The sequence below is a fragment of the Nicotiana tabacum genome, chromosome 3 (assembly GCF_000715075.1).
Source record: "Nicotiana tabacum cultivar K326 chromosome 3, ASM71507v2, whole genome shotgun sequence".
In the NCBI taxonomy this organism is placed as follows: Eukaryota; Viridiplantae; Streptophyta; class Magnoliopsida; order Solanales; family Solanaceae; genus Nicotiana; species Nicotiana tabacum.
The window spans coordinates 1,234,395-1,306,483 of record NC_134082.1 but is presented as its reverse complement, the minus strand read 5'-3'; the positions used below and the strand labels follow the sequence as shown (position 1 = coordinate 1,306,483).

The window sequence follows — 72,089 nt, the reverse complement described above, 5'->3', positions numbered from 1 at the left end:
TTTTGATATTGTTTTGAGCGTTCCAAAGATTGGAACAAGTTTGAATGATGTTATGGGATATGTTGACATGTTTGGTTGAGGTCCCGGGGGCCTCCGGTGAGTTTCAAGTGGTCAATCGGACCATTTCAGGTTGTTGAAAGTTGTAGAAATTGTTGTGTGTGTGTTGCAGACATTTAGCCTTCGTGTTTGTGAGTGGGCCCTCGCATTCGCGAAGGGTTAGGCTGGGAGGCTATGAAGGTGGCCTTCGCATTTGCAAAGGAGGTCCCGCGATCGCGAAGGGTTGAGGCTGGGAGGCTGTGAAGGTGGTCATCGCCTTCACGGGGTTATGCCACGTTCGCGTAGAGGAAACTTGAGCAGCTGGGTTCAGGTTGGTTTGTTCTTCACGTTCTCGGAAGGGGAGTCGTGTTCAGGGTGAGTAAGTGAGCTAAGTATTCCTGTTCGCGAGCTGGGAGTCGCAATCGCGATGAAGGAAATTATGGTCAACGTTAATTTGTGCTTCGCGAACACGAGGCTTTGATCGCATTTGCGAAGAAGGTTTTGAATGCCTGGGCAGAATGTTTAAATAGCCATTGTCCGCGATTTTGGAGCTAACTTCCACCATTTTCGAGCTATTCTGGAGCTTTTTGAAGAGGATTGAAGAGGGAATCAAGGGGGCTTTGTTCCCTTAGCATATTTTGATGGTTTTGCACTGATTTTGGTTAGATTGGGAGCATCCGGAGGCCGATTCGAGGGGCAAAGGCGTCGCGAGCCAGAGATTTGACCGGTTCGAGGTGAGTAATGATTGTAAATGATGTTCTGAGGGTATGAAACCCCTGACTTGCACATCGTAGTGCTATATTGAGGTGAGGCACACGCTTGATGACGAGCATGGGGTCGTGCACTATTGGGGATTGTGACAGTCTATCCTGGATGACTATTTTACCGGGCATTTGACTAAAATCTATTTGCTATCATCATGATTTGGGTTGAATACCATATTTGGGCCTTGTGCCAACTATTTGAACCCTTCGGGGATTTTTACTGGTATTTTCTCACTGTTTTGACTTTATACTTGAACTCAGTCATGTTATATTTCACTATTTTTGTACTCAGCCATGTTTACTCTGTTTTAAATACTTACATGATCTTTTAATGATATTTTTGGGCTGATAATCATGTTTTACTATTGCCCGAGTGGCTTGTGAGGATTTTTGACTGAGTAAGGCTGGGGGGCTATGTTGTGAGGAAATATTTGATACTGATTATGAGGCCGAGGGCCTGAGATATGTACGCCGCAAGATGGCTTGATTGATATGAGGCCTAGGGCCTAGTGATGATGCCACGAGGTGGCTTGATATTGCGCTTGGGCCATAAGGGGCCCCTCCAGGAGTCTGTACACCCCTAGTGAGTGTGGGTACCCATTGTGATGTGAGATTGAGCCCGATGGGCTGGTACTATTCTGAGATGTTGCCCCGAGGGGCGGATTTGTTGATATTGTGCCCGAGGGGGCGAACCTTTATGTGTTTACTTTTGATAATTGACTGGCAATTACCTGCTTAATTGTTGAAAAAGGCTTTTCATGAAGTAAAATTTGAGTTAAAGGATTTTTTTACCTATTTTTCACTGATTTTACTATTTTTAATGGTTTACTACTTCATTATAGCATGCTTTTGTGTCTTACGTGATTTCCTGCTTTCAGTCTTTATTTATGATTATTACTCACTGAGTTGGAGTACTCACTTTACTCCCTACACCCCGTGTGCAGCTTCAGGCGTTGCTGATCCTGCCAGTGCGAGTTGAGAGCTCCCGATAGACATTAGGAGTTCACGAGGTAGCTGCTTGGCGTCCGCAATTCCTTGTTTCTCCCTCTTTGTCATTTCTATTTCTTTTTAGACAATTTTAATAGTTATAGACTTATCGAACTTGCATTAGGATTTATAGATGGCCATGACTAGTGACACCCCGGTATCGGGCTGTGTTTGGCCTGTATTCCGCATATTATACTATTATTTGCTTAAATTTTGGTTTATTTATCCATGTTTATACTATTTCTAAATGCTTAACAGTTGATAATTGGAAATGGGAAGTGTCGGTTGGCCTTGTCTTCACGAGAGACACCATCATGACCGGGTTTGGGGTTTAGGGTGGTGACAAGTTGGTATCAGAGCCTAGGTTACATAGGTCTCACGAGTCATGAGCAGGTTTAGTAGAGTCTCGCGGATTGGTACGGAAATGTCTGTATTTATCCTCGAGAGGCTGAAGAACCTTTAGGAAAAACTTCATATTCTTGAAATTCTTGTCGTGCGAATTTGTTGATCCGAGTACTAACTTATGTTGCTCTATTCTCTCACAGATGGTGAGGACACGTGCTACTTGTCAGGATGGACGACCACCAGTACCCCCAGCTATGGCCACCAGAGGCCGAGGATGCGGTCGTGGTCGTGGTAGGGGAAGAGCAGCTAGGGCAGCACCTGTAGATCCACTAGTTGCCCCAGTTCAGGATTAGGTCCCAGTTATGGATGCTCCTGCAGCACCAGCTGTGCCCATTAATGGGGGCCTTCAGGAGGCCTTGGCTCAGATCTTGGGATGTGCGTGCAAAATTTCAGGTCATTCGGACGTGGTTTGGTTGAGTTTTTGATCAAAAGAAGAATTCGGAAGATTTTTGAAAGTTTAGCTTGAATCCGACGTGTCTTGGTTGATCTGATGTTGTTTGAGGTGTTTTGAAGATTGGAACAAGTTTGAATAAGGTATTAGAATATGTTTATACTTTTGGTTGAGGTCTCGGGGGCCTCGGGGTGATTTCGAATGGTTGACGGGGAGTTTGAGGAATGTTTACAGCTGCTGAACTTTTGCTGCTTCTGGTATTTCCGCACCTGCGGATTGGGGACCACAGGTGCGACGCCACACGTGCGGGAGATCGGCCGCAGAAGCAAAAAAGGGCTTGAAGAGCAAGAACTGCAGAATCAGCTAAGAGGACCACATCTGCAAAGTCACAGATGCGGATAATGGATCGCAGATGCGGAAATGGGAGTTTAAGTGAGGACCGCAGATGGGGTGGTTTGTTACCGCATATGCGGTACACAGAAGCGGAAATATAGCTGCATATGCGAAAATGTCTGGGCAGAAGGTATAAATTATGGCCTTCACGAAATTTGAACTATTTCACCATTTTTGACTTCGACCTTGGAGCTTTTTGGACGATTTGAAAGAGGGATTTCAAGGGAACTTTATTGAGGTAAGGAATTTGGACCTAAAACTCGTTCCTATGCTATTATTACACAGATTAGAGCTAGAAATCATGTAAATGAAGGGTGAAAGTTGGAGAAACTAGGGCTTGAAAACTTAGACCTTGCTTGAGGATTTGAAGGACCATTTGAGGTCGGATTTCAGAACTTTTGATATGTATGAACTCGTGGGGAGATAAAGAATCTATTGATGTAAAAATTATTGAATTCCGATACGTGGACCTGGGGGTTGGGTTTTGGTAATTTCAAGATTTATGTTGTAAATTGATTATTTTCGCTTGGGCTTCGTTCCCTTAGCATATTTTGACGTCCTCGTTCTGATTTTGGATAGATTCGACATGAGTGGAGGCTGATTCAAGGGGAAAAGGCATCGCGAGCTAGAGATTTGACTGGTTCGAGGTGAGTAATGATTGTAAATGATGTTCTGAGGGTATGAAACCCCGGACTTGCACATCGTAGTGCTATATTGAGGTGAGGCACATGCTTGATAACGAGCATGGGGTCGTGCACTGTTGGGGATTGTGACTTAGTCCGTCCCGGATGACTATTTTACTGCATATTTGACTAAAATCTATTTGCTATCATCATGATTTGGGTTGAATGTCATATTTGGGCCTTGTGCCAACTATTTGAACTCTTCGGGGATTTTTATTGGTATTTCCTCACTATTTTGACTTTATACTTGAACTCAGTCATGTTATATTTCATTGTTTTCATACTCAGCCATGTTTGCTCTATTTTAAACACTTGCAAGATCTTTTAAATGATATTTTTGGGCTGAGAATCATGTTTTACTATTGCCCGAGTGGCTTGTGAGGATTTTTGACTGAGTAAGGCCGAGGGCCTATGTTGTGAGGAAACATTTGATACTGATTATGAGGCCAAGGGCCTGATATATGTATGCCACAAGGTGGCTTGATTGATATGAGGCCAAAGGCCTAGTGATGATGCCACGAGGTGGCTTGATATTGCGCTTGGGCCGTAAGGGGCCCCTCTAGGAGTCTGTACACCCCTAGTGAGCGCGAGTACCCATTGTTCTATGTGATTGAGCCCAAGGGGATGGTACTGTTCTAAGATGTTGCCCGAGGGGGCGAACCTTTATGTGTTTACTTTTCATAATTGACTGCCAATTACCTGCTTAATTGTTGAAAAAGGCTTTTCATGAAGTAAAATTTGAGTTAAAGAATTTTTTTACCTATTTTTCACTGGTTTTACCTGTTTTAATGGTTTTACTGCTTCATTATAGCATGCTTTTGTGCCTTACATGATTTCCTACTTTTAATCTTTATTTATGACTATTACTCACTGAGTTGGAGTACTCACTTTACTTCCTGCACCCTGTGTGTAGATTCAGGCGTTGCTGATCCTGCCAGTGCGAGTTGAGAGCTCCCGATAGACATTCAGAGTTCACAAGGTAGCTGCTTGACGTCCGCAGTCCCTTGTTTCTCCCTCTTTGTCATTTCTATCTCTTTTCAGACAATTGTAATAGTTATAGACTTATCGGTCTTGTATTAAGATTTATAGATGCTCACGACTAGTGATACCCTGCTATCGGGCTGTGTTTGGGTTGTATTCCGCATATTATACTATCATTTGCTTATATTTTGGTTTATTTATCCATGTTTAAACTGTTTCTAAATGCTTAACTGTTGATAATTGGAAATGGGAAGTGTTGGCTGGCCTTGTCTTCACGAGAGGCACCATCACGACCGGGTTTGGGGTTTAGGGTAGTGACACGAAGCTGGAGAAGTGGATGTGAAGAATCCTCCCCTGCATCAATCCCTGAAGTTGGGTCGGATTAGGAAAAGAAAAACTTTGGCCTACAACTTTTGTACGCAATATATAGGCAAACAACGCCCCTTCTAGGTCATCGAACATAATTTTTGAAAGGAATTCGACTTAGGGAGAGCACAGAGTCGCCGTGGAGGCCGGGTTTCATCCTTTCTTCCACCAAACTTAGTAATTTTTATGTTTCTTTGTATGATTTGTTATTTGGCTACCCTGTCTATGTGGAGCTAAACTTCACGTTCTAGGCTTGTGGTTCTTTCATGACTATTGTTATTCAGATATTGATTTTGCCTTATTGATTTATCATATTGGTTATTTATTCAATCATGCGCTTTATTATTTGATTGTTTGATCACCAATTGAATACTATCTACGACTTTAGAATTGAAGTCGAAAGTGGGAATTCTAGATTGCATATAGGATTGAGTAGAGCAAGTTTTTGAACATGGGCATCAGGGAACGGATTCGCTGTTAGGATAGACATATACTTAATTGCCTTGCTTGATTGATTTACTAGAAATATAAATGTGTTCTTGTTGATTCTAACTCCATAGACATATAGGTGTTAGGTTGGCATGAATAGGCGAGTAAGAACTCGACAGATTCTTATAAGTACTATTAACCTTGTTAACCAATAAACTAGATAAATTAGTTAATCAATTCAATTGAAGAATGCAATAGGATTGTTAGATAGCCCATGACCCTTGATCGTTTTCATTACATTGATAATAAAAACATTTGCTCTTCCTCTGTTCAAAGTTTATTATTTATATTTCTTTATTTAATTAGTTTAGAATCAAATACTTCTAAGTTTAATTCTTGTTTAGATAATTAGGATAGTCTAATTTAGTTAATAGTTAATCACAAGTCCTCGTGGGATCGACATCCGACTTGTAGTCACTTTATTACTTGACGACCGCGTATGCTTGCGTGTGCGTTTGGCCGCAACAAATTTTTTGCGCCGTTGTCGGGGACTTAGAAATTAGCTACTTGACTGACTTAAGCTTTTAATTAGTCATTTTAAGCCAAGAACGTAACATGATTGTTAGCTAGCCTGTGACCTTGGAATATCCTCTCCCACTGATTATTATTTAAAATTGCTATTTATTTCGGTTGATTTCTAGTTAATTCATTGCTTGATAATTTTAGGTAGTAAATTAGTCACTTCTATATTTTGTGAGGAACCTCTTGAATCGATAAGTTAATTGAGTTTGGATCAGTCAATAGTTAATCACAAGTCTTCGTGGGAACGATACTCTACTCACTACTCTATTACTTGACGACCACATATACTTGCGTGTGTATGTTTGATTCTAACACGTTTTTATTTTTATAACTATTTCATTTTTCGCTTAGTGTTTTTCTATTTCTCTCAACATGACATTTGGGGATAAAATATCCGGAGGTAAGGTTATTGATGAAGGTGTTTGGTTGGTGGAAGATTGTTGTGGCCTGTCTTTTTGGGCTTCTCATGGCCTGACCTCTTAGAAGTCTGAATTTAAATATGGGAGTAAGGGTTGGTATGGGGACGTATATTCTCGATTAAGAGAATATGCGAATTGACGTAGTCTTCTAACAACGTTGGTGAATGATTGGTTTAAGGAGAGAGATGAGCTTGCACATAAAATTGATAATGTTGGCATGACTGTGCATAACTTGGATGTAGATATGAGTGCAAAGGTTGATACGTGTAATGCCCAACAATTTAATGATGAGTTGTGTGAAGCTGAAAAAGATAATCTAGACCAAATTGAGGAGCTAAAACGAGAATACCAATCATTAGACTATATTCCTCTTGATGATGCCGATATTGAGAAGAATGCTCTAGAGTCATGTGAGATAGTAGATAACATTACTTTGGGAGATTTGAATGTGTGTATATATATGGGTGTAAATAATAGTACAATTCATGAGTTAGAGCGCAATAGACCTCATTCCAATCATTTTTCTACATTGTGTTTAGATAGTAAGATAATAATAGAGCCATCTGAGCCTATGGGGGAGTCAAAGAGTGAGGATGAGAGTGTCTATATTCTTGAAATTGTCATGCCAGAAAGCAAAAATTATATTCCTCATCTAAAGGCCGAGAAGTGTAGATTGAAAAATTTATTACTTGGCCTGGTTATCTTTGCAGCCCCACCACTAGAGCATAGCTGCAGACTGGATGTCATGTTAGGGGTACAATTTATAAGTTCAAGGTGGAGGAAAAAATAGTTCACGTCGTGCCGCGACGTTAAATTAGACGCTTGTTGGGAGGCAACTCAACTTTCCTGCTTTCTTTTAATTTTGTTTATTTTTTAGTTTTGTTATTTTTCTATTATTTTGTAGTATTGTTTTTATTTTGTAGGATTATAAGCATAGGAAGCAAAACCATTGGATAATGAGGACTAAGTGTGGGGTGCCAACTCAAAGGACCATTCCTGAAGGAAGTCTAAGTACCCCATGAGCTGTTATTGCTTCGGCCTTTGGCCTTTCAGGAAGTTTCTTGTCCACCCTCGTTATTGTTTTGCTTTATTTGTGCATTGCGGACATTGCACCTTTTTAAGAGTGGTGTGGGAGAATTCCTTTAGATTATTAGTAGTATTATATTAGTATGTTATTTTTTTTAGTTTCATAGTTTTGTTTATTTATAGTTGTGTAGTATTTTACTAGCTCCTAAAAAAAAAAAAAATTGGACTTTTTCCAATGATGGATCTCCTAGAAATTTTTTTTTGAGGGAATAAAGTCTAAATAAAATAAAAAATAAAAAATAAAAAATAAAAAAAATATGTCTTTTTGTTTTCTTTAGGTAGCAATAATCCCCTATGGTTTTTCTTCGTGCCTCGGTTCTTTTCCATAAATGTAGTTTGAACCGAGCAGTAACTTTTTTTAATTTTTAGAGTAGATTAATATTTAGGGAATAACTGGAGGATGAAAGATGAACCTAGGCGCCTTTGACTTATTTGATAGTAGCATATATAGGCTCTGGCATGCATAGTATCTTCCCTATGTGCTAAAAGTGCTTATAATGCCTTGGTTATTTGGATAGCATGTCTTGTGATGCCTATGTCTCATTTTCTTGACTTATGTTCACTTTGTGCTTAATGCTTAACATCTTGTGGCTCCGTGAATACTTGCATTAGCTTGAGAGTCGGAATGAGACCATCCTTAGTGAGTTATGTGCCATGTGTGAAGTGACATTTGTGTGTAGTCTATGTATTGTACTGGTGTCCAGGACTTGCCCGGAATGTAAGTTGAAGCGAAATATTAGGTGATGCTTGGTTTGAAAAATAATTTTAGGCTTTCTTTGATCTTTTTTGAGCTTATTGCTTATCACAAATAATTTATCCCTAGTTAACCCCTTTGAGCTTATAGACTTTTATTTGGCACTCACATTACAAGCCTATACCCTTTTTGTTCTTAGTTGATATTTTTTTTTATCCTTTTATCTATTAAAGCACTTTAATTGTGAAATGAGTGCTAAAAGGAGTAAGAAAGGACTAAGTGTGGGGTGACTTTTGAGTGGAACCAATGAAAGAAAGAAAGGTGCACTTGTTTTGTAAAAGAATACGCCACTAGCGAAAGTTGCAAAAGAGAAAAAAAAATGTAAATGAATAAATTGATATCTTGTTCTTGCTAGTGGAGTGTAAATGATGATAGTGTTTAAAGAAAGAGGGAACATTGTTGGGGGTAATTTTGTTTGTAAAATTGAAATTGAGACCGAAGAATCCGCGCTTACAATTGATTATATGATGTGTTAAAGTGCTTAGAAGAGTTAGATACTATTCCTAAATATATCCTTCTCGTCCTTAGCCCACATTACAACCATAAAAACGTCCTAATTGATTTTAGATCGAGTGAGCCTACATGAGTAGAGACTTACATTAAGGGCAAGCCTATGGTTCCAATTGCATGCGTGTGACTTCTTTCGTGAGAGTGAGAAATTTTATTTGATATATATGAGTCCTTAAAATATATTTATGCATTTGATTTGAATATATGGATTCTACTGACTCTCTTATTTTTGTTGTGAGGTCACATGATTTCACGAGGGATATGTTACATTATTAGACTTCTCTATGATATGAGGTGTTCAAGCCATGAGTGCATTTGTAACACTGAGTCGGTTTTTGAGGCTATGCTTGTTATGAGTATGTTGTCTTTGTTTGAATATTTTTGAAGTTTGGCATAAAAAAAAGGGAAGTGTATGTGAATGCATATGCTAGAGCTTAATTGTTGCAAACAACCATAGTCATAGGTGTAGTATGCTTTGAAGGATAAGAGCTTAATTTTGTTTCGTCTACTATAGTGATGGTTTGTTCAAGGACGAACAAAGGTTTAAGTGTGGGGTGGTGATGTTGAGCATATTTTTATATGTTTTGATGTTACTTTACCCATGTTTTAACCGTTTTTTGTGCTATTTGGTGTTTAAAATTCCCAACATATGTTAATTATTAGTTTTATGACTAATTAAGTTATGTGTGATGATTAGGATGTTTGGAGTGCAAAAATATGAAGAAAAGATGCTCCAACTAAAGGAGAAGAGGGTGGATGCGTCGCATTCAAGCTTGTAAAGAAGGCTAGTTTGTGCACCCTTAGCAGTAAAGTCGGTCCATAACATCTGCCTTAGCATCCACACTTGGGCACAACAGAGATGGAGGAACAAAGGTTGGATGCGACATGCGAAGCTGAAGAAGTGGATGATGAGCATCCACCCCAGCATCAATCCCTGAAGCTGAGTCGGATTGGGAAAAGGAAAACTTTGGCCCACGATTTTTGTACGTAATATATAGGCCAGAAACGCCCCTTCTAGGTCATCGAACAAACTTTTTGAAGGGAATTCGATCTAGGGAGAGAACAAAGCCACCGTGGAGACCGGGTTTCATCTTTTCTTCCACCAAACTTAGTAATTTTTTTGTTTCTTTGTATGATTTGTTGTTTGCTACCCTGTCTATGTGGATCTAAACTTCACGTTCTAGGGTTGTGGTTCTTTCATGACTATTGTTATTCGAATATTGATTTTGCCTTATTGCTTTATCATATTGTTTTATTTATTCAATCATGCACTTTATTATTTGATTGCTTGATCACCAATTGAATACTATTTACGACTGTAGAATTAAACTCGAAAGTGGGAATTCTAGATTGCATATAGGATTGAGTAGAGCAAGTTCTTGAACTTGGGCATCGGGGAACGAATTCGCGGTTATGATAGACATATACCTAATTGCATTGCTTGGTTGATTTACAGGAAATATAAATGCGATATATTTGATTCTAACTCCATAGACATATAGGCGTTAGGTTAGCATGAATAGGCGAGTAAGAACTTGACAGATTCTTATGAGCAATATTAACCCTGTTAAACAATAAACTAGATAAGTTAGTTAGTCAATTCAATTGAAGAATACAATAGGATTGTTAGATAGCCCATGACCCTAGATCGTTTTCATTACATTGATAACATAAAAATCTGCTCTTCCTCTGTTCAAAGTTTATTATTTCTTTATTTAATTAGTTTAGAATCAAATATTTCTAGGTTAAATTCTTGTTTAGATAATTAGGATAGTCTAATTTAGTTAATAGTTAATCACAAGTCCTCGTGGGATCGACATCCGACTTTTAGTCACTTTATTACTAGACGATCGCGTATACTTGCGTGTGCATTTGGCCGCAACAAGAACTTGGTTCCCTATCATGTATTCTTTAAAGGGAATGATATAATGACTATGCACACTCCAAAACAGGCTTGCTGACTAGTTAGGAAAATATTTGACACTAGGGATTGGTTAACTCAAGGGACCCCTCTACCGATCTGAATAAATACTATATAAAAGGGAAGTTCAGCATTAAGAAGTTGTATGTTGCAACAATGCCTCAATATCCTAAGTGTTATTGGAAAAGGATTACAATTGACTCAAAAACATTACTAATTCATCAATTCGTCTTATGGTTGGTTATGCATAGGAAGCTGGCTATAGTGAATCGATTAAGGAAGTGAGGGCTATCAATAGCAAGTGATTGTGTGCAACGTGGGGAAGATACTGATGAGACAATGGAGCACCTCTTTTTTGAATGTGACTACTCCAGGAATACGTGGGCAACATTGTTAAAATGGTTGGGAGAAATACAATCTTTCAAATTAGTAGCTGGAACACTGAGATTGAATGGTTAGCGAAGAGAAGTTCATGCAGAGTTCGAGCTCACATACTAGGATTCCTGTTTGCAGCTATAATTTGTCATGTCTGGGCAAAGAGGAACCAACGAATATTTATGATATCAAGCCTTCAGAGGGTGAAGAATATTATATTAGAGCTACACATACGAGGGCAGAATGAATCCAAATGGCACAACGAGTTAGAAAGATTTAGCAACTATCCTACTTAGACATGTATAGTTATATATAGAGATAGTAAATAGAGAAGTTGTAGTTGAGAAAAATGGATTGTTAATTCTGTTTTTGTGTCTAACTCAAGAGTCCACATGAGCTAGTGAGTTGTATATATTATACTTGGTTAAATAAAAATTTGGGCAGTTTGACAAAAAAAAATTACTATGACACACTTTTTGTGTTTAAAAAGTTTAATTCGAGCATTGCTAATACATATTCTTACTCCACATCCTATTACACATAAAATAATTCATTAATACCCACACAACTTAATAAGTTATTATTCAATTCCGCCAATCAAATATCGCATTAGTTATGTGGTAATAATTTTTTTGTTATACAATCAATCAAACACTGATTATTTTATGCGAATTTTTATACTGGCACTAATCATTACAGTACCTTCGACCAAACGACCCATAATTGTATTGATATATTTTAGTTTGCTCATAAAATGTTAGATTGTGGTCTAATATTTGAATCTAATTATAAATTTTACATCGTGGTGTAACGTTTCCATAAAATTTTGGTCTAAAAGATCAATCAGTTATAAGAGAATTAAAAAGAGGGTCATTTATAAAAGGGTCAACCATCAAAAAATAAAAATAATAATACTGGATGAACTTTTTTAAAACACCATTATATATAATTTGACCCGAATAAGAAATATTTTGGAAAATAGCACGCACTAGAGTTTAAAGCACTCTAGGCAGGATTTTCGATCCCTAAAATTTTAAAGCACATTAGGTAGAAATTTAAAGCGCACATCAATTATGGTGATCATCAGAAAATTTTGACCATCACTAGAATTTCTGCCATAATACTAAAAAATTCCGGTAATCCGTCAATATTTTTTCACACAATCTTGACAATCACTATAACTGTTGTGTGCTTTAAAGTTTTGCCCATCGTACTTTAAAATTTTAGTTTATGGAAAATTCTGCCCAACGTGCTTTAGAATTATGACATGAGATTTTTTCTGTAAAACTTTTGTTACTGTGGTCAAAAAATTAATAGTGAACAAAAGTATCCTATTTGTGTCATTCACCCGACGAAATTTTTTGGGAGAAATTAAAAAAATAGCCAGATTTACAAGTGGTCATTCAAAATTAGTCATAATTTCAAAAGTAATCGAAATTTAGCCACTTTTCATGTAAAGATAAATCTGAAGGAAAACACTATTCAAAATCCGAAAAATGGAACTCCAACATATTATAATGGAGTTCCAGCATAACTGTACTTAAACTCCAGCATATTATAATGGAGTTCCAGCATAAGTATACTGGAACTCCAGCATAATATACTAGAGTTCCAGTAAAATATACTGGTCCAGTATAATATGTTGAAAGTTCATGCACAAGTGCTCCAATCTCCAGTATATTATGCTGAAACTTTCCGCGTGTTGGAGTTCCAACATAATATGCTAGAAGTTCATACACAGGTGCACTGATCTCAAGTATATTATGTTGGACCGGTCCATATTGCAGCAAAATAGTGATTATTTTTCAATGACTTTGCAAACGCTGTCATATTTTGAATGACCAGTTCGAAAACTGGCTAGCCCGTGCTATTTAAAAAAAAAATCAGAGTCCAGTGATGGTAAAGCATAAAGTGGGGGAAGTGCATGATTAACCACTAATAACACATGTATTTACTTTAAAGCCATTGTTTAAAGTGTCTTTAGTCTTTAGCCACTATTTTAATAAACTTTGCCTGCCCGGATGAAAATACTCTTCTGCTCATAAAGTTCAGGACCCAATGTCCTTAACTTTTGAACTTGTAACTCTAAGTTCAGGACTTCACGACTACATGTCCTTAACTTTTGAACTTGTAACTCTAAGTTCAGGACTACATGTCCTTAACTTTTGAACTTGGAACTCGAAGTTGAGGATCATCTGTCCTTAATTTTTGTGTTTGTAACTCTAAGTTAAGGACTATTTGTCCTTAACTTTTGAACTTGTAAATATAAGTTCAGGACCTATTGTCCTTAGCTTTTGAGCTTGTTAGTCTAAGTTCAGGACCAAGTTTCCTTAACTTTTGAACTTGTAACTGTAAGTTCAGGACTAAGTGTCCTTAACTTTTGAGCTTGTTAGTCTAAGTTCAGGACCTACTGTCCTTAACTTTTGAGCTTGTTAGTCTAAGTTCAGGACGTCAGGACCTATTGTCCTTAACTTTTGAACTTGTAACTGTAAGTTTAGGACCTGTTGTCCTTAACTTTTGAACTTGTTAGTCTAAGAAAACAAGCAATGAAAAAACAAGATGAAACTAGGCTAACCAGTCAACAATGTCATCAATCCTCTCAGGCCAGTGACATGTCAAAAGAGTAACCGTCCCACACAAAATATACATATCTGCTTGTTATGAGAAGCAACAAAGCTCACTATTTGCAAACTTGACTTAATTAAGTGCAACGAAGCAATTTAAGGCATATCAGTGGAGAACAATACAGATCTCGTACGCAGTTTAGTAATTCTAAGTGTAAAAGGAAGCATATAGAGAGATGTTCATCCAAGTTCAGACTCAATATCGTAATAAAACTGTTCTATGAATTTGTCTTCATTAGATTCTTTTTAGATGGAAAAATTCAAAGAAACAAACTAATAAGCTCATGACGAAAAGTCAACAGCAGGAGATCTATTTGAAACCTCAACAGACAGCGACATAGTTCTTCCTAACACATGAAAGAGATAGAAGAAAAGTAACACAATCTTTTTATATTAATTTTAATAGACTAGTGGCTACTATTGCTAAGCATTAAAAATGATGGATAAAAAGTAAATAACATTTTAAAAAGTGACTACCCCGCAATTTGTAGGATTTTTTGGCCTATATGTAAACTTGTAACCACCAATACGTTTCATTTTGAGGCCCAGGCCACTGAAGCCAAAATAAAAAAATTGAAAACACAAAATCCCTCCAAATATTTTGACGACTTCGACTCCTTCCCTGAGAAGCTTTGTACAATTCAATAAACTCTTCACTCTATCTCTCCTTCTACCAACCTCTGCTACATTTAGCTTTTTCAACACACTTCCAAATTTCTAGGGTTCTTATAAAATCATCATATTTGAACTCCTTCCATTTGAAAAATTCTAGAAGATTCAGCAGGAGAGAAACAGGTTTAATGACTGAAGGCAACCAAGACATGTTATACGAAGACCGCTCCAAAATTTTCATTGGTGTTCGATTTGTTCTTGTCGGATTCGATCCCCTTAGAAAATGGAAGGTACCCTATGTTTAATTTTGATTTTATAATTTTCCGCCAAATTTGCATTTTTCAAGTTAATTCTGACTATTTGAGTTTTACTAAACATAGTCGGTCTTGCTCCCGAAGGGGAGCCTTGGCGTGACCATGGGTTCACGGGTTCGAGCCGTGAAAATAGCTTCTTGCAGAAATGTAGGGTAAGACTGCGTACTAAACATAGTCGGTCTTGCTCCCGAAGGGGAGCCTTGGCGTAACTGGTAAAGTTGTTGCCATGTGACCATGGGTTCACGGGTTCGAGCCGTGAAAATAGCTTCTTGCAGAAATGTAGGGTAAGACTGCGTACAATAGACCCTTGCGGTCCGGTCCTTTTCCGGACCTCGTGTGTAGCAGGAGCTTAGTGCATCGGGCTGCCTTTTTAGTCGGTCTCGAGCCCGGTCAGTGTGAAAAGTAGTCTGATAATAATCAAAATTTGTTAAATATTTGATGGAAACTAAAACTGCTTACTTTTGACAAACTTAGAAGGCCATAACTGCCCAGGAATATATTTAAGGGACTACTTTGTGCTTACTTCCGAACATAAGGGATCATTTTTGTCATTTTCTAGGGAAATGGATATAGAGGATTCATATTGTGGGTCTTAACTGTTTTGGATGTGAGGCGTTGTTGATTGATTTAATTGCATTTGCCAAGTTAATTTTGCTTAGCAAAGTATAGTCACTCTCAAGCCTAGATAAAAGATGAGTAGGTAAAATATTAAAAATAGTTTGATAAGCTATGTTTAATTTTTAATTTTATAATTTTCCGCCAAATTTGCATTTTTCAAGTTAATTCTATCTATTTGAGTTTTACCGAATATAGTCGGTCTCGAGCCCCGATAATTTATGAGGATGCAATAGAATAATGGTCAGTGTAAAAATTGTGTGATAATAGACATAATTTATTAGATAAACCAAATGTCCTCACTTTTGGCAAACACAGAAGACCAGAACTGCTTATGAATATATTTAAGAGACTACTTTGAACTTACTTCCGAACATGAGGAATCAGTTTTGTCATTTTCTTGGGAAATGGATAAAGAGTATTCATATTATGGATCTTAACTAGTAGTTTGGAGTTGAGACATAGTTGATTGACTTATTTGCATTTTCCAAGTTAATTTTGCTCATGTGAGCTTAACAAAGTATAATAGTTCCACAGCTAGATAAAAGATGAGGATGGGGTAATGTGTTAAACATATTTTGATGATCTTTTGAACAGTGACAAGGATATGGAGGGTTTTGTGTTGTTGATCCAAACTAGCTCGGGAGTAATGGGTAGTTGATTGATTCATTTGCATTTTCCAAGTAAATTTTGCTGATGTGAGCTTAGCAAATTATAGTTGGTCTCAAGTCTAGATAAAAGGTGAAGACGAGGTACAATGTTAAAAATAGTTTGATAATCTTTTGAATAATGAGATGGATATAGAGGATTCATATTGTTGACCCATACTAGCTTGGCATTGAGTGGTAGATGATTGATTTATCATTTCCAAGTAAATTTTGCTTACGAGTTTAGCAAAGTATAGTCGGTCTCAAGCTTCGATAAAAGATAAGGATGCGTTACAATATTAAAAATAGTTTGACTATCTTTGGAACAGTGACATGGATATAGAGGATTCTTATTGTTGACCCAAACTAGCTCGTGGTTAAGGGGTAGTTGACTGACATATTTGCATTTTCCAAGTTCAAGTTGTAGTGATGTTATATTGGACCCCACTTGTGGGATTGCACTGGGTAGGTTGTTGTTGTAAGTTGTAGTTATGTTATAGTTGTAATTGTTATTCTTCTTCTCTTTGTTCTAAGTTCTACATTAAATTTTTGTCCTTTTTCCTTTTCTAGATTCGGTCGAAGCTTTTGGAGGGTGGTGCAGTTGATGTAAGCGGATATGGACCAGATTGCACCCATCTTATTGTCGATAGTATTGTCTATGTGAGTATGACCATGTAGTCATTTTTGAACAAAATTGTCCTCATTTGTTTTTTAGGGCACCTTTTTTGCAGTTTCTTGTTGCTTTGTTACTGGCCTTATTCTGTACCTAACTCAAACAGCATTCTTTACAAGTAGAACTAGGTGTATAACTTAATGTTTTCTGGAAGCAGGATGACCCCATATGTTTAGCTGCTCGACAGGATGGGAAAATAATTGTTACCAGCTTGTGGGTTGAGCAAAGTTATGACATGGGAATGGCTTTGGATCACCATTCTGTGAGTTCATTTGAAAATTCGGTCTTTATCTGTCGGAAAATACAGTCTGCTCATGCACATGCATGCTCAGTTGAATTCCTTTGTTTATCAGCTGTATGTTGCTTAAACGATAATGGCTAAAAGAATTTCTCCCGCAAAATGAATATTTTACTTTATGATAGAGTGGATATGAATTCCCTTTGTGAATTGCTTTCTTTTAAATTCTAATACCACTTTGGTGCATGAATGGATCTTTTGAAGTTGTGTTCCTGAGTTCTGTTGTATAAATGCTATTCAGTTTGCAGGCTTTTGCTTTGTAGTAGTGCTATTAGCTCGATCAATTATGCAGTGAGTTCAGGAGCAAGTATTTCTTTTACATCTCATATTGCGTAGGGAGTTCTATAAAGTTTTATGCTTTATGCCTGTGATTTTGGGTTTTTGGTGGCCATATGAATCAATATATTGGTTTCTATCTGTTCCCTTGCTCCCTTAAAATTCTATCTACTCAAACCTTCATAGTTATTGCATCATTGTCTTTGGTGTCAACTTTTCTTAGGCCCATTATATATAATTGAGTTTTCCCTTGAACGAGAACGTAAAAAATTCACAACTTCTCTTTCAGATCATGTACAGACCTCCAAGGGATTTGAATGGAATCCCGGGTGCTAAATCACTGGTGGTCTGCTTAACTGGATATACGGGGCCAGATCGAGATGATATTATGGTTCGTAGAATGCAGTACTGTTATTCATTAAGTTTTTTATTTTCAAGGGAAATATATTCTCTGGAAAGGAGAATCTAAACTGTTGCTTGTCATGTCATATTTGGTTCTCTCTTCTTCTAGAAAATGGTGGGCCTGATGGGTGCAAACTTTTCAAAGCCATTGGTGGCAAACAAAGTCACTCATCTCATATGCTACAAATTTGAGGGTAAGTATGTCTCTTTGCAGTTGCAACATGTTGCTGGTTGCAATTCATCTCATTATTTCTTGTCTTTGTTCGTTGCATAATCCTAAAGAGGGTGAATTGGGGTTTCAGATGGTTTTGCACAAACTTCCTCTATGTTCATGATTTGGTACGATGTATTGCTGCAGGCTTATTTTTCCTCTCCCATACTCTCTTTTGCCTCAATTTACAATTGAATATAAAATTAATGTTGCTTACAGTTGATGTTTAATGTGTCTATGTGGTTGGAACAACACTTCCTGTAGATTCCCCTGAAATTTTTTTGAACTTTGTTAGCTTACTGGTTCTGGTATAGTTTTTTATGTAATGCTGCTAGCTAAGTTTTTGCTTACGTACCTTTTATGAGTTTATGCATCTTCTTGATGCTAGTAATGAAATCTATTATTACGTTGTCAGAGTAATGTTACCTAGAAAGCTTGACCTTGGGAGAAATGTCGGTCATGATTATGTATTTGATGCGGGTACTCAAAGCAAACTGATGGTCGGGGTACCATAGCATATAATCAAGGAATATGATCTGCATTTGCAAAATGAAAGTTGCTGTTACCTTATTTAGCATTTAAAGAAAGAAAAAAAAGGTAGTCCTTAAAGTAGTACAAATATACAACTCTTAATCAATATACTGTGATCTAAGAATAATAGAGATTCATTATAAATGTGAAAAAGAATTTTAATTAAGCATAAAATTTGAAGGGGCAATTTTATCTTTAATTAAGCTTATGCATGTGTTAATAACCTTAGTATTGCAAATACCATGGTTTGCTATATATTAGGTATACATAGGATAATACCAAATAGGGTGTGTAACTAATGCTTGTATTAGTTATACATAGGTTGAAAAAGTGTACCAAACAAGATATTACTAATACACAAAGCTAATGCACTCTACCAAATGACCTTTAAGTCCATAACCAATAGCTTTTGTTGCGTTGTGAGGCTCTCACCCGGGATAACCAGGGGCATATCTATGTATTGGAGCATGGGTCACATGCTCCTATGCTCCTCTCTCTCTATATCATATATAGTTATTATATATATACTTTTTAAAATATGCTTAAATATATATGTTTGTACCCAAGCTCAAAGAGTTCTATGGTGTAATAATTTTTAATGCACCTTTACAAGTGAAGTTAGAGGTTCAATTGTTATGTCTAGTATCCCCTCTTGTGTTTTAATTAAGTATTTTCTTCTTTTTCTTTCTTTTTATTTGATTTATTCATTCGAAATCCCAAATCTAACACATTGAAATCTTTGATCTCCCTTTATCATCACCAAAATTTGTTTAATTAAAATTAATAGCAGTGTATGATGTAGCATGCTTCAATGATCCCAATATTTTTGATATGGAGTATGAATATACATGTTACAAATCACTAAAATTACAAGAAAAAAATTTAATTTTAATTGTATAATTTCTAAATGCTAATAAAGTCATGGTAAGAACTTAATTAAGGTTAAACCTGTCAAATATAAATTTTTGATTAACCTCTTTATAATAGTGCAACCATCTTCTTGGCATCCTGGATCCACCTCTGGGGATAACCTTATAATCGGTGCATAGACCTCTATCAATATATTATCTTCCTCCTTCGCTAATATACTTGATAAGTTAAATGACATTATATTTTCTATCAAATTAAACACCATCTCATATAATGAGATGGAAAGAGTAAAGGAAAAAAAGGGATGTGCTACAATAGTGTCTGAGCTAACTTTTCATTGTATCGTCTTTCTTTTCTTTTGTTAGTTTACTATGTGATATGTTCTCACACACTGCCAAGTACCTTGACTAGCGATAAATTCCTGTGATGCTAGTTATGTCTTAAATTCTCTGTATTTATTAAATGAGGATAAGGAAGAAAGCTACTAACAAATACCATTTGATTTTCACTTTTGCCATGCCTGCTATGGTGTGCGCTTACAACTGTGTATCTATCCTAATTGAGCTTATCACATTTAATAGGGGATAAATATGAGCTTGCCAAGAAAACGAAGACGATAAAGCTTGTTAATCACCACTGGTTGGAGGATTGGTATGCACAAACTTTATTTTTTCAGAAATTACTGATTTCCTACTTTTAAGCTGCTAAAATGCATATTTTTATTTCATGCTTTACTATGCAGTTTAAGGTCTTGGGAAATCCTTCCAGAGGATGATTATGATAAGAGGTGCGTCATTGCCATTTTCCCGCTTTTTTATGTGAATGTGAAGTAGCTTTTCCTTTCTACAGGAGGATATTTTCGTTTGTGCTGGTAGTGACTGGCTATATAACTCCTAATATATTGCCTTTATATTGCAGAATTTGAAACATTTGAAGTATTGAGATATTGTGAAGTCCTGTTTTAAAAATTGAGTGTGTGTGTATTGAAGTTGTCAATATTATAGGGAACCATTTTCAAGCAACCTTGTCAAGCAACAAAAGATGAGCAGAACTTCACTCTTCATGTTGTGTATAAATTACATAATGCATGCATATTTCGGCATGCTTAAGTTATTTTATTTTTCAGAGTTGTGGTAGCTTCTGTGCTAGACAAAAGATGAGTTTCAAGCCCAAACTCAAAGAACTGTGTAGACATCATCTTTCAAAATAAAAAGTATAGTGTGTTTGCTCACTTCCTAATAAGTAAGAGTTAATTTCATTTGGCTCAGGCATAATATGCATATACTTTACCCCTCAATGGGGTTTACTTGTCAAACAAATTAACTAGCAAATAATAGTGTGCTCATGTATGCACTTCTTTTTCTGGCCTCAAGTGGGTATGAGTTGATGATGATGGAAGCTGAAGCCAAAGATTCTGAAGAAGAAAATGAGGGCATTGCTGCAAATAGGCATGGAGAGAAAATAGCTATCATGGGTCCTGATCATTCAAAAAGTCCTAATCAATTCCTTGTGAAGCAGGAAGCCTCTACAAACACTTCAGACTTACGCACATTTAGAGGTTTGTCAGGTCTGGGAAACACTAAGGAGCTATCGTTATCTGCTTCGAAGCAGTCAAAATCTCATCAGGTTCCAGCCTTTGAAGAATCTCCCAACAGGGATACTAAGATGCTTAATACCAACTTGTGTAGGACAAAGGAAGAGCTGCCATCTAGCATTGAACAAAATGGAAGTGATTTTGTTTTTGTTTCAAGTAGTGCCAGGAAATCCCCTCATTCTTGTTCGTCCCGAGAAATCCCAAGGAAATTCAACCTTCCCATGACCTCAGAACAAATTAAGACTTACGCAGGAAGTCCTGCTACTGCTGAAGCAGGTACAGAATTTGATTTCCTTAACCTGTCCTCAGAGAGGGATCAAGAGAAAAGTGAGTTAGGTGCAAAAACTTCAAAGAACTTGTCATTTCCTGGGAAGGGTCAAAGCAGTAGACTGCCCGAGAAAAGGCCGTTGGGCATTTCAGATAGTAGCTTCCAGTCATCAAGGACTAGTAATAATCCAGAAAGCATACAAGATGGTTACTTGACGGCAAATCGTACTGAGCAGTTAGTACACACGTCAAAGTTACATAGTCCACGCAAAATAGGCTGTCATCTATCATCTAGGAACACTGCCCCTCACTATGACAATGGTGTAACTCTTCATACTTATCATGATTCTACCATTTCCAATCCTGTGACACTAAGCACTCAGCGAGGGTGTGATGAGGATGAACCTCAAAGTGGCACTTTTAAGATCATGGAGTCAAAAGGGAATAGTCATGGCACTGTTGATGTTAACGGGCCATTGGATGAACTATATGATGTCCTATCTCCTGTTACTGAAAGAAGAGATACCCTGAAGTCTAATGTGCTGGCGGGGTTCGATAAAGCTGGAGATGATTCAGTGTCAGGGTCTAAGCCATTGAGGAAAACATCGCTTTCCAAGAAGATACCCACCTCTGATGTTAATGGGCCATTAGATGAACTGCATGATGTCCCTTCTCCAGTTAATGAAAGAAGAGATACCCTGAAGTCTAATGTGCTGGCTGAGTTTAACAAGGCTGGAGATGATTCGATGTCAGGGTCTAAACCAATGAAGAAACGATCGCTTTCCAAGAAGACACTGGGATCTAGACAAAGTTTCCGTAGAGGGGATGATAGGAATCAGAAAGGGTCTTTATCCATTAACAAGACTGCTCTGATGTCTGATTCAGCTGCTTCCAGTGGCGGCGGAAGAGAGGAGACAGAGCATCAAAATAACTTAAACTCTACAAATGGTGAGGCTCTCCCTGCAAATAATGCAGATTCAAGCAAAGAGAATGAGAGAAATAAATTTTTGAATTCTGAAAAAGAAACTGCCAAAACAAATGAATCCATAAATGATGATACTGAGGCTCCTGAGGACCAAGACGATGAGGAGTTAAACGTTTTAAAAGAGAAGTCTACTGATACTGAAGCGCAACGTTCTAGGCTTCGATCAATGGAGAAGAAATTAAATGTGAACAAGGTGGTAAATCAGGATGATATGAGGGATACTGATGTTGCAAAGAGCCAAAGTACTGAAAACAACAAATCTGAAACTCAAAAGATTCTTTCTGACAAGAAGACCAAGTTAAGTGAATCAACTTATGTGGGGAAAGCTTCAGTGGAGAAAGTTTCCAGTGGCCCAAATTATCTGATGAAGAATAGCAAGAAAACTAATGTTGCAACTAAAAGAGCTCTGGTTTCTACAGAAGGAGCAGAAGGGAAGAAGTGCAGAACTGATGGAAAGAAGGCAGATGCAAAAAAGGCAAAAGGGTCTCCATCTAAAAAGGGTGAGGTTCTGCCTGCAGATTTGAGCAAAGAGATTGAGAGAAATAAAATTTTGGATTCTGAAAAAGAAACTGCCAAAACTACTGAATCGATAAATGATGATACTGAGGCTCCAGAGGATCAAGAAGATGAGGAGTTAAATGTTCTAAGAGAGAAGTCTTCTGATACTGAAGCGCAGCATTCTAGGCTTCGATCAATGGAGAAGAGGTTAAATGTGAATAATGTTGTAAATCAGAATGATATGAAGGATACTGATGTTGCAAAGACACAAAGTATTGAAAACAACACATCTGATACTCCAAAGACTCTTTCTGGCAAGAAAACCAAGTTAAGTGAATCAACTTCTGTGGAAGCTTCAGAGGAGAAAGTTTCCAAAGGTCCAAAACATCTGATGAAGAATAGCAAGAAAACTAACCTAGCTACTAAAAGAGTTGCGGTTTCTACAGAAGGTGCAGAAAGGAAGAAGTGCAGACCTGATAAGGCAAATGCAAAAAAGGGAAAAGGGCCTCCATCTGAAACAGGTAAAACCACAGTAATTGCAACAGAGCATCAATCTGAGAGATCCATGGATGTGGAAAAGGAGAATATACCTGATGTGGGAGGCCAGAACGCAAGTCATGCTAAACATGGGGCTGACAGAAGTTCTCCTTACGACAAAAAACTTCGCTCAGTGCAGGTTACAAAAGTACAAAGTGAGCCAAGGTGGTTTATAGTTAGTGGGCATCGGCTACAAAGAAAGGAGTTTCAGCAAGTTATCAAGCGATTGAAAGGAAAAGTGTGCAGAGATTCTCACCAGTGGTCATATCAGGCAACACATTTCATTGTCCCTGCTCCATTGCGAAGAACAGAGAAGTTTTTTGCTGCTGCATCCTCTGGAAGGTATGGCTAATTTTACATCCCTAAGTTATGTCCTTTATCAAAAGTAAACACATTGTTTAGTATTTTCTGATTTTTACAGGTGGATCCTCAAAACGGATTATTTAACTGCTTGTGTCGAGGCTGGAAAATTCTTAGATGAGGAGCCATATGAATGGCACAAAAAGGGATTGACTGAAGACTTAGCTATCAACTTAGAGGCCCCAAGAAAGTGGAGACTTCTGAGGGAGAGGACTGGACATGGCGCATTATATGGGATGAGGATAATCATATATGGAGACTGCATTGTACCACCATTGGTATGGTAATTTGGTGTTTGTTGTGTAGGTTTCTTGAAGATTGAGTTCCTATGTTGCCAATTTGCAAGATTCTCTCTCTGCCGTGAACTCCTTTTACATTGTGTTTTTAATGATGACAAAATATTTTCAGGAAATTCTTTGATGAAATCATTTCAAGTGTTTGGTTTCCTCCTTGCATTATGGGATCCCCCCCAACCCAAGTCCTTACAAAGCATAACTTCCTTCAACTTTTTTATTAGAAAGCATAACTCTTACTCTATATCAGTTGTTTCAATCAACACGTAGACATTATAGTCAATTTTTAGTACTAAAGAATTACCACCAAAACACTATTTCTATATTTTTATCCTACACCTTATATGATCTTAATGTGGCATACTTTTATACCCGACCAAAATTGGAAAATGATCTGGAAATGATTTCCTAAGATGAAGCATTTTTGGTGGAAAGTGTTTTTCATGGAAACAGTTTTACTGCATTCCAAATACAAGTGATATCTTGAACATTAAATTTCCTCGGATTGCACTTCGTCTGTATCTCCAGCTGGTTTCAAGATGCTCTCTTTTTGTTGAATCAGGATACATTGAAGCGAGCAGTCAAGGCTGGAGATGGCATTATATTAGCAACTGCTCCTCCATACAGTCGCTTCCTTGAGTCAGGTGTTGACTTTGCCATTGTTAGTGAGGTGATGCCACGTTGTGACAAGTGGGTGCAAGAATTCTTAAGGCATGAGATACCTTGTGTGTTGCCTGATTACTTGGTGACTTATGTGTGCAAACCTGGTTATCCCCTCAACAATTATGTACAATACAACACTCATGCTTGGGCAGAAAGGGCGCTGCAAAAACATGTCAATCGCTTGGAAGAGATTGTTGAGGAGATGGTACGGTCGAATGACGATAAGAATGATTTAGCATGCCAAGTATGCGGGTCGCCTGACAGGGAGGAAGTAATGCTGATCTGTGGTGACGAAAGTGCCTCTCACGGATGTGGCATTGGCATGCACGTAGATTGCTGTGATCCTCCCCTTGAATGTGTACCAGAGGAAGACTGGTTTTGCCCAGAATGTAGCAAGAATAGAAGCAACACAAGCATCAAAAGGAAGTCCAAAAAGGGGACCTCTACTTCCAAGAGGAAGAAGTGATATTCTGCCTTTTGGTTTAGGTCTGTATAATAAGTTTGGTATATTTAGATTAGTGAATTGTACAAAAATAACTATTAGTTCAGGATAAGTTTGATAAGTAGGTACGGTAGCCATTCCTTTCCTTTTGTAGCAGCTCCCTGCCTTTTTATTTATTTTTATTTTTAGTTGTTATAACAAGTAAAGTTTTAGTTTTAATCAGCTTCTGAAGGTTCTTGGACAACCTGAAATCTTCAATGCAGGGCCAAGACTGTCACATTTGCCCTATGAATTCATCCCCTTCATGTTTGAATCTGTAACCATAATATTTAAGCCAACACTGTCTTTTGTGACAGTTGACATTCTGCATATTGTGCAATCTTCCATACTTTGAATTGTTCATTACACCATTTCTCTATCATTACACAAAAATACCCATCTGAACAATCTTGTTCCTGGAAGAAAATACGAACCGGGGAACAAGGGCGTATCTAGAGTATAGTATATGGGTTCTCAAGAACCTAGTAACTTTTGCGTGGATCCTGTATTTTTTATTAAAATTTTTACTAAGTATCAGTAAATATCTAACAGTGAACCTAGTTATTATTATTGTATATAAATTTGAGATTGCGACAGAAACCCATAAACTTCAAATCCCGGATTCGCCTCTGCCAGGGAAGCTTTGCGGGAGCATGCATTTGGTTTGCTAACACTCAAGTACTTATGTCTAAATTACGACCATACATTGAGATTCTATTCCCCTCGTTAGTCAGTAAGGATGCTATCTCTCTCTTCTCCTTTGTCACTCAACCATCAAAATATGGACATATACATCATTTTTTCACTCTACAAAATTACTACCTCTTGTCTATATTATCTATCCTTACTTTAAGGTTTTTTCACATCCTTTATCTGTCTCTTAACCATGTCAATTAATTAAGGTGTGAATTTGGAACAAGTAGCAATGCTTTTCCTTTTTTTTTTTCTCTCGAAAACTTCAAATATCTTGGAACATATTCGTCTAATGTCTTAAACTCAATCAGCTTGTGAGATGCAGAAAGATAACTGGCATGTGGATTGGATGCATCCAAGCTCCCAATTCCAAACTCCAAAGTCATTACTACTCACTGCTACTCCCTCCGTCTCATATTATCTGTCATGATTCTCTTATACGCGTCCGTTAAAAAAGAGTAATTAGGATGATATTTTGACTACTTTACCCTTATTCATATCTTAATATTTAATCTTTCTTCGTTGGTATTTGAACAAAGTTAGATGTTTGTTATCTTCAAGGATAATTATTACTAAGGTAAAAAAGAAAAAGATAATCAATTTTGTCTTGAACTTCTAAAATGACAAATAATTTGAGATAACTATTTTTAGTAACCACAACTGATAATATGAGACGGAGGGAGTATCTCATAAGAATTTGTGCTAAATTGTTTATACCTTCACTTTCGCCTTAAGAGATTACTAGTTTTTCTTTCTTAAATATCCTCAAGAGTATGATCTTAATTACAATATTAAATATGATCCCATGAACCTATGTCATATCCCCAATTAAAGATCTATTGATCAATATTATCATGCTTTTACCTCGTTATATGGATATTATTTTCTTGACAAAATAGACATTAAGAGTTTCCATAAAATAAAAGGCTAGAAAGAAAGGGAAACAACATAGAGATTGGGGAATTAATTTACTATATTTTTACATGCTTTCAGTGTCAGACTTGGAAGTACATACTCCCTCCGTTTTAATTTATGTGAACTCATTTGACCGAGCACAAAATTTAAGAAAATAGAGAAGATTTTTGAATTTGTGGTATAAAATGAGGCACATATATTTTGTGTGGCTATAAATCATTGCATAAAAGTAAATTGTTTCCAAATAAGGAAAGTGATCATTCTTTTTGGCACGGACCAAAAAGAAAATAGGTTCACATAAATTGAAACAGAGGGAGTACTAAATAATAAGGTAATAACAGACTAAGAGCCCGTTTGGATGAGCTTGTTTTAAGTGACTTTTAAGCCATACGTTAGGAATTTTAGCTTTTTTCTTTTGGCTTTTTTTTTTTTGTTATTTTAGCTTAAAAATAAGTGCTTAAAAGCACTTTTTTACTTTATTCAAACACTACAAAATAGCTTAAAAACTATTTTGGCTTAAAAGTACTTAAAACAAGCCAATCCAAACGGGCTCTAAGATGTAAAAGCTTGTTTTTCCTACACCCCTGAACAAGTAAGAATTGCCTTAACAAAATTTGATGGATTAGTTGGACCTAAAATAGTCATTCAGAATTGTTATCAATTAGGTACTCCTTCCGTCTCATATTATGTGTCATGATTTTCTTGTACACGCCCCTTAAGAAAAATTAATTAAAATGGGATTTTGACTACTTTACCTTTATTCATATTTTAATATTTAATCTTTCTTCATTGGTATTTGAACAAAGTTATTCATAGTTGAAGTGTTTGTAGTCTTCTTGGGTTAGATCTCTAAAAGCGGAACTGCCTCCCTCTCCCCTTTGAGCTCATCCATCCATTGGGTGATCCCTAGTTCTTACATTCGAGAGTGTTTGCTCGTCGTTTAGGCCCGTGAATGAGATTTCTGCTTATTGCAGTCACCTCGAGAATTCTTTACACCTGAATCTTATATGCGGTCAACGAACTCATACTAATGCTAAGAGTTGTTGTAACCAATCCAGTTCCCTTTTAGGTCCGTTTATAATTATAGTCATGGGCGGAGCTAAGGGGGCAGACGGAGGAAATTATTTTTCGAAATTTCCTTAGTAAAAATCCTGCATCCGCCATTAATTACCAACACTCGCTCAATGTAGAAACTTTTTTTTTAAATTTTTTGGTGATCATATAGATTCGTTAATACTTTCCTTAGTGGTCACTCACATTTCCAGATAGATAGATAAAGATAACACTAACACTATTCTTTATGGGTTTCACGTGACTCTCTTTTTTCTTGCTAGCTCTCGCTGTCCAATGGTTGCATTATTGCAAGACAGTGCCAGGGAATTATGAAAATTTTAATACCTTAACTTTAATTTGCTATTATTATATAATTAGGCCATGTTGTTGCCTTTTTAATTTAATCATTATTCATATTATGCGTTAAGTTTGTATAATCCATCATTAACAATCTTCTAAAATTTGTATAAATTCATAACCAACTTTGGAGAAAAGAAATTGCTCCAAGCTTTCGGTTTTTTACTATATAGCCAAAAAATACTCGATTCAAGATAAATTCATGAGGAAGTGGTAGGATCTACGCCATCATTTAAAAATTAGAAAGATATAGTTGATGTCCCATGCCCAAGATGTACAAATGAGTATTTTTGAGGCAATTAAAATATCACAAAATTGTGAAAAAGTCGTCACAAAAGACTATTCATGGCGACTAAAGAGCATACTATGATGATATTCTACCAATTTTACTTTCTCATTTTCCAAGCATTGTGGATAGCGGAATGAGCAGTAAAGAAGTATGTATCACATTAAAACCAGAAAACAAAAAACGCAAGAAAAAAAAAACGCAAGAAAAAAAAGGATATATATATATATATATATATATATATATAAACTTTTTAAGATCCGTTCTAAATTTAATAAAGATTTTTACGCTAAAGATTGTGGTGAGATGAACAAGAACCCTTTATTCTTAATTAGTGGTTTCGTGCTTGAGGGAAGTATAAAAAATTCTGGTAGAAGCATTTCCCACTTTAACGAGCTTTACACGAGACGATTCCAGATTAGTCGGAACCCTAATGCATGTGGGAGCAAAAAATGAGTATATTTCAATATTTAATGAGGCCGCCATTATTAGTTACGGCCTCCTAGAATGAGATAATTTGAAAATTGTAAGGCATTTCCAACTGATTATTATCAGAGTCAGACGTACAAACTGACACCCAAGCATTGAGATGCCATTTGCTCACTTTTCCAAAAATACTTATCAGAATTATCAATATAAATTATCAATATACTATATTAATACCGATAATGCATCTCTAAGAGAAAAACTTAAATGAAAATTTGTGTTTTTCACCATTAAAAAAAGTATAAAAAACAACAAAAGGAGAGTACGTACTAATTAGTTATTTTGTTACATCATAAGTTAATTGCACGCTGTAGCAATATATATATATATATATATATATATATATATATATATATATATATATATATATCACAAGTACCTAACTCAATAACAGATACTCCTAACGGTTTATAATAAATACGATCTGATAAAATAGAAACATTAGTGCATGTTAAATTACACCAATAGCTAATATAAAAATAGTTACCAGTGTTTTAATTTCTCCATTAAAAGAAGTCAAAGGAAAAAGAGTGATATTGCTAACTGTTTATAACAAATATATACCATATTATGATAACTCGAAAAATAAAACAAAAATATTAATACGTGTTAAATTACATTAATAGTATAATTTTTTTTATAATGTTTATAACTTAATTCGGTAAGGATATATAATCCAAGATTCCATTTTCAATTTTCACAACTATACCAGCATAGTAGGCTCAATAGTTTTCATCTTGAAAATTTTAAATGCTCGGAATCTACAACACTACTTGGTCATCTAATAGAGCAAAAATTAACAAATGTATTAGAACTAGGTAATTTGTCGAAGTGACGAAATTTTGAAAGTTGCTTTATTATCCTCCCCAGACCCCACTCGTAGGATTATACTGAGTCGTTGTTGTTGTTGTTGTTGTTGTTGTTGTTGTTGCTTTATTAAGTATTAGTATATATATTAGTGAAATATTTTATCAATCGAGGAAGATTTTTTGTGGTAAGACCTGAAATTATTGTAAGTACAACAACAACAACAACAACAACAACAACCCAGTGTAATCCCACAAGTGGGGTCTGGGGAAGGTAATATGTACGCAGACCTTACCTCTACCCCGAGGGGCAGAGAGACTGTTTCCAGGAGACCCTCGGCTCAAAGAGGCAACAAGAGACACTATATTAGTACTATCAATAAACTCATAATAGAACAACATAAAGTACCATAAAATCCATAACATAACATAAATACCATAAAAAACAAAGTAACAGCAATATAAGAGATATAGGAAATACGAGAAGGATGTAAGGTATTAATACACAGAAGATAAAGCCCATCATCAGTAGTTGATCAATAGCATCCTAAGACTAATTCCTAACTGGCTAGTCTCACTCTAGTGCGCTGTAAAAAAGACATCACAATTCCCTAACCTACAACATTAATGCTCGATCTCCACAATTCCCTGAAATTATTGTAAGTGAGAAAATTAATATGAGTAACGAAAAATTCTGTGAAAAACACAATCGTCTACCAGTAAAATATTTGGCTTTGATTTTTGCCAAAAAGTGTGGAGAGCTAGTTTTCTCTTTTTTGGCATTTGAATTAAAGTTCAATTCTATAAATCTATTTTGGATTATAATTTAATGGAGTGGCAAATGATGATTTACTAGTAATAGTTTCTTGCGGTCAAAGCTATTGAATCCTCCTACATGCATGCAACAGCTACCGTACGGCTTCCATGTGAAAAAATATTGACAATTTTAATTTTTTCAATATAATGATAACGGGCTCACGGTCAGAGGTAGATTTTCAATAGTAACTGGGTTCACATTAAAATATTTAAAGATATTTAGTGAATTTTTTGAACACATTTATACTATTTGGACAAAAGCTACTGGGTTCACATGAACCTGTAGGTCGTAAGCTGGATCCGCCCCTGTCACGGTTGATCTATTAATTGGATCACGAGAAAATAAATCATAAAAATAAATCCTTCTCCCTGAGACGAAATTATAATTTAAAGCTTGTGAATTATATTCAATAATATTAGGGTCAAGTTAATGCCACATGAAAATTACTAGAACATAAAAAAATCAACTTTTATACTATGATCCATTGGATCACGAGAAACAAAATAGCAAATCCCCCTTCGATCCCTCCCTTTAGATTGACATAAAATATTTCTGTTTTTCTACATAATCCACTTGCAACTTGAAAAATTATCTATTTTATTAAAAAACATAAAATTTCTATTTTATCATCAATATAATGTATTTTTTTAATATTACAGATCAACCAATAGATATTTACACATAAGCTTTTATAAAATATAAAATTTCTAATCTTGAAAATAAGACAAGTTATCTGTCAAAATTTTCCACTTAACAATATATATAAGTTAAACTCATATATATATATATATATATATATATATATATATATATATATATATATATATATATATATAATTTCTTTTTGGCTATCCTTCTTTCCACGTGAAAGCACGTGCACTCCTCTCAGAATTCAGATTAGATATTCATCTCATTCGTTAAATTTTCTTAATGAAAAGCCACGCAGAGCAGAGGGCAATTATTTAAGCAATAGTCATGATCTCTGCAGAATTACAAGAGTCAGTAGGCAGAATTAAAGATATAATAAAATACTAATGATGACGATAATGCTAATTACGATTATAATTAATACTGTATTATAAGGCTTAATTAATACTCCATTTGATAAGAGAATCTTTTGGAGCATACGCATCGAACGAATAATTATGCCTCCTTGGAGTCCAACATGTCTAGAAAATGGAAGCCTACAACTAACAACCCCTTCATAATTTATAGTGGTTATTTATAATTGATTCTACTTAATTCCTAATTAATCAATGTATTACTCTTTGCGATTTAAAAATAATGAAGGTTCGGAATATAAAGGCAAATCCTCTAATATTTCTAATTGTTTACCCTAAAATCGGATAAAGGCAAACCCTAAAATTTATACGTGGTTTTAAGGATATGTGGATTGATTCAATACAAATAATCAGAAATACCAGGTAAACGAGTTAAGGACAAAATGAATGATCAAACCAGTGGCAATGTCACAGCCTAGCCTGAACCTAGTTTGAACAGTGATTTTGCCCTCGATCGGATCCTTGATTCGAACTCAATTATGGATGAAGAACAAACAGTTAAAAAAGAACTCGTGCAGTAGCTAGAAAACAGAAAATGTATTTGTATTGCCTTGATTTGCATGTTACAATGTGTCTTATTAAAGAAAAGCTTTCCCTTATATAGTAGGAGAGCTTCATCCCTAATAAAAATCTTTCATACTCATCAATTAATGATTCATGACCGTCATCGAGCGAAATCCGTGCCGTGATATCCGGTTGGTTGCGAATATTATGGCCCTATATCTGTCGTGTATAATCGTTCATTGTGCTTTCCAAGGTCTTAGAACTCGTCCCGAGTCCGGGGTGCGTCATTTCATCAGGCCCGATGGCGAGTACTTCGTCACTTTTCACGGGCCTCGATACAAAGAATTTCCAGCTTCGATTTCGATCTCGTACATTTATCCCCTCACTCCGTTTTATTCACCGAAAAATCGGGGTGTGCGTTATCCCGAATTTCACTTGTATACACTAATTATTACTCAATTTGGACATTATTGTGAAAAAGGTTGTGGTTAAAGAAAAAATTATTTGACTCTCTGGACAATAATCATATAAAGTGAAATGAAAAGATAATTAATTTTAATGTTTTAAATAATTAATATCATCGGGGGTGAAGCTACACTCTTGTAAGGGTGGTCAATTAATCATCCTTCGTCGAAAAATTACATTGTATATATAGGTAAATATTAGCTTTTAAAGGTATATAACATATATTGAACAACTTTGTCGGATTTTTTTTTTTTACTTCAGGTTCGAATATATTGAAAGAAATTTCTAGTTTTGCCGCTGATTAATATAATATGTGATGTGCAAGCGTAACCAAAACAAACCACGTAACACATACGTGCTATTTATTATACTAGTCTTATGGTACGCGCGTTGCGCGTGTAACCTATCTAAATGAGTATAAAACTTTTAAAAATTTATATAAATATTTTTTTTGAATTAAAATAAATGTGTAAATTTATTTTAACAAAAGATATTGATTTTGTATAGCTATTTCAATAAGGAATATCAATTTATACATTTTAATGTCTGTTTTTTTGACCAAAAAAAAAGGTGTCTATGTTTTATTTTTTCTGTTTTAACTACTACCTTAAATTACTTATGACTAAATGTTTCTAATTTATTTTCATTAATTTCAATATATAAATTTATCTTATCTATGTTTTACTTTTCGAGTATTGTAATTGGATTTGTAATTTAATATGTGTATAAATTTTCAATATGTATTCAACTTAGTCAAATAATAATTAACTCAAAGTACATTAAAGTACTTATTACTTTAAATTAAAATACTACTATTATTTTCAAAACGTAAGCATATCATATTAAACTTATTTATATATATTTTCATACTCGACCTAATATGTTGTAAGTTTGGTTTACATATTATTAATAATCTTTAATTTTTGAAGACTTAAAATTAGATCTAAAATTTTATTAGTAGATTTCTAACACGTTTATATACATTTTGTCTAATAATCATAAGAAAAAGTTATAATTACTTTACACAATTTATTTAAGGTAAGGATTTATAAATAAATTTTTATTTGGTTTTAAATTCCTAAAATTTAGGAGTTTCTGACCAACATTTAGTTGATTTTAAAGTATTAAATATTAGTAGAATAATTAAATTATAATTATAATCAATATAACATCTACTTTTAAAGGGTAAAAAAGGCGAATGACATTCCGCTAAGAGGCTTCGTGCCAGGATACGCGCGATGCGTGTACCTTTTATTGATGCGTACAAAATTATAAAAAAAAACATATGCCCCTAAAAATAAGATTTTTAAAAATATAAGCTCTTGAATATGATAAATATTGAGCCTACTTAGTCGAAAAAAGTAACGGATAGCCTATCTAAGCATGACAACAACCAAGATAATCTTGAAAGTTTGATGTTATTATGTATCTCGTTCTTTTACATTAATTTCGTATCAAAGTAGTCGTCTAGGTACCATGTATTCTAAGACAAGTTATCTACAAAGAGAAGAAAAATTAGCGATAGATAAATTATGTAGTTAAATAATAAAATTCATTGCTAATCCTACTTAGTGACATAATCAGTTATATATTATAAAAAATCCTATTAGCTATAAGATGAATTTAGTAGTAACTAATTCATGTTTTATAAAGTTAAATTATGTAATAAACTTTCTTAGTAATAATATTGGTTTCTTTTTTACCAAAAAATAAAAGTCCTTTTCCATTTATTTATTTTAACATATGCAATGATTTAGGTATTTCTGTAAATTAAATTATGATAATTAATTTTTTATCACAAATTAATGATTACTATATTTTTCAACAATAATTATTATTTCAAAACCTAATGCCGTAGTAAATTTTAACGAATTTAACAACCAAGCTTCTAAGAAAATACATATGGTTTAATTTTTCAAAAAACAAATAAATCATATGAAAGAAAAATAAAGGTAAAATTGGTCTTAATGATTAAACAAGGACAAAGAACAAAAATATCACACAAAACGTGAAGTTTTCTTGTTGGAAACAAACAAAAAAATTTCCTCCTACTTTTTGTATTCTTTTACGTCTTAATATATTGTATCTTTATTAGGAGAAGATATCAAACACTTAATTATATTATATTTTTTTTATTTAGAACTCCTAAATATAAGGAAAGTTTTTTTATTTTACAATTTTGTCCAATGTAAAATATGTTTTTAAAGGGTAAAAAAGGCGAACGACATTTCGTTAAGGGCCTTCGTGCTTTTAATATAGTATAGATTTCTCTTCTTATAATCCCAATCTTCATTTATACTACACCTTATCTTTACATATATTGGCATTTACAAAAAGGACTTAACTTATATACGAATAAAATAGTGAATTTTTTCATCAATTTAATTTAACCTATTATATACGATAGGTTAGTTATTATTTTAATCTAGGTTATCAATCATCTAGTTAAGCCCCTTGTTTCTACGTAAATAGTTTTATTACAATCTTATCATTTTTTTGTACGTCATGATTTTACTAATTCTAGCTAAAAGGTTCACTTTATTTTGTTATTGGCGTCATTCTCAGTATTATTTCCTAAAAAATAAAAAATAAAAAATTGACTGGTCACCTCATTAAAGAACACCGCATCGTGTTACTTTGGTTCTATGATTCAATGTAAAACTCACATTAAACAACGAATGCAAGCCTTGTATTCCCCTTGGTGTAACTTTTTTTATTTTTTATTTTTTATTTTTATTTTTATTTTTATCGCAAGTCAAACCCTGTGAATGGCATCAATGTTCAGTATATGTTTGACGATATGGATGGGGAGCAAGTGATTAATACAAGAAATTAATAAATAAGGAGGAGATAATTGTTATAATTATATATAGACCAATCAAACAGCAAAAGTTGTTATGCGGGCGGAGCTACCCTTGTTCAAGGAAAGTCGATTGACACTATGTCATCGAAAATTATGCTATAAATGTAGGCCTATTAAATATTTTCTTATATATATTATATGTTGAATTTTAATTTGTTAGTTTTTTTTGTATGTTTACTTTTTTGTAATTTTAATTTTTTAATGAAAATTTTGGCTCTGTACTATTGAAAAGATATAGTATTTGTTATGCAGAGCAGGGCGAGAGGGTTGAGACGTTTTTTTGCGAGTTAAAGTCTCACCTGCCCCATCCGTTCCCTTTGTCATCCCTAACCAGCAGCGGCGGCGGCAGCAACAGCAACAACAACAATAGCAACAACAACAACAACAATAGCAACAATAGCAACAACAACAACAACAACAACAACAACAACAACAACAACAACAACAACAACAACAACAACAACAATAATAATAATAATAATAATAATAATAATAATAATAATAATAATAATAATAATAATAATAAAAAACCATCATACAAGTGCCTACCTTCATGAGCTAGCCCCAACCACGAAATGGTCAACTCGTTTTTCCTACTACGGCTGGACATTTCTTTTCTCCTTTTATTCTTTTTCTTTTGGCCCCTAAAACTGTCACATGATTATTGAGTATATATTTGCTGGAACACAATATATATATACTTCATATGTTATGTAGAATAATTGGTCCTTTTTCAGAATAATTAGTAACCTTCTAAAATGCTATATTTTATTATGTTGATATCGAAATAATATGGTACGTGCGGAAGCTAACAATGCAAAGCTTGATGAACGATAAATTAGAGTATAAAAAAAATATACTAAACTAGGCATAATAATTTATTATGATTTGGTCAATCGACTTATATATAATCTCTCATTAATATAAAAAGAGAATAATCTCCCCTAAACATGATTCTCGTAAGAACTACATTGTGGAGGCCGTTGTTCACTTGTTCTTGTGTGAGAAAATGTCAATTTATAGAAGCAAAAAACTTTTCCTCCAAAAATAGAATAAAGCATATGAAAGAGATTTATTCTTTTTACGAGTCTTTTTTCATTCCCTCAAGAAAGAGAATCCTAATAAAATAGAAATTCCGGGCAAAATCCTAACACATATTATTTGTGTAAATATTATTCGAACCATGATAGGTGAATATAAACAAAAACCAATGACATATACGAAAGCCATGTTTATTTCCCAAAACGAACTCATCAGAAAGTCAAATGAAAAAGGGAAACAAAGAAATTAGATAGAAGAGGTAATTATAAGCAGCACACATTAGATTAGCATATGGGCTGTTGTAATATATCTTGCACTATTTGGTACAATCACCTTGGTGTCATGAATTATTGGCGTACTCCTATTCTTCTTTCTTTTTGAATGCACATGATGATTTTGAATGAAACCAATAAATGGCTCAGCCAAAATATTCAATAAGGATGTTTAAGTCTATTTTTTGAATCAATAACAAGTAATATTTTACTCTATATATAGTATAATTTTCGGCGAAGGACGCTTAATTGACCGCTCTTGATCACACATAGCTTCGGCCCTGGAACTAATGGTTTTAATACCAGAGTTAAAAGTGGCTACTAGTGCACTTCACCCGATTATTTCATTCATAACTAGAGATTTTGAGTTCAAATTCTGAAAATAAAAAACACTTTAGTTAAAGAGCGTTTTATCTTCAATATAAAATTTTATTTTGGGTACGAATATGAATTTAATCAGGTCCCAACGTGTATGCCAGACAACACCGAACAGAAAAACAAAACAAAAAAGAAGAAGATGATGACCAAATATATATGTGTGATCACATGGAGCTAGGTTTTGTGCTAAAGTCATTTGATTAGTTCTCGTTGGCATCTTCTTCCCACTTATATGGACTTGACGAGGAAGTTAGTTTGAAAAGACGTTTCATGGATAAAAAGAAGAAAATAATAAGGGGTTTATAATCTGTCTAAGGTCACATCTGTTTTAATGTTGGACAAGAATTATGGTGTCAGCATGTGCCACAATAATCTCGATAGACCTATAATAATTAAGTAAAAGAAAATTTTAGTGAACAAAGTTATTTGATATATGTATTGGTGGACGGTAATAGATATCCAACAGAATGAACATAGACGTGCGTAAATTGGTTCGAATATGATTATTATTTTAAAAAAAATAAGTAAAGAAAAACAATATACGGAGTATATGCCATATGAAACGATTAATATATACTTATATAACCTTTTTATTTTAAATTATGTTGGGTGTTTGATTAAGCACGAGATTATGTCATGAGATTTCTATCTATAATAATTAAGTAAAGAAAAGAAACATTATATTAAAATAATGTTATTAAACTTTGTGAGTTATTAAATGACCTCAAGTTATTATTAAAATAAATAACTAAGTTCACAGTAAATATTTATAAATATTTAATAAATCTCTTAATATATATACAGGATTTGAGGAAAAGTTATTAGGTGGTCATGTGAACTCGTAACCAATACTATAGATCTTACCTTGTATATAAGTCATAGGAAACGATTACTATATACTTCTCTCGTTTTAATTTATGTAGCGATATTTTAATTTCAATAAAAATAAAATAAAAATTTTAAATAAATTATTTTAAATATAATTTTAGCTCTTTAAGAACAAATGGATAAAAAATCAGTACCATATAAAATAAAACAGGACTAATATATAAGTGCACTAATAATTCTATTTATGATCAAAGTCCAACTGCCCAGGTGAGCTGGAGTGTGGGACAGTTTCTTAATGCAGGACACATGGATGATGAATGTAAGAGTGATGTGGCAATAGACAAGAGATTAATAATTTAACAATAACAACAAATTAGGTATTATCCACCGGTAGGTTAGTAGGTTCTGGGGAGGATAATGTGTACGCAAACCTTATTCTTACTTTGTGAAGGTAAAAATACTATTTTCGATATACCCTCGGCTCAAAAAATAATAAAAAAGAAGCAATACACTATAGCAACAACAAGGTAATATATAAGAGACAAGAGATTAAAAATATAAAATGGAAAACTATAAAGTTTAATTCTCATCCATAGAAATAAAGACGCAGGTTAATTTCTTATCATAAGTCTAATTTTAGTGGGCAATGTGAGTTGGTGATAGATAGTAGATTCTATAAAATAGTCTAGTGTCTAGATACACGAAGGGCAGTTCAGCACACAAAGTATATTTCGTTTATGCTGGATTTGGAGAGGGGTCGTACCCAGAGGCGGACCCATGTGTATGGGCGAGGGGTCACCGGACACTATAAACTTCGGCCGAAATCCTATATATATATATATATATATATATATATATATGTGTGTGTGTGTGTGTGTGTGTGTGTGTGTGTGTATGTGTGTGTGTGTGTATACCTTGAAAATGGTTAATTTAAAGCAGTTGGCACCCTGAATACTAAAAGCCTTTAGGGGCAATGGTTGAGCGAAATAATGTGCCCCCATCGCATAAAAATTCTGGGTCCGCCTCTGATCGTACTTAAAGTTGTGTGATGTAGATAGCTTACCTTAATGCAAGCATTAATGTCTACTTTTACGGTCTAATTCATGATCTATAAATCACACAAAAATAACTATACCGTTGCTTTCCAAAACTCCCCTTCAAAAAAATAAACTAAAAATACAGAAATTTTGAACTCATTGTTATGATAAAAATCAAAATATGGTGGATGTCTACTCTTCCTCTACGATCTTTCTCTCAAATGGTTAATGACATATTCAATGACATATTTTCTATGTTCAATGACATATTCTATGACATATTTTCTTCATTTTTCATGCCTATATAAAGGCCTTGTAATAGATAGAAAAATACACACAATTGAAGAAGAAAATCTCTTCCTTCTCTCTATCTCTGTTTCTTGTTCATATTTTACTAAATTACTTTTATTTCTTGTTCATGTTTTACTAAATTGCTTTTATTTCATAACACTCGTCACTTTCTTCCCTAGATAAAGATAAAGTTCGAGGCCTAGGGGTGAGGGGAAACCTTTATGTGAGAGGAAAAAAAGGAAAAGGAAAAGGGAAGTTTATTAATTATTTTAGAGAGACTTTAAGACAAACCAATCTTGTTGTCGACTCAATATTTCATGTGCATTCAATAAATTAAATGTGGGTGAAATGTAAAGCAAAGGGCAAAAAAAAGCATGATTCTGTTGCCTTACACCTTACGAGAGAGAGCACTTGTCACTTTCTCACCCCAATTTCTATCTACTGCTTATCTTCTAGCTTCTTCTTTTTTTCATATCCGATACTCGGTATTTGTATTTGAACTCTGACTAATTTAGTTTATACGGTATTATTTTAAAGACGAATTTAGAATTTCTAGAATATGAGTGCACCATTGAAAATGCTAAGTGATAATCGATCCATGTTCCTTTGGATAAATAACGATCAACATTCAATCAGATACACCATTCAACCTTTTTGAAGCATGAGTTCCAACAGATAATATTAGATCGATTTTACGAAATATACACATAAAATATCTAGTTTGAGAAAAGGGCTATAGGTTCACGTGCACTAAAAACACGGCCTAAATCCGCTTCTAGCTGTGTAAGACCGATTAAAGGAAAAATCGTTCCTTATAGGATTTGTTCATATTGATAGTTCAAATTTGAAACCTCCAATTAAAGATGAAAGACTCTTATATATTCATTTTATGACAACCGTCGGATGATTATTCTATCCTATCATCTCCTCAACAACAATAATATATTCAGTATAATCTCACAAGTGATGTCTGGAGTAATAATGTATACGTATACTTTATGTTTAACTTGTTAAGATAAAGATGTTATTTCCAATAAACTCTCGACTTGAAAAATATCCTACCATCTCCTAATATTGTTAAATATTTTTGCAAGCTAGCCTACATAGGATCTGTTTTCTCAATTGACAGGTGTACAAAAATATACATGGTTATATAAGTTCACATTTATTGTCTCAAAGGTGCAATAAGTACTACTTATATATAAGCACTTTTAAATATTATATAATATTCCAGCAAAAATAAATAAATAAATAAAGGCAGGAAAATTCAGGCACTTTTCTTTATCTGAGGACCCGTGATCTAGATAAGGGACATAATAGCCTTGGATCTAGTAGTTTAAATTTGTTGAAAACGACTTAAAATTTATTGTGTTATTAAATGCCAATCTAAAATAGATATATGGATATTGAATCTAATACCCTTTTATTCCGTTCATATGGCAGTGGTTAGTTGAATAAAATGTTAAACATATTATTTTTGGTTTTCCAATCGGTGTTCGGTAGGAAAAAATAATACTGTATAGCCGCTCTTAAAATAATAGCCGAATAAATATATTATATATATATATATATATATATATATATATATATATATACGCACACATTTATGTATGTTATATACAAAAATTATACAAATTGATATACTTTTCAGCTTCTGAATGCAAATAGTTTAAGTCGGGAGCTTAAAGTGATCATCGCCCGTTCCGTCTCCACTTTGAAGCCCTGATTAATCCTGTTGCGTGACGCCCATTAAAGGAGAAAGCAATCCCTACCAAAAAAAAAATTCATTCGAGAACTCAAACTCAAAACTTTTGATTAAGGGGGAGGAATCCTATCCATTCCACCACAAATCTTGATGGTAATATATCCGCTTAGACTTGTGTATTATTGTAGTGGTATTGGGGGGGGGGGGGGGATTCTAAACTTTGAAAAACTTCACTTAATTTCTTTCTATCTATTTAAGTTTTGATGGATAGGATTATGCGATACTGTACTGATAGGAGGTAGCATAGCTTCGGTAGAATAATCGAGGTATGCCCAAGATGGTCGGACACTAAGGTTATATATATAAAAAAGATGTTGTTTACAGCATTGGCATGTCTAGTTTAAATGTATAATTAAATACATCTACATAACTCTATAATAATATAGACTGTAGAGAGGGAGAGTAGTCTTTACAGAGATTCTGGCGTGGGTGCGTGGTTTGCCAGCGATGAAACAGAAGGACCAAATTTTTCTCTCAGTTTATTAGGTCAAAGCTGGCACTGTATATTCATGCATTTCCCTTTCATTCCCTCTACCTCTCTATATCATATTTACATATCTTAGTACTCTCTCTTCATTTCAAACATCAAAAAAAGGAAAATATTAATGTAAATACAGACACCCTTTAGGCCAAAAAACAAGAAAATTTGCAGCATTTTGATGGTTAATGATCCTTGTACATCAACAATGGCTGCATCTCCAACTCTTTCCTGTGGAGAAAAGAAGCATTGGTGGATTAGCAACAAAAAGGTAACCACATATTCTTTATTTTTACTCTCATTGATTCGGTTGAATGGAGCCTTGGAGTAACGGTAAAGTTGTCTCCGTGTTACCTATATGTCACCAGTTTGAGCCGTGAAAGCAGCAACTAATGCTTGCATTAGGTTAAGCTGCCTACGCCACGTCCCCTTGGGGTGCGTTCCTTCTTTGGATCGATGCCTTGTGCACCGGGCTGCACTCTCGTTGATCCGGCTAAAGGGGAGTCCTGGAGCAACTGTAAAGTTGTCTCCGTGGGACCTATAGGTCACGGGTTCGAGCTGTGGAATCCGCCACTATTGCTTGTATTATGATAGGCTGTCTACATCACATCCGTTGGGTGCGGCCCTTCTCCGGGCCCTGCCTGAATGCAGAATGCCTTGTGCACCGGGCTGCACTCTCATTGATCCGACTAATTCATATTCGCGTCGTGGAGAAATACGACAAAACTTTCATAGACAGTTTTATACATAGTCATGAACTGATGTTCTATATTTATTTTTCAGATTGTGGAAAAATATATCAAAGATGCAAAAATTCTCATTGCCACTCAAGAAACAAATGAGATTGCTTCAGCTCTTGGACTTCTTGAAGCTGCACTTGTACTTTCTCCACGTCTTGAAATAGCACTTGAGTTAAAGGCTCGATGTTTGCTTTATTTAAGGTGTTTTAAGGATGTAGCCTATATGTTACAGGACTATATTCCTAGTCTAAGAATTCCAAGTGATGACACCTCTTCAACCTCTTCTTCTGGTTCATTTGATAATTCAAAGGAGCAAATTAGGCTCATTTCCTCTGGTAATGAACCAAATTTCAAGTGTTTCTCTGTTTCTGATTTGAAGAAGAAAGTTATGGCTAGCCTTTACAAGAATTGCAATAAAGAAGGCCAATGGAGGTAAGCTGTTAGATCGAACAAACTTTTAGTTACTTAATTATATTATGTCTTAGACACGCCTCTTCACGTGTGAGCCTGAATTTTTTCATGGGACAAACACATGAAAATATTACTCCTTCTGTCCCAATTTATGTGACGTTGTTTGACTGGACATAGAGTTAAACAAAGAAAGAAAGATTTTTGAACTTGTGGTGTAGAATAAGCAATAGTTGTGGCGCTATAGATCATCTCATTAAGGGTACAATGGACATTTTAAAGTTAAATTGTTACTAAATATAGAAATGTGACATTCTTTGTTTATGCGACGGGGGAAATAGTTGCTTTTCGGGTGGCGATGAGATTTGTACCCAGAATCTATTGTTTGTTCTGATACCATGTTGAATTGTGTTCTATTTGTTTAAGTTGTTAGAGAGAACATGCTTTTGATTACGTAATTATATTATGTCTCAACAGGTACTTGGTCCTAGGACAAGCTTGTTGCCATTTGGGTCTAATGGAAGACGCGATGGTTTTGCTACAAACCGGAAAACGCCTTGCTACAGACGCCTTCAGACGCGAGAGCATTTGTTGGTCGGACGATAGTTTTTCATTTGCAAAATTTCCGCTCTCAGGCAAGCACTGGACAACTTTGCCGATTGCAGAGTCAGAAACCATCTCTCAACTTCTCAGTCATATCAAGCTACTCTTACGACGAAAAACTGCTGCTATTGCAGCTCTTGACGCCGGTCTTTACTCAGAAGCTATTAGACATTTTTCAAAAATTGTGGATGGTCGTCGTGGTGCCCCTCAGGGATTCATGGCCGAATGCTATATGCATCGAGCATCAGCATATCGTTCCTCTGGTCGAACTGCAGAGGCAATAGCTGATTGCAATCGAACTTTAGCGTTGGACCCTTCTTGCATAGTTGCTCTTAGGACCAGGGCTGCACTATTTGAAACCATAAGATGCTTGCCCGATAGTCTTCACGATTTGGAACACTTAAAACTCTTGTACAATTCAATTCTACGCGATAGGAAATTATCAGGACCAATATGGAAGCGTCAAAACGTGGAATACAGGGAAATTCCAGGGATGCTTTGTTCCTTGGCTACTAAGATTCAAGAACTGAAGAAGAGGGTTGCAAATGGCGAAACGGGGAATGTAGATTACTATGCATTGATTGGTTTGAAGTGGGGTTGTTCAAGATCAGAACTGGAAAGAGCGCATTTGTTGCTAACTTTACGACACAAGCCTGATAAATCGACGAGTTTTATAGAAAGATGCGAGTTTGCAGATGAACAAGATGTAGATTCTGTAAGGGATAGAGCAAAGATGTCTGCTTTGTTGTTGTATAGAATGATGCAGAGAGGTTATGCTAGTTTGATGACGATAATAAAGGACGAAGAAATGGCCGAGCAGCAGAGAAAGAAGGCTGCTGCTGCATTGCAATTGATGCAGCAACAAGTTCAGCTAAATCAAGAACTCAAACAATCAAAAGCTGTCACTTTTGGCACAGCTGCAATGCAGCAACAAGTTCAGCCAATTCAAGAACTTCAACAATCTAGAGCTGAAATTCTTGGTTCAGATATGTGTAATACTACATCATGTAGTAACACAAACGCCACAAACACAAACGCGACAGTGTTCCAAGGGGTGTTCTGCAGAGACATTGCAATAGTTGGGAATCTGTTGTGTCAAGCAGCTGGTTTTAATCAACCAATTCCAGTGAAATATGAAGCATTGAGTTGCTGAATATTAAGGGAAAAATGTACTTACCACTGCTAGCTGGGAAAGTTTTGTTACCTAGTTTAATCTATTTTTGTATTTTCATATTCTCTTCTCAAAAAATTCCTCTAGCTTTGCACCACAATGTACAGAGTTAATTTCAGTACTTAATATATCTACTAGCAGTCTAGCACCTTTTCTCATTCGGGTTTAATTTAGTGTAAAACCTTTATCCGTGATAAAAGCATCAACGAAGTGGATGAAAATCATCGGAGACTAAGGTATCCTTGTGGACAGAATTACCAAGTACGTATACTGGTGAGAGGTAGCAAGCAACTATATGGTAAAATAATCGAGATGTACGAAAGCTGACCCAAACACCATACAAATCACGAGAACATCCACAAAGGCAAAGTGGAACTAGAGACATGGATTTTACAATATCGTCGTTGTGACTTTTGGAATGGACATAATAGTGAACTTGACGTTATAATGAACGAGTGAAGTTTGTAATAGCTTTGTAGAAAATAATAGGACACATTAACAATATATGAATTGATTCGGAAATAACCTCTTTATCTTCACAAGGCAAGGGTAAGGTCTGCGTACACACTAGACACTACCCTCCCCAGACCCCACTTGCAAGATTACACTAGTGTGTTATTGTTGTATAAAACTAGAAGTTCATATTTTCAAAAAGAAATTCAGTCCAAATACCAATAAAATCCATCTGTAAAATAAAGAAAGGGGAAATCCTTTTGTCGTAAAAAATCTGTCATTTTAGTTATTTCTCAAGAAGAAAAAAGAGGTTGACGATCCTTTACTCCGAAAGCATCTAAGGTTCCATTTGAATGATGTACTTAGAAACCAAAAGGTCAACTTTTGCATACAGAAACAGTGCATACAGTGAATGAAGAGACAACAAAGATAGGTACAACTTTAATATAAGTTCATAATATAACTGAATGGGAGATGACAAATACAGGTATGAATTTAAGTCAAGAATATGTAGATGGCAATTTCGAGCTACACGTAAATATTACAGAATAAGAATACCTTGTCATCAAACTACATAGACACCAAAGTGTACAAAATTGGTACCAAAATAAAATGAACAAATATCTGGTGAAACCAATCTTTTCATCTTTTCCAGAAAAGGAAACATTAGCTGATATATAGCATATCGACGATGCAATATCTTTGAACTTCTCAGGCTAATGAAAACCTACTTTATATATTGAGATACCCACTTAAAGCCATCGCCATAACCCATTTTCCGTACAATGCTACACATAAATACCTCTAAAGGCCGAACATTTGAATCAGCAAGATTCGCCTTACCCTTGCCAGTAGTGACACCGGTCAAGCCAAGATGATAACGCAATTCATCTTCTGAGGCAGCATATGGTATGTCTATCTTGTTACCCAAAATGAGGAAGGGGACAGTAGAAAGGGCCTCATCAGAAAGAAGCGCATCTAATTCCTTCTTTGATTCTGCAAACCGCTCTTTGTCGAATGCATCAACTAGGTATACAACTGCATCAACCTGCATAAACAGCAACTCGAGCCAATTGATACAAAACTCCAGAATACTCATTGGCCAGTTTAACAGTCACCAAAAAAGCAAAAATATCAAATTTGACTAAAATGTCCATTAAACAACGGATATAAAATGGCCAAATTTGGCATTTGGTGAGAGTAAGGAGAATTTGTCTAAAAATATTAAGGATTGTCGGATCCATTTAGTTAGCCACCCCTAGAAAAACAGAAAATAATGGCAAAATGGCTAAAACTGTAAGACAGTTAGGCAAACAGTATGAGGCTATAAAGCAATCAAGACCAAGATCAAAGATGGAAAAGTATCACAGAGTCAAGCTTGTAACCTTGAGGGGAATGACACACCAGAGACCTAAAATAAAGGAACAAGAATGTCTAGTCCTTTTAACCTATAGGACAACAACTGCACGCTACTCTCGTTTGCTATTTTCTTTAAAAATTTGCAAGCCTATAACGGGATTCAAAAAGAAGAATTGAATGAGTCCTTTCAAAATATAAATAAAGTTTTGATCAAACAGTATCCAGTATAAGTCACTATGTAACTTATCATTTCCTTCCTTTATCACTGATAAATATCAAATTTATTTCAAGTATCTTTAAGTCATATGTGACATTTATTTTTGAGTAAGGTAACACCATCTCGGACATTTATTTTGATGAATGCAATATCACCCTTCAAAAGAATTGATACCTTTCTAGCGCCAAAAGGATGGAAAGAACAAGATTTCCATCGTTATCCATCTTTAGTAAAGAAATTTTAGTTTGGCGATGCTAAAATGACTCAAAAAATATATGATAACATTAATAATGCAACAAATTAGTGCTAAAAAAGCTAACAAAAATAAAATACTGTACGAGACCAACTTCACCTTAAACATATTTAATTTGTCGCATGAATACTTTCTAAAGTTCCTATTTTCACAGATATAAATGTCACCAAATGAAGCACAACATTGTTTCAAATGTAGCTGCACGGACAAGCATTCTAGAGGCCTTACTAAGTGATAAGTCACTAAAGAGCAAGTCATCTCGATGAGGGAGAAAGATAAGGAGAGTATCTGCCTAAGTAAAATATAGTCAACTGGCATAAATATTAACCATAACCCGATTTGACTTTGAAACAACAATTTCTTTGGAAAAAGGCAATATTATCCTTCACAAGAATCGAGTACTTCCTAACATTAGAAGGACGGGAAGAACAAGGCTTTCATCTTTCTTCATGTCTAGTAAAGAAATGTTATTTTGGCAATACTAGAAGCCTACAAGTGAAACTAAATAAAAGGAACATGTCAAATGCTAACAAAGCAACAAATTAGTGCAAACAAGGTAAAGACGATGCTGCAATAGACCTACTACACTTCCAACAAATTTAACTTGTGACATGAATATTTTCTGAAGCTCTTATATTGACGGAGATAATTGTCACCAAACTAATGTTGCATAGTTGCTGCAAGGGACATCCAACCTAGAGGAATTAATAAGTAATAACTACAAGGGCCACTAAAGAGAAAGACAAGTCATCTTGATAAGGGAGAACGAAAAGCAGAGTCTCTGGATATGTAGAATATAGCAATAGGCATAGATATTATGGTGATCATCTCCAAAATCCAGCTGCCTTACAGGATAAAGGTATTCAATTTGCAACATAACCTATTACAGTAGCTTTCCAAGATTGGCATGTTTAAGGGCAGGGCAGCCCAGTGCACAAACTATCTCGCATTCACGCAGGGGCGGGGAAAGGGCCCCAAGGGGTATGATGTAGACAGTCTACCCTAATGTAAGCATTAGTGTCTACTTCCACGGGTCGAACCCATGGCTTATACGTCATACGGAGACAACTTTACCATTGCTCTAAGGCTCCTCTTCAAGGTGCAAATATATAAGTGTGCATATAAGTGTGCGGATATATAATGTTGCACTAACCAAGTTGAGCTAGTCAAACTTTTGATTGTTTCTACAAAGGAAAAGAGCTCCACATACTTTATAGCACGAAAATTCAGCAAGACGAACTTCAGACCAACAAGATAAGCAAAAAGATTAACATGCAATACAGACTACATGGATCTGATGCAATCACATGATTTAATAGGCAATTTCGAGTTTTCTTTACTTTTGGATTATCAAAAAGAGATTCTTTTTGATTATTTCTTTTGATCCCACAGTGAACTAAAGCATAAAAAATGCTTAGGTACAAAATCCAAGTATTAATATAACTCTAGTTGGACAGAGAGATTCAGCACAATCCTGAAAACTTACATAAGTAGTAACCAAGATAGGAGAAGGCGGAGAATAAATAATGCAACAAAATGAGCAAGACAAGTTCAATCCTTTTATGCAGAAAATGCACATTTGATACACAAAACAGACCTTGGCATAGTAATCTTTCCAGACCCGACGAGCGATCTGATGACCTCCCAAGTCAAAAGCTTTGAACTTTATCTTCCCAATACTCAACTCTTCAGATGTAGGATACTGGGTCGGCTGATGCTGAACCAACCTCTGCAAATGAAATGCAATTAAAAAGAATCAAAAAGGAGACAATATTTTATGATAAATCAAGACTAATAGACCACAATCAATCAATCAACTACACGCAATATGAATCCTCAGCACACATTTGCTCATTTCAACTCAATTCAAATTTTCTTAAAGATTCATCATAATTACTCAATCCATCTCAAATTATGTGATGCACTTTCTTTTTTAGCCTATCGCCCTATCCCAAAAAATGCTAGCTTTCTATATTTAGAAACAAGACTATTAGAACACAATCAATCAATCAATCAATAAAGTATACGCAATATGAATCCTCAACACCCATTTGCTCATTTCAACTCTTTCTAATGTTACTCAAAGAATCATCATAATTACTCCATCCGTCTCAATTTATGTGATGCACTTTCTTTTTTAGCCTACTGCCCTATCCAAAAAAAAGATGCTAGCTTTCTATACTTAGAAACAAGAGTATTAGACCACAATCAATCAACAAGACACAATATGAATCGTCGGCATCCATTTGCTCATTTCAACTCAATTCAAGTTTTTCTCAAAGATTCGTCATCATTACTCAATTCGTCTCAATTTTCTATATTACAAATAATTTAACTTTAAACTTCACATTGTATCACACAAATATCTATAGCTTATTTTATACCACAAGTTTCAAAACTCTTCCCTTCACAAACTCCATGTTCAATCAAACAACATCACAACAACAGTGACCCAGTTAAATCCCACAAGTGGGGTTTAGGGAGGGCAGTGTGTACGCAAACCTTACCTAAGGCTGTTTCCGATAGATCCTCGGCTCAAGGAGAGGAAAAATCAAACAACAACACAAGTTATGGGAAAAATAAAGGGATTAATAATAGTACCTCATCTTTGAGCATGTGAAGCAGAGTGGTTTTGCCAGCATTGTCAAGGCCTAAGAATAAGATCTTAGCTTCTTTTTGCCACAAACCTAGAGATGATAAAACTCCATACAACCAATCCCACAGAAACATCTTCTTCTCTAGTTTTCTGCAAAAGCAGATCTGGGGGTGCTTATATATGTGACATTTTCATTGTAATAACTAGATGATTAAAGAATTGTTTAAGGATTTAGGTGAAGCTAATGTGAAAAGCTAATTGTTGTTGGAAAAAGACAAATTTGTACGTGCTGTACTGCTGTGATATGTGGATGGATCTGAACTGGCATTCATTGCTGTCCTTTTGTTACTAACCCAAATAGCCACTAGAGGTATATATATTCATCATGTGTATATATAAAGGCTAAAGTAGTAAACCGTTAATCTGACCGGTTATTTGTGTAATTTATTATTATTTTTATTTTTGTAAGGGATTTTTACGCAAATAGCCAGTTAGATAGACGGTTTATTTTTTATCCAGTATAAATTTATATTTTTTATATATGACTAGTTTTAGTGTGCGTGCGTTGCACGCGTATGGTATTTATCAATTAATATGTACCTATATATATATATATAATACAATATTTGTTTAAATGATGAAAATAAATTTCTCATGCTAATAGAGTAATCGTATTCAATATCTTCTAAAAACGCATATATGAGGAATTTAGATAAATTAGTTGTATATTATTTTGTAATATACATATCTTATACACCCTTCATTTCAATTTTGATGACACTTTTCGCTTATCGGAAGTCAAATTGTCTGACATTTGACCAATATTTTAAAATATTCTTTTTTGTCATATTAACATGAGAAAAATTATAACTTATAATATTTCTCGTATAGTTTTTGAAAATTTAAATTTTAAAATATTAAATTTAACTAATTTAATTTATTTTAAATTCTTAAATCTAGTATGGAATTATTTATTTGTAGGAATAAATATAAAATAGCACTCTTTCATTTGATATACGCTTGTTCTGTGGTAAAAAATAAATAGAGCAAATCTTTTTTTTCTCTCTCTAAATTCCTTTTAATATTGATAATCAATCTGGAAACATGTAAATTTATAGTATTTCATGTAAAATTGCAGCTCTTACTTTAGACCCCCAACGCCTCACATGGCTCACACTTCAAACAAGGAACAACAACAACAACAACAACAACAACAACAACAACAACAACCCAGTATAATCCCACTTAGTGGGGTCTGTGGAGGGTAGTGTGTACGCAGACCTTACCCCTACCCTAGGGTAGAGAGACTGTTTCCAAATAGACCCCCGGCATCTTTCCCTCCAAGAACTTCCCACATTGCTCTTGGGGAGACTCGAACTCACAAAGTAAAATTTCTAAAGTTTTATATGGTGTAAATTTCAAGCAAAAGAAAAATATTTTTATAAGGAAAGATTTAATACTTAAGGTTTGTAGTTGATTTTAAAGTATTAAATATTTAAAAAATAATTAAATGACTATTTTATCTAGTGTGAATTCTATTTTGAAAGGGTAAAAAAGACGAACGACATTTCACTAAGGGTTTTTGTACTTTTAATATAGTATAAATATATATAAATATAGATATAGATATAGATTTCATCATCAATTTGTTTATATATGTAATGTAAATAGTACAACGTTAGTGCTCCTTTTTATGTATTTATTCGAATTGAAGTGATAAAATTTGAATCGATTTTAAAGTGTTAAACACTATGACTTTTTATATAGTTTAAATAAAGAAGGTTTTAAAAAATAAATTAAAGAACTATTTTGTCTAGTGTAAAGTTTACTTTTAAAGGGCAAAAAGTAAGTTGACGTTTCACGGACATTCATGTTTTTAATATAGAATAGATAAATAATAATTTTACTAAAAAATATATGTTGAATTATATATTGTTATAAACATCTTATTGTCCATTTTGTTTAACAAATTGATGAACTGTTTAAAATTTTAAATATTTGGGATTCAAAAGTTTAAAGGTAAAATATTACTGATGCTACAAAAGCCAGTTGCCTATAAAGTAGAAAGATATGACAAATAAAAATCGAGTAATATGTAGGTATTATAGTTATGTTATACCATTCAAATAAAGAAAGAATTTATATAAAATAAAAAAATCTTCATGGATTTTAAAGTCCTAATACGAAAAGATTTGATAATTAAAATTTTAGTCAATTTAAAATCTTAAATATTAGGTTGATTAACTAAATAACCATTTTTTCAAGTCTGAACTTTATTTTTAAAAAGGTAAAAAAAGGCGAATGACATTCGCTAAGAGCCTTCGTGCTTTTAATATAGTATATATTATATTTTTATTATACATATAATTATTAATTATTTTTAGTTTAACCGATTACGTAAACGGCTATTTAAGTTATTTTTATTTTTCTTAAGAATTTTTTTTTATTCAGGTTATTTAAAATTTAAACACAAAATATGATCAAATTTGTTTCTAGCCTCTACTAGCGCTCTCTCTCTCTATCTTTCTCTCTTTTTGAAGAACAAAACTCATCCGAACAAAATATATCTTTTCTTCTTTCTTGACTTTAGATTCTAAGGATTTCCAGAATAAGATTTTGGAACAAGCCTGAAATTCGTTAGAAAATAGGGGTATGACTTGATTAATGAAGATTAGAAATGAAAGCACTAGCCGTGGAAGTAAGATACAGAAGCAGTAGTAGGCTGGAGAGACCTGCTATTTTAAACAAAATATTAACTGTGTATTTAGTAGTCGAGTTGAATCTAGTGGGTTGGGATGGAATGGACCTGCTGTTGCGTTTGGCCTTATTCTTCAACTTCGGACAGTCTTTCTTCCGGTGCCCTTTTTCTCGACAAAAGGCACATTCATCTTTGCTGGGTCTGGATCTTGACTTGGATCTCCGCCCTTCTGTTTTTCTCGCTTTCTTTGTTTATAGCTGTACAAAGCCGAACAAACTTCTCTGAGAGAAACTTCGTCATTTCTATGGAGTAGAGTAGTTTCAAGGTGCTCGTACTCATCAGGAAGTGACGCCAACAACATCAAGGCCAAGTCACCATCATCATAAGTTGTATCCATATTTTGCAAATCTGTGACCAACTTATTGAAACTGGTGATATGTTCATTCATCGTGGTACCAAGAACATAGGTAAAGTGAAACAGTCTCTTCTTCATTTACAATTTATGTTGACTGTTTTTCTTCAAAAAATTATCCTCCAGTGCTTTCCATAATTTACTTGCAGAAGTTTCCTTTGTGTATGGATATTTCTGCTCTCTAGCAAGGTATGATCGAATGATACCGCAAGCAACACGGTTGAGAATCTTCCAATCTTCTTCTCCAATAACATCTGATTTCTTTTCTTCAATGGCCAGATCTAGCCCTTGTTGAAAAAAGACATCTAGAACCTCGCCTTGCCACATCCCAAAATGTCCGGACCCGTCAAATATTTCTACTGCAAATTTTGCATTTGACACAATTCTTGTCATAAGCGAAGATGCCAATGATGACGTATTGTTGATACTTGATGTAGATTCTTCTTGTTCATTGTCTCTCATATTTGACACAAATATTATTTAATATCTGACGACACAAATCAAGATTATTTCCTTTCTGACGTAGAAGATCAGACTAAGCTGCAACCACAGAGCATACTCAGACAGAACCTTGACTCAGTTACCAAGATAAATCTTTTCTGATGTGGAAGATCAGACTATGCTGCAACCACAGAGCATACTTAGACAGTATCTTGGCTCACACCTCTCATTTGCCTTCTCATCTGTTTAAGACATTTGTATCTTCTCTCTTTAGTATTATTTCACTTGTATTTTTGGAGTGGAATAAAATATTGGTTGTGTCCGAGGAGTAGGCAAAATTAGTTGAACCTCGTAAATTCTGGTGTTTCCTTTATTATTAATGTCTAATGTTCGGTTCTCGTCTTTGCAGGTTCTGAGTGGAGTGGCATTGATGTCGTTTAAAGCTGCAAGGGTTCCCAACGACAAAGAACATCCTTATGGTCACTCTTGATTTGTATCTACAGTTTACTCTTTTGATCTTACATCACTTGGTATTGCATGATTTTACCTTTTAATCTTGTGTGTGCATTTACTCGAGTATAGGCGTAATAATACCAACCTAATTAGATTAATAGCCTGTTTGGCCAAGCTTATTTTTGGCCAAAAGTGCTTTTTTTTTGTTGTCAAAAGCACTTTTGGCCTCAATTTGAGGTGTTTGGCCAAGCTCTGGAAGGAAAATAAATGCTTTTGAGGGGAAGCAGAAACTGTTTTGGAGAAGCAGAAAAAAGTAGCTTCTCTTCGAAAGCACTTTTTTGAAAAGCACTTTTGAGAAAATACACTTAGAAGCAATTTTTTAAAACTTGGCCAAACACTAATTGCTGTTCAGAAGTGCTTTTCAAACTATTTAGCCAAACATAAATTGTTTCTCACCAAAAGTACTTTTAAGAAAAAGCATTTTTGAAAGAAAAGACTTTTCAAAATAAGCTGATTTTTGCAGCTTGGCCAAACGGCTATAAGTTAAGGGCGGGCAGGGTTTGTTCCCATGGATGATTTGGTAAAATTTTATCAATACTGACAAGAGGGGTTGTTCTGATGGTAAACAACCCCCACTTCCAACCGAGAGGTTGTAAGTTCCCCAAGAGCAAAGTGGGAAGTTCTTGGAGGGAAGGATGTCGGGGGTCTATTTGAAAACAGTCTCTCTACCCTAGGGTAGGGGTAAAGTCTGCGTATATACTACCCTCCCCAGACCCCACTAAGTAGGATTATACTGGGTTGTTGTTGTTGTTGCATACTGAATATTGTAGAGCCAAGGTATGAATCTTATTTATGGCTTACAGTAACATATTTTTATGAAAAAAAAATATAGTTACATCTATTTCCAACTTAAGTCTACTTCACCCCGTCGGTTTCCCCAAAGTTTATGATTTGGTAAATATGTGAATAATTCACTACATTCAATCCTTATGGCAGTAAGCAATAAACTTGGTGTTAACGTGCTCAATAGACCGAATTTATGATTGCAGTCATTGTATGGTGGTAAGTTTCAATATTTACCACTTAACAATCAAAAAAAGAGTTCCAATATTTACTGCACAGATAGTAAGAAAAAAATCTTTTCTAAAACAAGAATAAATTTCAAGAAATGTAATTACTGTTTGTTTAGTCATAAACGAGGAACTAATTTGCATTGATGCTTGACTCTCACTAATAATACTTGAAACCTGCATAAGCAAAATCTTTAGTGGTTTCAGTCTTAATAAATTTAACCAACTCATCTGCAAAGAATAAAAAAAATAAAATAAAAAAGTACATTTGGAGTACTTGCTTGTGTTACATTGCTTGGTTCGCTAGAAGGACCTTCTCTCCTAAGTTGTTGTTGAACCTCTTCTTGGTGGCTCAGTATGATAATAGGACATCTTCTACTATTATGTCATGTTTTTTCACATGTACCATAGTTATTCTTTTTTCCTTTTCTGGATGCTTTTAATGAGTTATGCTTTTTAATATCTGGTTCTTTTGGAGATGTCTCATCGGGTCCTCTCTTTCTTAATTTTTTCGGTCTACCAGGCTGAGTCTTGTAAATGGGTGGCAGCACTAGATCTACTCCTGTCTTAGGCCACTGTGCAGAGCTATTAATTGGCAGGATTGAGGGTCCATAACTCTTCATATACTGCTCAGTTGTGTAGCATTCGTGGACATACATTTCGGGTTCATCCCTTTTAACCCAAATAGCCGCAATTGCATGATGACAAGGTATTCCAGTTAACTCCCATTTCCTACAAGAACATGTCATCTCCTTAAGATTAACAGAGAATAGTCTAAGGTAGATGTCCTCAATTTGATAATGGAATTGGTCAGCTTTAGTGGCAATACATTCAGCAGCCTTAGATTTATTTTGCTCTAACTTCAGCAAGATTTTTGGACAGATTGTGTGCTCATGCCTCATCATGTTATCTCTATTCTTCTAAAATCTTGACATCATGTACAACCTAAGTGACTCGAGCATTGCCAAAATGTGCTTGTCTCTAGCAAGCAATAGTACGCCATTGAACGATTCACACAAATTGTTCAATAGCATATCACATTTTGTGAAAGAAGAGAAAAAAGCTCTGGACCAGTGAATAGGAGGCTTATTATTGAATCATTGAGGGGCTTCCGAATTCAGCTTCTCCATTTCTTCCATATACTTGTGGAATTGAGCTTCAGTAGTTGCCCTTGCAGCATTCCATAAGCATTCAAAGGGTTTCAAATTGAGCAGGTCGAAGACAGAGTACCTGGAGTGCAAGTTTAGCGCTGAGCCGAGAGGAGTAGTCAGGGACGTGAAGCTTGGAACTCAGGTCATCCCCAAGAGGGACAACTTCAAGTACCTGGGGTCAGAGATTCAGGGGGACGAAGAGATCGACGAGGACGTCACTCAGCGTATAGGGGCAGGTTGTGGTTAGACCGGCCATGCTGTACGGGACGGAGTGTTGGGCGGTTAAGAACTCCCATACCCAGAGGATGAAGGTAGCGGAGATGAGGATACTCAGGTGGATGTGTGGTCACACTAGGATGTATAGGATTAGGAATAAAGATATTCGGGTGAGGGTAGGCGTGGCCCCGGTAGATGATAAGATGCGGGAAGCGAGGCTCAGATGGTTCGGGCACGTGAGGAGGAGAAGCCTTGACGTCCCGGTGAGGAGGTGCGAGCGACTGGCAGCGGTAGGTTTGAGAAGAGGTAGAGGGCGGCCTAAGAAGTATTGGGGAGAGGTGATTAGGCATGACATGGCTAGACTGCGGATTTCCGGGGACATGGCCCTTGATAGGGAGGTCTGGAGGTCAAGCACAAGAGTTGTAGGGAAGGGGGTACTAGAGCTTTTTGGGTGGGTGGGGTTGGATAGGGTTTGCCCTAGATGGCGTACGATTTTTATTTAGCTCCACTGAGATTGCTGTTAATTTTTGTCCCGGGAGGTAGATTCTGGCTGATATCATTATATGTCATGCATTTTACTATCTTTATTGCTTATGTTACTATTTCTACGATTTCTATTGAAGTTACTAATGAATTGTCGTTTTTCTTGTTCTTGTTTTTTATTATTTTTTCTGAGCCGAGGGTCGATTGGAAATAACCTCTCTACCCTATCGGGGTAAGGGTAAGGTCTGCGTACGTATTACCCTCCCCAGACTCCACTTTGTGGGAATTTACTGAGTAGTTGTTGTTGTTGTTGTTGTTGTGTAGGTGCCTCGCACAAAACCTGTGTGCAACATCTGGAAGTACCTCATCAAAAGCTGGAAGTTGACCCTTTTGCTTATCAGAAATAAAAGTCCATGTAAAAGGGTTTTGTGAGATTCCTAGGTCTTCATTTGAGAGCATTGAATGTATGTGGTGTTTTTGGCGATGCATCAAAGATGTTTTAGTGAAACCTTTTCAATTTCTTATAGATAGTGAATACCATTTTGTGTTAGCATACAGTTCCTTAAAGTGTTTGAAACTGAGTTCATAATTGGCACATCATCAAGCCAATAATTCCAAGTATTTTAGTATGTATGCCGTGATACTTCGCTTTGATTGTCCCATGAAATCTTTAACTAATTAACTCAAAGAATACTCACATGATGGGGTGGATTGTAACCCACTTTTAGAACGCAATTCCATCGTTGCTTTCCGATCAAATAGATCAAGGACTTCTTTGTGATGAAGAAGCGTCCAAATATTGCAGAACTAGGGTTCAACTAGGGTACGTGATGTTCAGGACGATATTTTTCTTGAAATTTTTATTTCTTCAAACAATAATGTTCTAAATACCTGAATTGCCCTTTTTAGCAGTGAACTCTCCGTTAAATTTTTTTAGGTATGTTAGTTGAAGGATTAAAACTACTCACATGATATAATTGAAGGTTAGTAGTGGTAAGATGGATAACACAAGGACTAAAAGTGCTATTTTCCCTATTATTTAAATTAGTAGTTTAAATACTACGTAAAATATAAAGAAATATCGCATATGCGGGGAATGAAAATTATCAAGGGCAAAATAAACCTCGCATAGGATGAAAAGGAAGAGAATAACAATTATTCAATCCAGCAAATTTCAACCTTGTTGATCCTATTGAGAGGAACACTGTGGGTGTCCCTTCTGGTGGTTGGGTTGCTATTCGATTTCTAGCAGACAATCCAGGTAATTTGAAGTTCTGCATGCATTCAAGCATTTTACTAATATCATTCATCTTATAATGGGCTCACCCTTTACTATTTTCGCTTAAGGGAAGAATTTAATACCATATGACGTGCGCCTAACTCATACATCATGATTTGTGCTCTCACCACTATATCAAAGTCATGAAGGTTTTTTTTGTATCTCAATATTATATGAATTTTATAAAAGACGTTTCAGGGTCTTTTTAATATATTTTGGTTCAGGCCATCAGTCCTGTTGAGCCGCCCCTCATTGACAATCAACAATTATTTACAGACTACTGCCCCACTATAAACGTAATGTTCAACCAGCTTCATTCACATTTGGTAACTGAATGACAAACTCGCTGCCTTTAATGCTCTTGTCATAGTTGCCTTATTTTAAGTGAGAATGTACGGGGCAGATAAGTGGCTCTAGTAGGAGACTAGTAAAGCCTTGATTTAGGTCCCCCAAAATTTTTAATAATGGATTACATAATTTTATTTCAAATTAGACAATATTAATGTTTGTAGAAAAAATAAAAAGTACAAAAAAAATTGTAAAAAAGAAAGAAAGGTGTCTACTCTTAAACAGGAAAAATATTTTTTAAACTTTGAATTAAACTACTTAAATCTTCATATTAGTAAATATATTTTTTACAACAACATCAAAGGTAACATATCGCAAATACATGTCTAATATCTCATTTATTTAAATTTCCCTTTTTTAATATAAATAATAATATTACTATGTGAAGTTAAAGACTTTATGTCATTTAAGAAGATATTCTATAAACAACAAGTATGAAAAAAATGGCAAGATTAATTTTTTTGCATATATGTGTGGATACGTACTAATAGAAAAAATATAAGGCTTCTTATTAAAATTTGGCTTTAGGCCACCAATTTTACGGAGCCGCCCTTGTCCATCCATTATCCCCGTAATCTATAAATCCGTATAGACTCTGTAGTGACAACATACCGAAAGTTTGCCTCTTAACAGCCCTAGTGTCCAACTAACATCAACATCATTACCCGCTCTTGCCAGCAGCATCCTGGGTGACGTTGGCTTGGGTGTTGGCAGCGTTAATTTCTCCGTCGTTCGCCATTCCCTTAGTTGAAACCTTTGCTCTGATACCACGTTGTCACGTCCTTAGTTGTTAACTAAGTACATGTGCGGCACTTGACAACTTGCTCACGATCTTGCACGGCTTGCTCACATTCTTGCTATGTCAAGTAAGCCTTATTACACTCAAGATCGCTAAGAGAATGGTAGAAAGAACACAAGAGAATTATTAAAGGAAGCTTTGTATTAGAGAGAACTTGAATTGTTTGCTTGGTGAATTACAAATGAATGGCCCCCTTTATATACTAGTCTACTAGGGGCTAGTGTGTAAATATTAATTATTACATAAGTCTTTGATATTTACAAGATAAGGGCTTTCTCTAGAATTCTCTACAAGCCTAGAAGATTCCAAGGACTTTCCTAGCAAATCCATAAGGATCTAGGTTCTTCCTAAGGAAATGTCCATACTTCTCTAGAATTTTCTCACAAATGCTAGCCTTCTTCTTATGTAAGCTTCCACATGACATTAATATATGCCAAATGACGCCTATGTGACATGATGACATGGCGAGTCATCACATCACGCTGAATAAATCCTTAATTGTTATTTACATACAAAAATTGACCTTGCAGATTCTAGATAAATAGAATATTTCTGTTAGTTTGATATTGTTTTAATGTAAATGTTTCAATATTGTCTTAACATAGTTTAATTATGTTTCATTCAAAATACGTTCGCGTTTTAATTAAGTAATATTTCGATTCCCTTAGGATTGAATATAGTATTAAGGTTCAATTTTCAAAGAAAAACATATAAGGAAAAGTAACGTGAAATATACTATGATAGATCAAATAAGGAATAAATCTATATAAATAAAAAAAAAATAGTTGATTTTAGGACATATATTAAGAATATTTATTGTTTTTTTCCAAAGTAGAATCGAATTGAAGTCGGTTGGGTCCCACAAAGGAACTCGTCATCTTACTTATTAACTAATATCAGTACCCGCGCGATGCGCGGATGATTTGACAGAATATTAATCTTATAAAATTATGAACTAATATATTTTTATTTTAATAAATATTAATTTTTATTTTCTTATTTAATGTAGTATGTAGAAATATAACAAATCTATACAAAATCAAAGGACACATCATATAGTAATCAAATAAATTATTGTCCCTTATTTATGTTTTATTAAATTAGCAAGTTTCTATTTACTAATGCGATTTTTATAATCTTGTCAATTGACTTAATATTTTGATACTACTTTTCTTTTTATATAATATTGATATATATTTTCTTATTCTAGAAATATTTTTATTCTTAAAATTTATGTTATACTGTTCAAAATTCTCCAATTGTCTAAATTAATCAATAATATTTTTTAGAGTTATTTATTTATCTTTTATTTTTTAATTAATTCAAAATATAACTATCATAAAATTATCCTTATCCCCTCTTTTCGTCATTTTTTCTACTATAATAGTTGATTAATTTTCTCAATTTGTAAGTTGCTGATAATTTAAATAATATAATATTTATTTTGCTAAATTAAAATTTTAAATTCATCAAAACTACAAAGATATAAGCCTTTTATTATTTGTATAAAAATCCTAACAATATTTTTAAGAATTATTAATTTATTTTATGTATATAATATGCTTATCTTATGTATAGATATAGATTTGAATGGATAGTTGTTTTTTAATTTATGTTTTTTATTATTAAATATTTTATTTTGTTATTTTATAGATATTTGAATTCAAAAACAATAATCAATAACTAAATAACTAATTATTAACTTTTTATGTCATGTGACTTTTTTGTAACTGCCACTTGACTTAAGGAGGGAGCTTATAATACGTACATCTTTATCTTTAAAATTAGTTAAATAGGGGTATTATTTTTATCTTTAAACTCAACTTTTTATTAAAAAAATTATTAGTTAAAATAGGGAAGTAGGTCGTATCTTTAGAAAAATCTTATTTACTATCTTCCCATTTAAATTAAAAAAAAACACTTACCTTTCAATTTAAATTAAATGTTATTATACATATTGTCCTAAATTGCCAAATGACTTTATAATAGCTTGTCATTTGGCTTAACCACAATGCACATGTTATTCCTTTAATAGATATCAGCATGTCCTATCTTTAGAAAACTCTTATTCACTATCTTCCCATTTAAATTAAAAAAATCTCACCTTTCAATTTAAATTAAATGTTATTAAACATATTATCCTAAATTGTCAAATGGCTTTATTAAGCTTGCCACTTTGCTTAACCACAATGCAAACATTATTTCTTTAATAGATATATAGATTCAAATTATTTTATTTTAATTCAAAATTTCTTATTTTTCAATTTAATATATTTATTGACTTAACCACAATGCAAACTTTCTTGCTTTAATATATAATATATAGATTAAAGGGAAGAAAGGTAAATTAAAATTTGAATTAATTAATTTGTTTTCATTTTTATTTTAGTAATTAATCATCTCTTTGTTCTAAGCTTGCCAAGTGGCTTCTTAATAGCTAGCCACTTGGCTTAACCACAATGCAAACTTTCTTGCTTTAATATATATATATATATAGAGAGAGAGAGATATTTCAGTATATAATCATCTCTCTCTTCTAAGTTTGCCAAGTGACTTCTTAATTGCTAGCCACTAGCCACTTGGCTTAACCACAATGCAAACTTTCTTGCTTTAACATATATATATATATATATAGAAAGAGAGAGAGAGAGAGAGAGAGATATTTCTTTTTTTATAATTTAATATATTTATTATATTTATTTTTACAGTGTAAAACTTAATCTGAACTACTTAAAAAAGACGTGGATTTGGATTAAAGATTACTTGCGTTAATTAATTTTCCTCCTTATTTCCATTAATTGTTAAAGGGAAGAAAGGTAAATCAAAATTTGAATTAATTTATTTCCATTTTGATTTCAGTAATTAATCTCTTTGTTCTAAGTTTGCTAAGTGGCTTCCTAATAGCTAGTCGCTTAACCGCAATGCTAATTTTTTTTCTTTAATATATATATAGATAAAATAAAATCCTAATTCACTTCAGAATGGGAGTTTTAGCCTACAGGAACCATGGCGATCTTCTTCTTTTTAATAGCAACCTTACCAATCTCAATTTCATATTCACAAGTGCCAGATCAAAACAGAACTTTTGAAACTAGTTTCTCTCTTTTAAGGTGAAATTTTCATATATTGTGATCAATTATATGTATTATGGTGTTTGGGTAGTCAATAGTGTTAATGCTAATTTCAGTATTGAATGTCAATAGTATTTATGTCCGGGTAAAGTGTGTATATTGTCATCTATTGTATTGTATCATACTGTTACTTTAACTATAATATTTATTTTGATTGTTATCTATATTCTATTTTGTCGTATCCTGATCGATTTGGTTTGCTTTGTTTTCTCGTCTTGCCCGCTTATATTCCGTTTTATATAATAATTCCATCATGTATCCTACTTGCAAGTTTATTCTTCGTATTGCTGGTGTTTTACATCATGAAACGATGGCTTACAGACGATACAATCTATCTAAACGTTTTCCAAATAGACCCCCGGCATCCTTCCCTCCAAAAACTTCCCACCTTGCTCTTGGGGAGACTCGAACTCACAACCTCTTGGTTGGAAGTGAAGGTTGCTTACCATCAGAGCAACCCCTCTTGTCTAGATATAGAAGGAGAAATACAAGGTTGAAAAAGCGATATCTGTTTAACTTGCATTTAGGTCATATGGAAGTGGTAAAGTAGATAATCCTCCATGCGATGTTCCTGGATTCAACAATTGCAAGATGAAACTGGTCAGACACATTTCTTTTGTAGATTGCCCGGTATGGCTACTTCATTCATTGGAACCTTAAAACATTGCTGCACATGGAGACAAGCCAGTAGAATTTGTTCTTTGCATTGCTACAGAATTCTTATAAAAATGCTTTCTCTGAATTTTGGCAACATAATTTAGGATTGATCACATAGTAACCCGATCCCCGCCTTGAAATTGTTTTCCTTTTTTTATTTCTATTTTTATTTTATAGTCACACTGCATTTTTATCTTTCTAGAAGTTAGTATGTTTGGGATTATAGGTGATAAATCAATTTTTTAACTACTTGAAACATGGCAAAGCATCTGTAGTTTTTGCCACATATATTTCCTCAAAATTTTGGTTGTCCCATTAATCTATGAGTATGAGTGACATTACTACAACTACAACAACAACAACAACAACCCAGTATAATCCCACTTAGTGGGGTCTGGGGAGGGTAGTGTATACGCAGACCTTACCCCTACCCTAGGATAGAGAGACTGTTTCCAAATAGACCCCCGGCATCCTTCCCTCCAAGAACTTCCCACCTTGCTCTTGGGGAGACTCGAACTCACAACCTCTCGGTTGGAAGTGGGGGTTGCTTACCATCAGAGCAACCCCTCTAGAGCATTACTACATTGTAACTATATTTAGCTTTGGCTGTGACTTGGTGTAGGGGCATGAGATACTGATGACTAGAATGCTGAGCGGGGCAACAATTATGGATGGAGCTTTCCTTCTAATAGCTGCCAATGAAAGTTGTCCTCAGCCCCAGACTCTAGAGCATTTGTCTGCTCTTGACATCTTGAAGCTCCAAAACCTAATCATTCTTCAGAACAAAGTTGACACTATACAGCAGGATCAAGCTAGAAATCAGTATAAAGCAATCCGTGAATTTCTCAAGGTTAGTCTTTCCAAAAAGTTTTGCAAGTTGATTACCTAGTATTTTAAACATTTTGCTAAAGAAGAAATTCATCTTATGCCTTTCAGGGAACAGTTGCAGAAGGTGCACCAGTTGTACCTATTTCCGCGCAGCTTAATTACAACATTGATGCTGTTTGTGAATATATTGCAAGGATTCCCATTCCTAAGAAAGATTTTGTATCACCTCCCCGTATGGTTGTGATTCGATCATTCGATGTGAATAAGCCTGGTTGTGGGATTGATGACATGAAGGGTGGTGTTGTAGGTGGAAGTATCTTCAAGGTATATATATTCCTGTTGTGTGGGTTTGATGCAAATTGTTCTCATAACTGTTATTACTACAAAGAACATCTTTTAATTAATGTGTCTACATGTATCTGATGAAAGTTGTCTTTTGACAATTCCCACTGATCAATTTGTTGGTAACCAAGTATGGTATTTAAATCTAAGTTTAACCTTTAAATTCTTTATTATGTCTAAACGTATATATCATTGTTCTCAGGGTGTTTTAAAAGTAAATCAGATGGTTGAGCTTCGTCCAGGCATCCTTGACAAAACTGCAGATGGAAAAACCATCTGTAGACCAATATATTCCAGAATTGTGTCATTATTTGCAGAGCAGAATAAGCTTCAGTTTGCTGTGCCAGGAGGCCTTATTGGGGTTGGCACATCAATGGATCCTTCCCTATCACGCAGCGATATGCTTGTTGGTCAAGTCCTTGGAGACGTTGGTACACTCCACAACAACAACAACAACCCTCCAAGAACTTCCCACCTTGCTCTTGGGAGACTCGAACTCACAACCTCTCGGTTGGAAGTGGCGGTTGCTTACCATCAGAGCAACCCCTCTTGTCTTAACTTGGTACACTCCCTGAAGTCTATATTGAACTTAAGGTTAGCACGTATTCTTTAGTCTTTTTTAGCTTTCGTTGTAATATCTTTTATTGCTTACTAAATCATGCCAGCCATTTATAGTTCCTCCTGATACATTTGACCATTTATTTTTTGGCCAAATCACTAGGAATATATGTGGTACAATAAATCCTCTTGGCAACTTATTTCTCATCATCTTTTATCTGCAGATCAAGAAAATTAAACTGATGCGTCGGCTTGTAGGGGTTGAGAAAAAAGAGTCAGAAAAGCAGGTGTTGAATCTGGTGAAGGGTGAAATACTAATGCTGAATATATTGTCCATGGCAACTGGGGCTCAAGTCATTAAAGCCAGAAATAACAGCGCGAAATTGGAACTAACTGCACCAGTATGCACTGGCATAGGCGAGAAGGTGGTGCTCAGCCGTCGAGTTGGTGGCCACTGGCGTCTCATTGGGTGGGGTGAGATTGAAGACGGAGTGGCACTAGATGTCCCACCCACACCTGCAGATATTGTGTGAACTTGGTTCTTTTTATTTTATGAATTGTGTGTCTTTTTAGCTTTTAATTTGTTCCTAGGTATTTGTATTGTCGACTTGTCGAACGATAGATTTTTTCCTTTTTAAAGCAATTGTGAGGCACCCTAGTACAAATTGTAAGGCATGAATTGTAAGGCACCCATTACAATTCAAGCAAACAGCAACATGACTCCAAGCAGGGGTGTTCACGAAAACCCGAAAAACCGAACCAAGAAAATCAAACCAAACCGACCAAAAAATCGATACTTTTTGGTTTGGTTTGGTTTTGGTTTTGAATTTTAAAAACCGATCAAATTTGGTTTTGGTTTTAATATGTATGTATGTATATATGTATGTATGTATATATGTATGTATATATATGTATGTATGTATATATGTATGTATATTGTTATACAAAGTTTCAAAAACTTTATGGCAAATGTTAATAGTTTGCACTTTTAATATAGTTCTTTACCTTTACATTCTAGTTTGATTGATAGTTTTCTTTTGTTTAGGGTAAGAGTCCATTTCGTGTTAAAAATAACATATTTTTAATTGAGTCCTTAAATTATTCATCACTATTTGATTCAATTATCATCAATATATTTTGGTAAATAATAGATTTCTCAAAGGGCAATTGATTTGATAGTGTTACATTGAAAATGTGGTTGCCGGAATATGTGTTTGGTAGTGTATGTCTTATATTTAAGAAAAAATCGATAAATAACCGGAAAAACCGACATAAACCGAATCGAGAAAAACCGACTTAGTTGGTTTGGTTTGGTTCTAATATTTGAAAAATCGACTTACTTGGTTTGGTTTCTTTTTAGGGAAAAACCGATCCAAACTGAACCATGAACACCCCTGACTCCAAGAAATTCTGTTTACATGTTAACTTTTCCTATTCCTTTAAGCATGTAACCTCGGTCACTACACCTAGTACAATTTATTTATTTTAATAAGTATGGTATCCAGAATAATTAGTATAACATAATTAATTACATGTTAAATGGAAGGGAAAAGCGATAGACAAATGGTATTCCCTCTGTCCTATTTATCTGAAAATGTCGCATGACTACGAAGTTTAAGATATTAATTTAATTCATACTTATATATTAGTGTTAATTAGTGAAGAACATATTATAATAATGCTTGAAAGTTTGAGGAAGCTAAGTATCAAATGAAACCCTTAAATTATTATAAAAGTTCTAAACGAATTTTCCTTAATGAGAATTCTGAAGTCCTATAACATATATTAGTGAAATAATATCAGATATTTCATATAAACTAAACGAATGGATTTTGTATATACATCAAAAGATTTCTTTGACCGAATAAACTAATTCTATTTTCTCCTTTTTAAGCTAAACTAGTCTCAGCGCGTAAGCGTGTTACGCGTGGATCCTATACCAATGAGTATACAATTTTTTAAGAATAACATAAGTATTATTATTAAATAATGTGTTAATGCTGTAAAATACACATTAAAGAAAAAAGTATAAGTTCCTAGAATGATAATGTTGATTTATTTAGGTAGCTCAATATAGCAAGAAATTTTGCGTCAGATGTCTTATTTTGATTTTTCAGAACCCTTGTCGGGATATTTATGAAAAATTATTGTTATTTCTATGACCTAATAATACTAAAAGATTATCTATTTATACTTTCAATAAATATTTAGTTTAGAAAATATTCTATTAGTGACAATCATAACTCGAAAAATGATATTCACAATAGAGAATATAAGAGAGAAGGTGAAACTTTCAATATCTATTGTTCAATATTTTTTGTATAGTGATAGTTTATTTTGTATATTTTTTGTATAGTAACAGTTTATTTTGTATAGTGACAGTCTATTTTGTATAATGACCGTCTATTGTATATAAATTGTATAGTGACAGTCTATTTAGTATATTTTTGTATAGTGAGAGTCACTTTTGTATATATATATTGTATAGTGACAGTCTATTTAGTGTATTTTTTGTACAATGACATTCTATTTTTGTATATATTTTATACAGTGACAATCCATTTTGTATAATAACAATGTATTTTATATATATTTCAACTTTATGCATAATTATCTGAGAAAGAACAGTCATAAAACTTCCTGTTATTTCCCGTGACTTCAAACGCACAACTCAAAACCCTGCAACTGCATTGAAACACAACACTAAGGGTGTGTTTGATATAAAGAAAAATATTTTCCAAGAAAATGTTTTCTTGGAAAACAAGTAGTAATCTTATTCATTTTCCGGTGTTTGATACGCAAATTAAGGAAAACGACTTCTTAAGAGTATTCATAAATAATATAGATATAATAAACATGAAGCCATAAACTTTCAAATCAACAACCTTCCGAACCCACAAATTTCATAAACTTTCGAACCGCTAAACTTTCAAAACCGCGAAAGTTCGAACTCGTAAACTTCCAAACACATAAACCTCCGAACTCATAATTTTGGAACTTGTAAAATTTTGAACTTTAAACCGATAAATAAAAAAATTAAAACTAAAAAATATATTTTTTCGGGGGGGGGGGGGTGAGTGGTGCAGAAAAACAAAAAAAACAGAAATTTAAAATTGTAAAAAAAAATTAAGGTAAAAAAAAATAATTTTTTTGCGGAAGGAGGGGGGTTGGAGGGGTAGTAGGGTGAGTGATAACGGGAAAACTAAAATTTAAAAAAAAAACCTTTGTTTTGGAGAGGGGGTGGAGTAAGTTGGTGAGGGTGGGGAAAGTTGAGAAAGAGTTTTGGAAAATGTTTTCCCTTTTCTTGATAAACAAAATATTTTCCTCCAATTAGAGGAAAATGAGTTCATGTGAAAAATATTTTCCAAAACATTTAAGCCAACCAAACATGGGAAAATTGGAAAATATTTTCCGTTCATACCAAACACACCCTAAAAGCTTCTTACTTTCCCATTTCTTCCTGTAATTTATCAATGCATCGTTAATTCGCTAAAAGACAAAGAAAAAAGAAAAGAAAAAGATAATGATGAGTTTCTATTTTCTTTTTGGAGAAACCCCTTTAAATTTCAGTTCCTTTTTTTCCTAGTATTTGGAAATTTTTATTTGTTCAGAATTATGTTTGTATATAAAACAATTAGTAGCTTTTAATCATCGAGGTAAAATTCAAAATAGAACTAGAAGTAAAAATGCACAAGTACAGGAATAAGTTGGTTACCTTTCCACTCGAAGCATCACAACGTACGGTAAATCTGGAGCTTTTGGACAACTTACGTATAGACAAGAGGGGTTGCTCTGATGGTAAGCAACCTCCATTTCCAATCACGAGGTTGTGAGTTTGAGTCTCCCAAGAGTAAGTTCTTGGAGGGAAGAATGCCAGAGGTCTATTTGGAAACAGCCTCTCTACCCTAGGGTAGGGGTAAGGTCTGCGTACACACTACCCTTCTCAGACCCCACTAAGTGGGATTATACTGGGTTGTTGTTGTAGTTTTTCTAGTGGAGAACACATCTTTTCTCTTCAATTTCAACGAATTAAACTGCTTGGGAACTCGAGATTTGCCAGAGAAATTCACCGATGGAGTAGAACTTTCAGGTCCACGGTAGACTTTTAACTTTGTACATTTTAGAGCCCGTTTGGCTTAGCTGATTTAGAGTAGTGGATAAGCATTAGGTGCTGAAAAGCACTTTTAAGTGTTGAAGCTGATTTGAAAAATAAACAGTTACGTGTTTGGATAAAAGTGCTGAAATTAATAATAAGCAGTTGAAGAACTGGGTATACGAAGAGTTTTGTTTTAAAAAGAAGTATTTTTGGGATATAATAGTAAATATTTTGGTCAAACTTAAACTGCTTATAAGCTAAAATTTGATAAGTTGGGGGAGACCAACTTATGGCTTTTGACTTATAAGCACTTAAATTATAAGTACTTTTAATTTTACCAAACGCATAGATAAGCCAAAAAGTGTTTATAAGCCAGTTTAACCAGCTTGTAAATTTAGCCAAACATCCTCTTATGCTTCTTCGTCACGTTTGGAAGAAGTACTTGCTGGTCTAAAAGTAAAAGCTCTCGTTTTCAGTTGCTAGCCGTCGTTATTGTTTTTAGGCTATGATTTGTATGGATAAATTTATAGGGGGTATTTGCATCTATACCCGTTTTTTGTGTCACGTTTTAACTTGTGCCCGCTTTGCAAAAAAAATTACAAATGTACCGGCTTTTTCGCATAACTTCAGCATACGGGGCTGAAGTAACAAAGACAATCACGCAAAACTTCAGCATTTCTAGTAGACGGGCCTGAAGCTCAGCTCTAGAGCTGAAGTTTTTATTTTGTAACTGGCGAATTTCAGCTCTAGAGCTGAAATTTTTGTTTTGTAACTGAAATTTCCGGTCTATTGATTGTTATCTACGAGAGAAAAGAAAATGATATGAACTAAACTAGAGATCCAACATTTCACTAAGTACAATTAGTAACAAAGAAGCTTCATTACCTGCTACTAGTTGCTATAATAAAACAGAGATGCAATGAACCTAAGGTTGCTAATAGTGATAGAGGAAAGCGCCTATCGTTGGAAATGAATTTTGCTCTAAAAAAATACTAAATTAGACTAAATATTTATTTTCTTAGATGTTAATATGGGCCGGTTGAATTGTTTAGTTTTGAAAATTTTTGAGGTTATTTTGTGTAATCATTAAAAGAAATATATTATGTGGTATTAAAGTTATGGCACATAGTTCAATTAGCGAAATAAATTACATAAGGTAAAATTTTACTTGATTTTGAACTTCTAAATATTATGATTTTCTACTAAATTCAAATAAGGAAGGATTTAATAACTAAAATTTTAGTTGATTTCAAATCTTTAAATATTAGGAAAAATAATAATTAAATGTATATTTTAACCAATATGAACTCTATTTTTAAAGGGTAATAAAAGCGAACGCCATTTCGCTAAGATCTTTCATGCTTTTAATATAGTATGGTATAGATAGATGGATGGATAGATAGATAGATGGATGGATAGATAGATGGATGGATGGATAGACAGATAGATGGCAGAATACATAAAATACCACCCGAACTTGTACCCCAAATCCCCATTACACACTTTTTCATCACGAAAATATTTTTACACACCCAAACCTTTCAGATGTGTGTCTATGACACACTACTTTTATGACGTGGCATGCGCATGCTTTTCACACAAAATAGGCGAGTGAATTTTGAATTTTTATATGCCACATATTCCTTTTTTATTCTTTCTTTTTTTTAATCATCATCTTCTTTGTCAAACATAAGCAAACAACTCTCCAACAACAATGGAGAAACGAAAATCCGTTTTTTTTTTCTCCAAAATCCCACCAGAAAACATTTCATCCTCTCCCTTTTATCCTATATTTTCTCCTATATTTCCTTCCATTCTTTATTCTCAAAAACCCCTCTTAAAAAATCTAAAAAAATCAGAGATTTCGGCCTCAAAATTTATCAGACCTTCACCATCTTTTTGTTGTTTATTCTAATTGCTTGAGGCGATGGGTTGGTTCCTTTAACTTTATTCTAGCATTAATGTGATGATGGTGAAGTAGGGACTGCGAACGAAAATATAAATTTGAATAGAGGAAGTGGATGTAGATTCATGGATAAGTAATGAAGAATAGTTGTCAGTGGGGGAATTTTGTGCTTAGTAGTATAGTTGGCAGCGAAAGGTGCCAATTTGGGAATATTTTCTTCAGAGGAGTATGGTGGTGTCGAACGACGACTATGGAGGATGGGTGGCAGAGGATTGGCTGAGTAAGGATTTCATGGTGGTGGAGAGTTAATTGGGTGGTGAGAGATGAATTTTCTTCCTGTTTTGATGCACATGGAAAATGAAGCGTGTCTTTGTCAAATAGTGAGAGGGATTTTGGGTGATTGAGGGTTCACGGCCGGGCGGCGGTGGAGTCTATGCTTGGGAAGAAGAAGAACAGGAGTACTTTTAAATATTTTCTTTGTTTTTCTTAAGTTAACACACGTGTCGTCATCTCATTGGTGCGTGATATACACTTATTTGAAAAGAGTGGTCAAATACAAAAGTGGTGTGTCATAAATACACATTTGAAAGGTTTGGGTGTGTCAAAATATCCCCGTAATTAACAGGTGTGTAAGAGAGATTTGGGTACAAGTTCAGATAGTATTTTATGTATTTTTCATATATAGATAGATAGATAGATAGATGGATAGATAGATACATAGATAGATAGATAGATAGATAAAGGGTGTTTTTTGGAATTAAGGAAAATGTTTTCCCTATCAAAAGAAGCGAAAACATTTTTCAAAACTCTTTTTCAATCTTCTTCACCCTATTCCTCATCCTCACTAACCCACCCCACCCCCAAACCACCCCTACCCACCCACCCTAACCCCTACCCCCACATCCCACCGACTCCTACACATGTCAATCTCGCCCACCACCTACCCTAAATAGAACTATTATAAAGGATACTTTCTTTTCATGTTGTAGATAGAGTATCTTTTTAGTTATTGAGCAATAATTTCAACGTTATTCTTGTGTGAAAAAATAAAGTAGCGCATTAATTCCTTTAGATTTGTGTGAATTTTGAAAAGAATAATTAAATTCTTGAAGACAATAGAGCCGGGGAGGGGCAGGATTACAGGAAACAACGAGATTTTGGGGAAGGTGGGTTGAGGAGAGTAGCATAAATATTATTTTTCTAAAAATATTTTATACTCTCTAACCAAAACCCTAGAAAATATTTTCCAGAAAAAGTTTTTCACTCCCCAACCAAACAATTCCAGGAAACATTGAAAACATTTTCCTTTCGTACCAATAAAACCTTTATTCAATTTCCACGTTTATGATTTTTGCAATAAATTATCCAAATCTAAACCCCATATATTGACTTCACGACTTGCCAATCACACATGCATGCAATTACTATTCTACAATGCCTATTTGACATTATTTATTTTGGGGTTCAGATCCTAAGTCAGGATTTTAATTATATGAATTTTGAATTTTTAAAACGATAATTTCAAGTCCTAATTAAATTTTAAATTTAATATTTGTACATATTTAATAATATTCTCTTAACACAAATACATTATCGTATCTAGTTACTTCTTAGACAGTTCTTCTAACTATTTAATCATTAATTATACTTAGAGAGAGAGCCACAGCTTAAATAAATACTGTATAGCTTAACTTAAGCGGCCCTAATTAATGCAGTATGGACTTCTATGAGAAATTAAACTACTTATTAGAATACTAAATGTTGTCAAATGGACAAATACCATCATACAAAATAAGACGGAATATATATATATATATATACACACATATGACATATGTACATATATATATATGGTATTAATATTTTTCAAAAAGATTTCGACTTCGACTGCAAGACTCAACCCGAATCTTTTATTTAAGGATGAATGAGTTTAAACTAACAAGAGTAAATCTTGGTTTATTCTTTGATTCTCTCTTATCTCTTATACTCTCTTGTCAGTCCTGGTTACTAAAAATAATTATCTCAAATTAGTTATTTGTCATTTTTGAAGTTCAAGATAAAATTAATTATTTTTTTCCCTTTTTTTACCCTTAGTAGTAATTATCCTTGAAGACTACAAATACCTCAATTATGGATAACTTTGTTCAAATACCAATGAAGAAAGATTAAATATTAAGACATGAATAACGGTA

General features: G+C 34.4%; 3 protein-coding genes and 1 pseudogene across 3 annotated transcripts; 3 read left to right on the top strand and 1 right to left on the bottom strand.

Moving 5' to 3' along the window:
- Positions 1–14,181: 14,181 nt before the first annotated feature.
- Positions 14,182–25,035, top strand: LOC142179332 (BRCT domain-containing protein At4g02110-like). The gene is made up of 10 exons (XM_075249031.1): positions 14,182–14,608; positions 16,465–16,554; positions 16,725–16,829; positions 17,431–17,532; positions 17,653–17,737; positions 19,737–19,806; positions 19,898–19,942; positions 20,529–23,378; positions 23,458–23,674; positions 24,252–25,035. The coding sequence occupies exons 1-10, from the start codon at positions 14,507–14,509 to the stop codon at positions 24,816–24,818; spliced, it is 4,233 nt and encodes a 1,410-aa protein (XP_075105132.1). The 5' UTR covers positions 14,182–14,506; the 3' UTR covers positions 24,819–25,035.
- Positions 25,036–40,974: 15,939 nt separating this feature from the next.
- On the top strand, positions 40,975–44,306 carry LOC142179331 (uncharacterized). Its single transcript, XM_075249029.1, has 3 exons — positions 40,975–41,500; positions 42,013–42,401; positions 42,855–44,306. Exons 1-3 carry the CDS (start codon positions 41,411–41,413, stop codon positions 44,131–44,133), a joined length of 1,758 nt encoding a protein of 585 aa, XP_075105130.1. The 5' UTR covers positions 40,975–41,410; the 3' UTR covers positions 44,134–44,306.
- A 728-nt stretch (positions 44,307–45,034) lies between these two features.
- LOC107790375 (small COPII coat GTPase SAR1A) lies at positions 45,035–49,341 on the bottom strand. The gene is made up of 3 exons (XM_075249030.1): positions 49,035–49,341; positions 48,031–48,162; positions 45,035–45,652 (listed from the first exon to the last, which is right to left on the bottom strand). The coding sequence occupies exons 1-3, from the start codon at positions 49,161–49,163 to the stop codon at positions 45,332–45,334; spliced, it is 582 nt and encodes a 193-aa protein (XP_075105131.1). The 5' UTR covers positions 49,164–49,341; the 3' UTR covers positions 45,035–45,331.
- A 5,731-nt stretch (positions 49,342–55,072) lies between these two features.
- On the top strand, positions 55,073–64,428 carry LOC142179616 (eukaryotic translation initiation factor 2 subunit gamma-like; annotated as a pseudogene).
- The last annotated feature ends 7,661 nt before the right edge of the window (positions 64,429–72,089 follow it).

Bases quoted from the DNA above. Each gene is read 5' to 3' on its own strand.
- LOC142179332 (XM_075249031.1), top strand. From the start codon at position 14,507: ATGACTGAAGGCAACCAAGACATGTTATACGAAGACCGCTCCAAAATT. The intron at 16,555-16,724 runs GTGAGTATGACC...TTCTGGAAGCAG, and splicing joins TTGTCGATAGTATTGTCTAT to GATGACCCCATATGTTTAGC. The intron at 17,738-19,736 runs GTAAGTATGTCT...CACATTTAATAG, and splicing joins CATATGCTACAAATTTGAGG to GGGATAAATATGAGCTTGCC.
- LOC142179331 (XM_075249029.1), top strand. From the start codon at position 41,411: ATGGTTAATGATCCTTGTACATCAACAATGGCTGCATCTCCAACTCTT. The intron at 41,501-42,012 runs GTAACCACATAT...TTTATTTTTCAG, and splicing joins GGTGGATTAGCAACAAAAAG to ATTGTGGAAAAATATATCAA. The intron at 42,402-42,854 runs GTAAGCTGTTAG...ATGTCTCAACAG, and splicing joins AATAAAGAAGGCCAATGGAG to GTACTTGGTCCTAGGACAAG.
- LOC107790375 (XM_075249030.1), bottom strand. From the start codon at position 49,163: ATGTTTCTGTGGGATTGGTTGTATGGAGTTTTATCATCTCTAGGTTTG. The intron at 48,163-49,034 runs GTACTATTATTA...TTTCATTTGCAG, and splicing joins TTCACATGCTCAAAGATGAG to AGGTTGGTTCAGCATCAGCC. The intron at 45,653-48,030 runs GTCTGTTTTGTG...CTGTTTATGCAG, and splicing joins GGAAAGATTACTATGCCAAG to GTTGATGCAGTTGTATACCT.